The sequence below is a fragment of the Haemorhous mexicanus genome, chromosome 23, assembly GCF_027477595.1.
Source record: "Haemorhous mexicanus isolate bHaeMex1 chromosome 23, bHaeMex1.pri, whole genome shotgun sequence".
In the NCBI taxonomy this organism is placed as follows: Eukaryota; Metazoa; Chordata; class Aves; order Passeriformes; family Fringillidae; genus Haemorhous; species Haemorhous mexicanus.
In genome coordinates, this window is record NC_082363.1 from 3,590,051 (window position 1) to 3,660,870 (window position 70,820).

General features: G+C 43.9%; 3 protein-coding genes and 1 long non-coding RNA gene across 5 annotated transcripts in view; 2 read left to right on the forward strand and 2 right to left on the reverse strand.

The window, feature by feature from the left end:
- Positions 1-4,734: 4,734 nt before the first annotated feature.
- On the reverse strand, positions 4,735-9,582 carry LOC132337915 (uncharacterized). The gene is made up of 2 exons (XR_009489298.1): positions 9,542-9,582; positions 4,735-9,495 (listed from the first exon to the last, which is right to left on the reverse strand). It is a non-coding gene; the product is annotated as an uncharacterized LOC132337915 (long non-coding RNA).
- A 2,314-nt stretch (positions 9,583-11,896) lies between these two features.
- On the reverse strand, positions 11,897-45,358 carry DHRS3 (dehydrogenase/reductase 3). The gene is made up of 6 exons (XM_059866940.1): positions 44,387-45,358; positions 21,746-21,889; positions 19,839-19,958; positions 18,238-18,476; positions 17,132-17,257; positions 11,897-15,970 (listed from the first exon to the last, which is right to left on the reverse strand). The coding sequence occupies exons 1-6, from the start codon at positions 44,657-44,659 to the stop codon at positions 15,886-15,888; spliced, it is 987 nt and encodes a 328-aa protein (XP_059722923.1). The 5' UTR covers positions 44,660-45,358; the 3' UTR covers positions 11,897-15,885.
- An 856-nt stretch (positions 45,359-46,214) lies between these two features.
- Positions 46,215-60,180, forward strand: LOC132337804 (arylacetamide deacetylase-like 4). Of its 2 annotated transcripts, XM_059866709.1 has the most exons (5): positions 46,215-47,488; positions 53,448-53,525; positions 57,413-57,629; positions 58,349-58,412; positions 59,135-60,180. In XM_059866709.1, the coding sequence occupies exons 2-5, from the start codon at positions 53,514-53,516 to the stop codon at positions 59,904-59,906; spliced, it is 1,065 nt and encodes a 354-aa protein (XP_059722692.1). In that variant the 5' UTR covers positions 46,215-47,488; positions 53,448-53,513; the 3' UTR covers positions 59,907-60,180. The 2 variants fall into 2 exon arrangements, with proteins under 2 accessions (XP_059722692.1, XP_059722691.1); XM_059866708.1 differs by lacking the exon at positions 46,215-47,488 and having other exon boundaries at positions 51,899-53,525.
- Positions 60,181-64,919: 4,739 nt separating this feature from the next.
- The window catches only part of LOC132337738 (arylacetamide deacetylase-like 4), a 7,053-nt gene continuing 1,152 nt past the window's right edge, over positions 64,920-70,820 (forward strand). Inside the window, exons 1-4 of the mRNA XM_059866550.1 lie at positions 64,920-65,256; positions 68,448-68,664; positions 69,576-69,639; positions 70,712-70,820. The exon at positions 70,712-70,820 is cut by the window's right edge and continues 1,152 nt beyond it. Of these exons, the coding sequence (XP_059722533.1) occupies positions 65,101-65,256; positions 68,448-68,664; positions 69,576-69,639; positions 70,712-70,820 (546 nt within the window). The 5' untranslated portion in view covers positions 64,920-65,100. The remainder of the gene's footprint in view (positions 65,257-68,447; positions 68,665-69,575; positions 69,640-70,711) is intronic.

Consider the following 70,820-nt stretch of genomic DNA (forward strand, 5'->3'; position numbering starts at 1 on the left):
TGTGCCCACAAGGGGGTGACCAGAGCCCCTGGAGTGCAGGGCAGAGCTCTGTGCCCCCCCAGCCCCCCCTGGTCCCACACGTCAGAGCCCAGAGCTGGTGATGCAAACTGCTGGGGGAGCTGATGGAACACGAGGTCCTGGCAGGCTCCCCTTGTTTTCCTGCTGTGCTCAGGACTGTTCCCAACACTCCTCAGGGCAGCACAAAGTGCCTTTGACAGGCTTCTCAATGAGCTGGGCACAGCTTCAGAGCGAGCACAAACCCAGCCTGCTGGGCTGTCCCTGCTCCACTGAGCAGCTGCTGCTCCCTTTGGTGTTTAACCTCAGGCTCCCCAGGACCCACACCTCCATTCCCACCTGCTGGCACCTCCCTGCCCCTGCCAGAGGGGACTTAGGATGTGCCTAAGGTTCTGTGAATGGAGCAGAACAAATGCTTCCTGCAAACCTTAATTTGTCATTTTTGACCTGACAAAGAACCTGAGAGCTGTGCTGTGGCTTTGATACACCTGAGCTGCCTCAGGTCCACGAGAGACTCTCACAGACAACTTCTCCTTCTCCTTCTCCTTCTCCTTCTCCTTCTCCTTCTCCTTCTCCTTCTCCTTCTCCTTCTCCTTCTCCTTCTCCTTCTCCTTCTCCTTCTCCTTCTCCTTCTCCTTCTCCTTCTCCTTCTCCTTCTCCTTCTTCTCCTTTTCTCCTTCTCCTTTTCTCCTTCTCCTTCTCCTTCTCCTTCTCCTTCTCCTTCCTCTTCTTCTTCTTCTTCTTCTCCTCCTTCTCCTTCCTCTTCTTCTTCTTCTTCTCCTCCTTCTCCTTCCTCTTCTTCTTCTTTTTCTTCCTCTTCTTCATCTTCCTCTTCTTCCTCTTATTATTATTATTACTATTACTACTATTATTATTATTATTAATTATTAGAGTCTGTATCATCAGAGTGCCCAAATCTCCATCACAATGTGTCTGAGCACACAGAGCTCCTGCCCCACTGACAGGGAGGGCAGGAACAGTCTGGCAGCTTTGCAATAAGTGGAAATTCCTTGTGATATGAACAATACTAAATTGTTTCTCTAGGTCAGCAGATGGCCTTGCCTTGACACATGGCTGGTTCCTCTGCAAGCAGTGGAGGCTGGCCTGGTTCTGGTGTGGGCACTAATTCAGTGACACATCCATTCCAAACTTCACCACTCCCACAGCAAATCAGCAGAACACCAGTTTACAAAGAGTAAATTGAAATAAAGCCATGCCAGGCTGTTACAAAGCCTGTGATCCAGCAGCACCCTCCCCATCTACTGCTCCATGGTTTGAAGGCAGAGAAGAGCCAAGTAAGGATGTCAGGAAGACATGAAACTTCCAACTGCTCCATAAATCATCTGAGGAGACACAAAACCTCCTGAGCCCCCATGGCATCACTGCCCTGCTCCTGTGCTCCTCAGCAGCACAGCCACTCACCACTGCCTCCACAGAATTCATCTGTAAAATAACTAACAATGCATAACTTCCACACAGGAATCCTTTGTGCAAACTTTGTTATGGATTTTAACCCTCTTCAAAACTGCTGGAGTTAGTCAAGGGTGGGTGAAAAGGAGCAGGATTGCTCCAACAGGTGAGAGAGAAAGTCAATCACAGAGCTCAGTGCCACAGAGCCCTGTTTGCTCCCTCCAGCCACGGCACAGAAAAGCAACAACACTTCAAAAGATGCCATACCAGCATAATTAAAGACAAGCTGAATGCTATGAAGCTCAAATTGTTTGCAGGTACAGCTTAAGAATCACCTAATTTGAAAAAAAGACTGCACATAGTGGATGCAGCGACTTCAATAATTCAGCCCAAAACCCCAGAGTTTGTTCACAACAGAAAAGAGCTTGTGAAAACCTGGAGAGACACAACCTTCACTTTAAAAATACAGGAGGGCAATTAACAGGTCAAACTTCAAAGCTCTGTCCTCTTCTCCATGAATCCAACTTAGAGGCTTCTGTTTGTGAGGAAAAATCCCAAACAAAACCAAGAAAAAACCACAACAAACATGCAAACCCCAAAACCTCCATCCCCTGCTCCCAAAACCCATCCCAGATATAAAAATGAAGAGGGCAGTGCAGGGTGAATTGGAAATTGGCCCTTGCAGCCTCTCAGGCAGATTCCTCAGCTCTGCACCTCTCGGATTCCTGAGGCTCCTGAGGCAGAGTTTTGCCCCCCTGACTGCAGCCAGACCCCCCAGGCACTCAGGGCATCACTCCAGGGGCTGCTGCTGCCAGAGCAGGCTCAGACAGAGCCCCTGCACCCCAGGGACTGTGTGACACCAGGGGATCCAGGAAAGGAATTGAGTGGGATCAGCCCAGCACGGTGCTGGTAATGCCAGAGCTGTGGCTCCAGTCCCTGCACAGCCATTCAAGAGCTGGACTCACTGGAGGGCCCCTCTGGGGCTCCACTGCAATCCAGAACAGTCTGGGATTCTAAATCAAAGCCAAGGACAGGGAAACCCATGGCCCTGACAGCCTCTGATGAGCTGGTAAGGATCACCTGGGGTTCTGGGGGGTCTCCATGACCCTCCCCTTCCCACGGCTCTGGCAGCTCCCACTGGAGCCCCACCCCAGCCCTGGGATGCAGAATCCCAGGAAATAAATAAAGAAATAAATAAATGTCTGTGTGTCCAACACGGAGAGCAGGGGGGCTGTGGAGCCAGGCAGGGGCTGTGGAGCCAGGCAGGGGCTGCTGGGCATGGCAAAGATTGCTGGGCATGGCACACAGGGATTGCTGGGGATGGCACACAGGGATTGCTGGGCATGGCACAAAGGGATTGCTGTGAATGGCACAGAGGGATTGCTGGGGATGGCACACAGGGATTGCTGGGGATGGCACACAGGGATTGCTGGGGATGGCACACAGGGAATGCTGGGGATGGCACACAGGGATTGCTGGGGTTGGCACACAGGGATTGCTGGGGATGGCACACAGGGAATGCTGGGGATGGCACACAGGGATTGCTGGGGATGGCACACAGGGATTGCTGGGGATGGCACACAGGGATTGCTGGGGTTGGCAAAGATTGCTGGGGATGGCACACAGGGATTGCTGTGAATGGCACACAGGGATTGCTGGGGATGGCAAAGATTGCTGGGGATGGCACACAGGGATTGCACACAGGGATTGCTGGGGATGGCACACAGGGATTGCTGGGCATGGCAAAGATTGCTGGGGATGGCACACAGGGATTGCTGTGAATGGCACACAGGGATTGCTGGGGATGGCACACAGGGATTGCTGGGGATGGCACACAGGGATTGCTGGGCATGGCACACAGGGATTGCTGGGGATGGCACACAGGGAATGCTGGGGATGGCACACAGGGATTGCTGGGCATGGCACACAGGGATTGCTGGGGTTGGCACACAGGGATTAATGTGGATGGCACACAGGGATTGTTGTTGATAACACTCCCTGAGAAAGAACAGGATGTGCCCAGGGGGAGGTAGGGCAGCACTTTCCTGGGACAAACATCCTTGTTCAAGCTCCTGGAGATAAGCACAGCACAAACACAGGGATGAGGCTGGGACTGTGCGGGGGAGTCAAGATCACCAGAGACCCACAAAGCCTCTGCCCATTTCCAGAAGGGTCTGAAAGAACATCTGTGACACCTGATCTGCTTAGGAAGTGAGAAAACAACCCTGACAATGGGAAACCCTGCCCATAGAAGGGCACCCCCCCAAGCCTGGGTGGTGTCCCTGGGATCCTGGACATCCCATCAGCTGGACTGAAGCAGCTGGATCCATGCTGAAACCAAGGATGATATCCCAGTAGCTGGATCAATCCTGGATCCAGGACTGGTGATCCTTCCCCTTTCCCTTCCTTTCCTTCATTTCCTTTCTTTCCCTTTCCCTTTTCCCTTTTTCCTTTTCCCTTTTCCTCTTTTGCTTTTCCCTTTTCCCTTTCCCTTATTTCCCTTTCCCTTATTTCCCTTTCCCTTTCCACTTTTCCCTTTCCCTTTCCCTTTCATTTCCCTTTCCCTTTCCCTTTCCCTTATTTCCCTTTCCCTTTCCCTTTCCCCCTTTTTCCTTTCCCTTTCCCTTTCCCTTTCCCTTTCCCTTTCCCTTTCCCTTTCCCTTTCCCTTTCCCTTTCCCTTTCCCTTTCCCTTTCCCTTTCCCTTTCCCTTTCCCTTTCCCTTATTTCCCTTTCCCTTTCCCTTTCCCTTTCCCTTATTTCCCTTTCCCTGCTGTTCCCATTTATGACCCTGAGGTGTTTCCCTGCCCTGCAGAGATGTCCTGCAGGCCCTGAGCAGCCCCAGGGGCTCCTACAGACAGACAGACAGACAGACAGACAGACAGACAGACAGACAGACAGACCCCTCAGCACTGCAGGGAGGACAGCACCAGCCAGGAGAGTGTCCCTTGGCCATCAGGGGCCAGCCCCAGGCAGGCACAGGCAGGTCCAGCTCCTCCAGAGCACTGCTCACATGTGGGATCCATTAGGGCATTTCAGAGGAATTCACCTTCATTGTTCCCCTTGAAATATAAAGGTTATAAAACTTAATGGCCACATGACAAGGAAACTATATGAAACACTCAGAGATTTACAGAGTGACTGCTCAGCTCTCGGGGCATGTGGCTGGAAATTGCTGGGCAAAAGCCAATGAGCCCCTGGTCTGAGCTTTGGGCACTTTTCTTCTTTCTTCCTTTCTTTTTCCTGACCTTGCAGACTGGTATTTGGTTACCACAGCAGCTCCAAAGTCAAACAGAAACACAGCTTGCATCTTCTTTCAAGTATTTATTTCTTTTGTCCTGTTAACACCAAGTAATGAAAGGAATTGTAAGGATTTTTAAGGGGGGGGGGGGGGGGGGGGGGGGGAAGGAATGGGAAGGAATGAAAGCAGGAGAAAGGAAAAAAAAATATGGACATAGTGTCTTAATTTCTCACAGCATGTGCAGCACAAATGAACAGTAAACAAATCCCAGGGAAAAATGCAAACAAAGGCCACGTTTGCTCAAAGTTCCAAGAAAAAAGCCAAGAGTGAGTGCCACTGAGCAAACATTTCTGTGATGAAACCCTCAGAGCCCCTGTGCTCAGCACAGCAGGGACCTGCCCCCTCCTCCCAGCACAGCCCTGGGCAGCAGCAGCCACAGGGCCAGGTTTGCAAGCCTTGCTTTGGTTTAAGGCATGGAAATGTTTAATTATGGCATTAAAGGAAGCAGCAATCTAATCCAATGAGTCAAGGGCAAGTGTGAAAATCCAGTTAGAGATTTGCCACCAGGGTTTGTCTATAGAGAGAGAAATAATCAAGCAACAGATCATGAACAAATACTGCATTTTGTTGGGATTTCTGGCCCAGATTTTGGCAGTCCCAGCCAGGTGAGAAACTCATGAAACCCTGAAGGGTTGTACCAGCAGTACAATGATAAATTATCTCATTGTGTGACACCAGGTGAGGCTGCACCATTTCCTGTGTCTGTGACAAATGGAAGTGCTCTGGCACAGGTGAGAGTCCAGCAGTGTGCAGTGCTGCTCCTGCACTTCCTCACTTCCCAAACCTCAGCTGCAGCACAATTCGAGCTCACTTTATTTTCTTAAATGAACCAAGGGTGAATATGCAGCAACACAAATCCCAAAATACCATCATGCCACTCCCCTCATGTGGAAATATGCCATGCCCTGATGCTGGGAGGTCACTCTTATTTTAATGAACTCTTTGCAGGATTTCCAGGGTGGATATTTTTCCCTTGATGATCTGAGGCTGAGAGGCAAATCCAGTGAAAGGAACAAAACCAACCTGTGAACATTTTCTGCTGCAAGTAAAGGCAAATGCACTTTTGACAGCACCCCAAGTTGGGGGTTTTTCCCTTGAAAATGTCTATAGGCACGTTTTTGATCACAGGATTGGAAATATGTCATGAGAACACACTCAAATATGCATTTGCATTAACACTGCTGCCAGCAGCCATCTCACAGTCATCACCAGACATCCTGGAGCCCCTAGAAAGCTTTCTGTGGGATTGGAAGGCATCCAGCCAGGAGAAAGCAGAGCCACCATGTGATTGGGATGGCCAGTTCCACAGGAAAACTGCACATTAATGCATGGCAAGCACTCAAAGAGGGAGTTCTGGTGGAGAGCTTGCAAGGAAATCACTGGCTGAGAACCATCCTCTGCAGAAAATATCTGATTAATGAAAATCTGAAAGAAATCTATGTAAAAATGGTCCATTGAAGGAAAACAGGCTGATTTCACAGCAAGAATTGCCCATGTAAAGCAGTGCTGCTGGCTCTAGTAAAGATCACTGGAATACAAGTTGCTCCCCCAGCCTTGAAGGATGTGTACCTCAGACTGCAGAAGGACACTCTGGAGCATCATGAAAATAATTTATTTTGCTATTTGTGTATGAAATTGTCAGAAGAAATCAAACAGCAGTGCTGGGTATTGGGGCTTGCACTGTGTTTCTATTTTCCAACAGATGATTTTTACCTTATGATTCCCCCTCTAACCACAAAGTGAAGCTCTGGCCACCCACTCCCTCCCAGTCCTTCCCAGTTCAAATTCAGATCCTGTAGGTGTTAAACAGAATGTGCAGTTATGAACAGAGCTCACAGCTCTCTGGGGCTCAGCTGCACTTCATGCTTCAGAGGAACAAACCTGAAGATATTTAGGGCAGTTTGCAGGGTGTGCTGGTTTGAGAGGGAAGTGAGATTTTTGGGAGGCTCTGGTCAAACCAGTGGGGGCTCAGATGTGAATATTGGCCACTGAGGACATGGATACACCTCTGAGACACAGGGGGTTAAAAGCAGAGCCCTCCCAGGGGAACTTCCTCTTGGTTCTGGTCCCTGAAAGAGGTCAGACCTCCTTTCATGTGGGGGTGGAAACTGGGGGGAGGAGGAGGAGGAGGAGGAATGTTTTTGGAAGGTTTTCATTCTGAGTTCTGTGTGTTTCTTTTTTCATACTGTAAGTTCATAAGTTCTTTCCTTTATTCCTAAGCTGGAGCTGCTTTGCTCTGTTTCTGGTCACATCTCACAGCAGACATTAAGGAGAATGTATTTTCATGGGGGCACTGGCACTGCACCAGCCTCCAACCATGACAGAGTTAATGTCTGAGGTGAGCCCAGGGCACAGGTGAGGCACTGCCCGAGGGGAGGGAGCAGAGATGAATCTGCAGGCACAGCACTCTGGCTCAGGAGCTCTCCAAACACAGCCCTCTCCAACGGGAACAACTGGAAGAGACAGATGAAATGATGAAAAATGAAGGGATCAGCAGAAATCAGACCTAATATAAACCCAACTAAAATAAACTCAGCATGGCTCCTGTGGCTCATTCAAAAGCAGCTCTTCTCCAGTGAACTCAGGTCAGGGGAAGGATGGACCAGAACTTCCTCTGCTCTGTGCCTTTGGCAACTCTGACTGGCCATGGGAAGAGGTTTTTAAAGGGAAATACTGAAGATTGCAACTCTACCTCCTACCTTGCATCACAGGAAATGTGACACAGCCAGCCAAAAAGTGTAACTGCTCCTAAATCCTGAGCTTCAGAATTCGAAATAATTAACAAGATTCTCCTCACTGATGTGAGGTCAGAGCTGTGTGTACTTGAATTCAAAGCCAAGCAGAAGTTTTCACATAAGAAAAGTTACAAGTCTGTCATTTATTTTTAAAAGTGGAATGAAGATGCTTTGGCTCTGCATGTGTCAAACAGAATGAGATCTGGAGGCTCAGGGCTGGATCCCTGGGATGATGGAAGCAGAGCATTCTATTGCACAATTAAACAGAGTTGGTTGCAAATTATTGATGTGCTTTTTAACATATGTAGAAACTTTTGCTACAGGACTCCAACATTGGGGTTTTTATTTTTCTATGTCAGCATCAGATCACTTCAAGGCTGTATTTGATAATTTGATTAACATGCTTGTTAAACCTCAGCTAAAACAACAGAGAAATTGAATGTGGTTTAGGATTCAAAAATATTATAATAGTTGATCTGGGTGAAGAAGGTTTTTTGGCTATAGCAGACAGTTGAGAAACATGTCAGATTGCTTCTATTGAATAGTCAAAACCATCAGAGTATTGAAAGTTACAGACTGTTCAGCCACCAAAGCACATGTGAGTGTTTGCTCATGTCTCTCTCCACTGCCTTCTGCACAGTCCTTAGAACAGGAGTAAAATCCTGCCTGGCTCCACAAGAGCTCCCCAGGAATTTGCAGCTCTGATGGGAGTTCAGAAAAGAACATAAGGTATTTTACTGCTGGAAAGAAGAGAGCCAAGCTGATCTGGGACTCTGTTAAATCCCAGGGCTGAGCTGAGTCAAACAGATTCCTCCACATTTATTGCCATTAGCAAGGGGAGATGTGGCCCAGCACCTCAAGGAATCAGGTGGGAGCTGCTGTGGCTTCTTTTTCTCTGGTACTGAGAGACTCCTGCATTCCCTAAGGCTGACACTGACCCAAAGAATGGCTTTGTTCTCTGATGGATGGATTTTTATTTGGTTTCACCACCCATTTTGCTCCATTTAACAGTTGAGAGAGCAGAGATCATGAGCTTGTCACCTCTGCTGCTACTTGAGGTAGGCAGAGTGGAAGGAGGTGTAAGACTGGAGTGAACTGACTTGTGTGTGGCATGTCTGCAGGGAATCAGTGCTCCCAGCAGGTCTGGGGACAGGAACTGTGTGCTTGGATATCACTTGTTTTCCATTATTGCTATTTCTGTCTTCTGCTAGCATTCCTCTGACGTGAGCCCTTTTTCCTTGTCCCACATGACAGCAGTTTTCACATCACCAAAACACCCCAGAAAGCTGATCACCCTGCACTTAGCTCAGCCCTCTCTGCAAAAAGGCACTAAGAGTTGACTCTCTGGAAAAGACAGCAAGGAATTGCCTCCTTAGCTTCCAGCTGAAGTGAATGCTGCCATGTGCCAGCCCAGTGCCTGGGAGCACTGATCACAGAACCACAGAACCACAGAATCTGCTGAGCTGGGAGGGACCCACGAGCATCCCTGAGTCCAACTTCTGGCCCTGCACAGGACACCCCAAAAGCCACACCATGTGCCCAGGAGGATTGTCCAGATCTGTCAGGCTTGGGGCTGTGACCACTTCCCTGGGGAACCTCTTCCAGTGCCCAGCCACTCTCTGGGTGAAGAACCTTTTTCTTGAACCTCCCCTGACACAACTTCAGGCCCTTCCCTTGGGTTCTGTCCCTGGTCACCAGAGATCAGTGTCTGCTCCTCCCCTTCCCCTCACAAGGCAGCTGTAGCTGCAGCAGTGATGCCCAAGGGTGGCCACACCCCAAAGTGTCTGATGCCAAAAATCAAGGAGGGTCTCAGTTCATGAGCTCCTGATGCCCAGGGTTTGTACATGGTGGTCCAATGGTCCAGCCAGGGGTCAGATCTGGGGCAGGAGGTGGGAGCTGTGCCCTGAGCTCCCCGAGCTCTCTGGCACCTTTGGACCAGCACAGCCCTCCCCCAGAGCTCAGGTTTGTACTGGTTACCTGACAGGTAACCTGACAGGTTACCTAACTGGTTACCTGACCAGGTTTGCACTGGTTACCTGATAGGTAACCTAACAGGTTACCTAACTGGTTTGTACTGGTTACCTGACAGGTAATCTGACAGGTTACCTAACTGGTTACCTGACAGGTAACCTGACAGGTTACCTAACAGGTTTGTACTGGTTACCTGACAGGTTACCTAACAGGTTTGTACTGGTTACCTGACAGGTTACCTAACAGGTTACCTGACCAGGTTTGCACTGGTTACCTGACAGGTAATCTAACAGGTTACCTGACCAGGTTTGCACTGGTTACCTGGCATCACCTCCTTCTTTAACCTGGGTTTTTCAAGAGTGTCCTGTGGGACCAGAAGTTTAAATCATCTGTTCAGGCTTTGTATGTGCAGCCTCGACTCTGTTAGTGCACTGTGACAGTGACCTGCTCAGGAAACCAAATTCAGGGCCAAATGCCCCAGGGAGCTGCAGGAAGACAATTCTGGAAGGCAGGACCATGTTCAGACAGAAGCCAGCAGGCTTCTGAGATGGATTGATTTAAGGCATTGATCTTCCAACAGGGCTCCTCTCCTTAGTTCCACATGGCTCCCGTGGGGAAGGAAGACATCCAGTGGGAACTCCAAACTCCTGTATTTTCATTATCATTTGGTTAACACAGATAGGGAAGCTTCATGTCTCCCTGGGATGCCTGTCTGGGAAAAGCCTGTACAATAGAGAGGTAACCAACTCAGATAAAGAAAAATCCTATTTAAAAAATGAATTTGCTTAAGAAAAAAAGCTGGGAAATGGAACCATATCTACCTAGTAGCACCAGGTCAGGGTGATTAGTGACACAAGCCAGAGAGCCATGTCCTTGTAATACCTACACATGATGGATGGCCCTTGCAGCTGGAGAAAGTGAGCAGGGAGTCAAACTGACCCTTGTTTTCACATCTTTGGGCTGCTTTCCCCCCCTCAACAACACAAGAGTCAGCTATCACTTACCAGCATATTGGAGTTTCCAAGCCAGCAAGCTACAAAATTAATTGACTGCTTTTTGGGGCATGGTGACCCACTGGAATGAGCAGGAGGGACAACTTTTATAGACTTTGCATTTGGCTGGAAATCACACGCCTCTGTTATTATGTAACTCCAGGGATGGAAGGTGGCATCTTGCCTCTGTCTGTCTAGGGCCATCACACTCCCCCTAAAAATGCATCTTCTATTTTGTATTCTCATGTACTTTTCTGTCACTCTCCAATTACACTGCTTTCTTCCTTCATTTAAGGAGGAATTGTTCTGGTTTTATGCAGAAAAAAAATCACTCTATGATGCACAGAAAATCATCACACATCTGCCTTATTTTTTTTCCTGTGCCTCTGTTATTATATAACTCCAGGGATGGAAGGTGGCATCTTGCCTCTGTCTGTTCAGGGCCATCACACTCCCCCTAAGATTGCATCTTATCTTCTATTTTGTATTCTCATGTACTTTTCTGTCACTCTCCAATTACACTGCTTTCTTCCCTCATTTCAGGAGGAATTGTTCTGGTTTTATGCAGAATAAAATCCTTCCATGATGCATACAAAATCATCTCACTTGATTTTTTTTCTGTGCTAATATGTCACAATGCCCATAGAAAGGTGAGCATGAGGAACCAGTAAGTTTGGACTCTCTGGGAAGGTGTGAAGATGTGAATTGTCTCAGAGGTTTGTGCCTTTAGTCCAGCCCAGTGCAGGCAGGCTGGGTCAGTGTGAGTTTCTGCTCCCAGGATCTGCTAGAGGAACAAAAGAGGGGCTGATGTTGAAAGCAAAATGACAGGAATGGAGCAGGGACTCGCTGCCTTGGATGGCCCAGGGGACAACCAGGTGTGTCCTAATCAGGTGTGTCCTAATCAGGTGTGTCCTGTGTCTTCCACCTCTGCAGCTGGGGCAGCTCAGCCCCTGAGCAGCCTCTGTCTGCTCTCCCACTCCTGAGCTGCTGATCCAACCCCTTGGAACACACACAGGGGCTTGTGCTGAGCTTCATCTCCCTGAAGGAAGGTGCTGGGGTGACCCCAGGAGAGCAGAGGTGGCAGAGGGGGCAGGAAGTGTCTGAATTGCCATTTCCCACAGGAAACACGGGATAGAAGAGAAGGAGCTGCAGGGAGCAGGTGAAGTTCTGGTTTTCCTCCTGTCTTTCTCCAAGTCCCTGAATCTGTGTCTGCCACTACTCACAGCTCAACATCTCCTCCAGAAAAGCATGAGGTCAAAGAGGATTCAGTTCCTGGAGAATGCAACTGCTGCTGGTGACTGACAGGTTTGCTCAGACTCCAAACATTCCAGGATCTTAGTGCTGGGGAGGTGAGAGCTGCAAACAGGGCAGAATATTCTCATTCTCAGGGCTGGTGCTTGGTAAAAATGCAAAATACTGCATTTGACATAATCTTGCTCTACCCCAAACTAAGGAACCAGTACTGTCAAAAAAGTGGCTGCCACCTAGGTTAAATTTATTAAATCCAAGTGAAGAAATAAAAACAAAAGAGAAGATCCAGGGATCACCTTGGACTCTTTTCTCAACAGTTGCATTTCAGCTCCAGGAAGGCACTAGGCCACGTTAATGTCTGCACAAGCAGATGTGTTCTCTTGGAAATACATGCACCCACTTCTGCTCTGCCTGCATTAAGTCTGGTACTGGGTTTTCAGGAGCTTTGGCAAGTGCTATCTGTTAATATCTGAAGGTGGGAGTGTTCAGGGAGTTGTCGGAAAGGCTTGCAAGACTAGATCTGATCATACCCACCCACACTAATTAACACATTACATAAAAGTACAACAAGTTTCTCTTTGCAAACATCAGAATCACTTGCCCAGGCACTTTCTGTGCAGTTCTAGAAGAACTTGAGGGACAGACTCTATTGCTTTTTAACCTCAACAGCACAATGGGTGAGTGGGGAGGGTTCAGCTCCCACCTTCAGGGTCCACTCCTTTTTGCCATGCTGCTGAAACCACGCCATTGGCAGGGGCATGGCTGGAACAGCCCTTTCAAAGTTCACCAAGGGTGCACGAGGGTGCACTTTTTTCTCATCAAAAACCACAAAAGGAAACATTCAACATCAGGGATCAGATTCCAATACAAAGGACTCCTCCTCTCCCTGCCCTGCCTTGCTAATTCTGAAAATCACTCAGTATAAACAGCAGCCCTTGAAGCCACCTTGAGCTGAAAAATCCTCCCACTTAAATTTGGCCTTTTTTTTTTTTTTTGTGAAGGGAACATGTCCCAAACCAGCTCATATTTCTCTATCATTCAGATTTTAAACCAGCAGCAATGTCCTGTATAAAAGCCATAGTGAGGACTCTTGTACTTCTTCAGAGTTTGCAGCAAGTAAAAAGAATTTCCTCTGAAATTGCTGGGAACTGCTCCTGCAGCTTCACCTGGATTCCTCCAGCAGGATAACAAATCTCCATTTAGTATGACATCTGGCTTCAAGATGGTGGCACAGAAAAGTGCAGTGATGACATAGGAAAACAGAAGGAAAAAAATAATTGTGCAGTGGAGAGCAGGAGGCAGCAGAGAGAGCGGGGAAAATCAAAATTAAAGTAAATCAAAGGGCGGAAATTCCTCGGAGAAGGCCTTAGGCTTCAACAAAGCCTGTCCACATTTGCAGCACTTCGAGATTACCCAACCCTACCCTGATGTGGGAAGGTCCCAGCAGACCCCAGCAGGCATTCCAGAGGAGCCTTTCTGTTAAAAAACTCTTCAGAGTCTCCATCCACGCTTGCAGCTCGATGGAGCCCGTCCTGTCTGCAACACTCACCAGGGAAGGATCTCTCTTACCCAACTCCTCCCTGCTATCTGAAAAGCAAAGTTAATGTTTTCCTCATTATTTTCTGTTTGCTGCAAGCCTCTCCCCCACTGTGACTGCTATTTGACCTGCTGTCCCCTCTGGGACCCCGAGGGAAGGCAGAGGGAGCTCTGTGCGTGTATGAGAGCAGAGAGGATGAGCCTCAGCTACTCCTGACTTGTTTATATTCATCAGAAAGAAAGAAATCAACAGCACTCAGTGTGTAAGGCAACCCTGGAGACAGGCAACATCTTCTGTGTGCTGCAGGGAAAGAGCAGATCTCTTTAAGGGACAGGATTTGGGGATGGACGTGGATTCCAGGGTGGTTTTACCTCATTTTTTGCATTAGGAAGTCACCAATGAACAGAATCTCAGCACAAAGGTTTAATTTCAAGGGGACGCTGCTCTTTCAGCTCAGCTGATTGCACTTGCAGCTACAAGCCTGGCACACCCAGCTGGGATTAATGAGAAACTGGAATGGCTCAGGGAGCACAAGGGGAAGCTGGTATCACCCTATCTTCCTCTCCCAAACCTCTCCTGATAAACCTGGTACCCTCAGTATTCCAGGCAGATCCTGGAAGGAACCCTGAAGGCTTCTCCCCTCGTGGCACTTGACTTTTCAGTGAGATGGACTTCTCAAAAAAACTGACAAAGAATAAAGCTGGAAGCATCTGTTAGGGTGGGTCTCAAAATCCCAGAGATTGAAATTCTTTTCATCCTCTCCAGAGAGCCTCAGACATCAGGAATTCCAAGGAGAACTGCATTTTGAGAAACATGTTCAGAGGTGTCCCAGTGCTCAGGTCACAGCTCTGCACGGACCCAGGCAGGAGAGCCCCTCCAAACACTCACCCAGGCAGAGGGACTTCCACACTTCAGCAGCACCTTCCTCTTGGAGAGCTCCAGGAAGGAGAAATCCACTGGTCTGCAGCAAGGTCAGACCTGATTTCAACACTCACACCTCTGCACCTCAGCTGCAGGTCTCCACTCCACGTGGCAAAACCAGAGCAGTGTTTTAAGCACAGCTCACAGCTTTTCTGCTGTTCCTCAGAAGTCTTTTAGCAGATGATATATTGTGGCATATGGGTTTTTCCCTCACCTAAATTTTTGTGTAGAACCTCCTGGTCTATGAACAAATGCAGCCTTTCCTTTCTATAACATGCTGCATTTGAACTTGCTGAGCTTTTGACAGACATTTAGGTAGTCAGACTTGCAATTCTGAGGTAGGGAAACTCTAGAAATCTCTGCTTTGCAGGTCAGGGTGCTCCTTCAGATGATGCATTTTGCCCCAAGCCACACAGGACATCTACAGAAAAGCTTGAAATTCGAGTCAGGAGCCCTAAATTCACTCCTTTAATCACAGATCCACCCTTGAGGCACTTTATTCAGGTGTCTCCAGTTGGACTTGCTACTTCCTGTATTGCAATTACATGAATTTCTCTGTTAGTAGTGCTCCAAAGTGCTGCTCACTGCATTGTGCACAGGAATGCAGTGTTGCCCTTCCCAGGCTGTCAAAGAGAATATTTCACTACAAAAATAAATAATGTCTAGCTGCTTCTGGCACCTCAGTCCAAGCATATTTATCACTTTTGGCTGATCAGTGCCTGACTCAATGTTCCTAAAGCACAATGGGTTTATTCCCAGATGAATTCAAAATGCATTTAATCAGGTCTTTGCTAAATGTGCTCCCAAATTTCACATCTCATGAGCACAACAGCACTGTCTCTTAGAGCATTATTCCACTTCACTGTGCAGACTGATATAAAGGATTTTCCTCTGCATGGATTATGTCAGTGAATGTATGTTTGTACAAGCAGGCTCTAGTTTTAGTTTCTAGATTTAGTTCATCCCCAATGTGCTGCTGCCTACATGTGTGGCAATCTGGGATTAACACTAAAAATATATTTATATTTTATCAGAAATGACCAAAAAAAAAATCAAAATGACAATTTCACATATGAGTTCAGTGACAGAAAGGATTTTCCACTATTTAAACTCTCAGCTCTGCTGCCTGAGCCTTCCTGTCCAGCCTCCACAGGGGAAGTACAACAGCTTTGTTGGGCCCAGAAGGAGAAGTCCTGGGTGGCCTTTAGCAAAGCAAACATTGCTTCATGGTTTGCTCCTTCCCCAGTGTGTGCTGGGAACAGCTTCATCATGGGATGGGAAGTGAAGAAAGAGAAGGAAGCGTCCATGAAATGTCCATATCTTTTAGTTCTTCCAAGTAATTCTGAAGTTCCCCATTGAAAAAGCTGAACTGAAAGCAGTGGCAGTTCCCCTGGAGGGAGGGCACAGAGTGTGTTTGGGATGGGATGTGCTGCCTCTCCACTGAGACAGCCCACAGACACTTCAGCAACAAAAATCACATCTCAAAACTATGAGTAGATTTAACAATTGAACTCTAAAGAATTAAACATCATAGGAACATTTCACACTTTCTGTTTTTCTTTCCAAGGGTCCACAGTCCACTCACTCAATCCTGTGCAAAGGTCATGTTACTATGGATATGACCTGCAAGAAATGTGTTGCCTCAGAGCAGCACAAGTCACATGAACAGGCTGAAAGCCAAGAGCTGCTGATTCCCAGTCCTGGAGGATTTTCAGGCTTGTGCTGGCTCACTGCAGAGCAGTCCTGGTGCCAGCCTATGTTCGTCCTTTGAAAGTGTTCATGCAGGTGTAGCTCCCAGAAAACTTGTGGATTTCTTCAAGTGCTGCCTGGGGGAGAATGCTGGTGTAGAAGCAGAAAGAGAATGAGCAGATGAGACAAACCCCTCCATCTGTTCTGATGAGAGATGTGTAAACATGCATTTCTGGACATAAATACACAAATGCTCAAAAACCAGCTACAAAACTGGCATCAGTTTCCTGCTGTGAGGAGGCTTACAGGGAGACAGTTCCATCCAGTCACTCTTTCTCTACAGAAATATTGCTCCAAAAAAGTCTGTAAAAGCTGTAACTTGGAAGATACCAGTTTGTTTTATTCCTTCTAAATAGATTATATAATATATATATAATATATAATATACCTTGATATAGACAGATTTAAGCTGAATTCTCTGGTTAACCTGCCATCTGGTTGTGCAAGGCATGTGGCCTCCTTACCCTAAGGTATGGACAGAGACCCAATTTCCTGGCAGCTACTGTAATGGAAAATAACCTATTAATTCTTACAATAAAATGGAACAGCTCCTTTTCTTGTTGATAGAATTTCTGGGAACTTTTACTCCAAATTTTACATTCAGAGCAAAGCATTTACTGTGAGTTACTTTTTCTTGTTTGAAATGCAATACTGAAATTACTTTCCACAGAAGTCTTATTGCCTTGGTTCAGTTCCTGACTGCAGCAGCTTTTCCAAAGGCTTTAGTGCAAACTGCCATGGAAACACAATGGTCAATGTCCCTTCTCTGTGGCTGCTCCAGGATATGAAGTTATTATTTTTTTCCTTAGGGACCTTAAGATTTCAGTCCTGATCATACACAAGAATATTGATTTAACAGTTTCACTGCTGTAACACAGGCAATGCTCTCTAAATGCAGGTGGGATGTCCAGGCCTCATGGTTCAGAAATCCTGCACAATAAAAACCCTGGAGTCCAACAAGTGACTTAATACATCCCAATCAACTACCTGTGGAAGTCAATTATTATGAAATTCCCCAGACAAAAATCCAGTTTACACCTCAGGAATCCAAATTTTGGGAACAAAACTGGTTTCCTAAGGGGTTCTACAAAGAGAAAACATCTCCAAAGGGAATTTCAAAGTGTCTCCCTTTTGCCTCCATGACTGAGATGAGAGAGCAGTTCCAGCCAGCCTGAGCTTTGCCTCAGGGGACAAACACAGACCCAACCTTCCCTCGTGGCCAGGCTATTGCTGGGCAAAGGAAATACTCACCTTTTTAGGATAACAAGGACATGCATTGTCCATGGAAGGAGCAGGAAGGCTTGGTTCATCTGAACAGCTTCTACTGTCCTCCTGGCCACTGTCTCTGGCTTGAGAGGAGGAAAAAGACTAGGGAACCTGGACAGAGAAAATAAAATAATTACAGGTGAACCAAGCTCCTCCTTTAAGGGGTCACTGTCCAAGTCCTGCTACTCTAAGTTACTGCTGGTAACTGGCCTTCAAACATGCCCAGGACAGGCCATGTCTCTAAGAGACAGAAAATTCCAGTTCCAACCAAAAGGCCCAAAAGCAGAGAGCTCAGTTCCAACTAGTACTACTGGGTTAGCTAAACAGTTAAGAATGTACATGGTGGTGCCCTCAGGGAGAAGTGGCAGAGAGTAATCAGAGCCCTGATTCAGGGTTTTTCTGAATTTGAATGCAAACCAACACCAAATGGTGCCTTTTCAGTGATGGTGTTTTCCCTTTTACTCTCTGTTCCTCTTTGCTCGATTCAAATCCTTGACAGGTTAAAGACAAATATTTTCCTCCATTGCTTTTAACACCAATCATAAGGCTTCTCCCAGCTCCTGCAATAGCTTGACACTGCAGATTTTCTTGACTCAGAGAGCACAATCTGTATTAAAGGTTATTTTACCCATTGTAAAAGATTAATTTGGACAGCCATTACTTGTTCTCTTGGACAGGGGTAAAAAGGAGGTACTGATAGTCTCACTTCAGTAAGTGGCTGTCATTCCTTTCAGTGGGACAGGATTAAGTATTCCTGTGAATAAAGAAGGAACTGTTAATTCTCAGGTAATTTGTAGACTGGTCCTTTTGCAGGACCACTGCAGATGGCTTCCCCTCTCTCTCTGGTATGGCTTGAACACAGGCAGGGAAAACCAGCTTCCAGCTCTCTCAGCAGCACAGGGTGGTGCAGGAATATCCCAGCACACTGAGGGAACCAGTCTGATGGCTCCCAGGTAGCCTAAAGTGACCCTCTGTTCCCAGGCAGCCAAACAAGACATCAAATTCTCTTAACTAAATGAAGCATTAATTAGGAGTGTATTCTGATGATTCATTTAAAATGAGATGCTTTATTCTAGTTCCCCTGGACTGACCTGATTCTCATGCCCTGGAACATCTCTGTGCTGGTGTGGAAGGGCAGGACTGTGGTGGCATTCACTCCAGGACAGTCCAGCAGCCCCAGGGTCAGGCTCTCCATGAAAGCAAAGGATGAGGCTTTGGAGGTGCAATAGTCAATGGCACCAGGGATGGCTGACAAGGCCAGGACAGAGTTCAGGCAAACAATGTGCCCATTCTGGAGCTCCAGCATCCTTGGCAGGAATGCTTTGGTGGTCTGAAGAATAAGAGAGTTACAAGAAGAAAAGAAGAAAAAAAAATTGCTTAGCAGTGATACAACAAGAACAGCACTGACTGAAAAAATAAGGTGACACAGACACAACAAGCCCAAGTGTTCCTGTTCATTATGTAAGGAAAGGAGTGGCAGAGGACCTCGTTGTTTTGTCATTTTCTGAGATTCTAAGTGGGCAAAGTTTGTGTAGAAACGCCACAAAAGACTTTCCTAGCACATATATAAGCAGTACCCCCAGATAAAGGCCACGAAGAAAGTGCCTTCTATGCTTAAGAACTTCTACAGGATAAAGTCTTCAACTAAGTGATGAAATCACAGGAAACTCTTTTTCATTTCTATTGTCTGATTCAAAATGGACTGAGCTTCACAGCTCCCTTCCCTGCAGCCCCACACTCCTCTGATGTTCCCTTCACACCACCATACAGGAAACTCCTCTGTGAGCTCAGGCTTTGACAAAGACATCAAATGTTTCACTGGAAATCACAGAATGGGAATAAAGAGCATCAAATACTGAGTACTACTGAAAAAAAATTACGTTTATTTTTGACCTCTTTCCTCCGACCTTTCCCCCACACATTGTTTTTTCTCTCTTGTTTTCAAGACAGACTGGTTTTACCAAGCATCCCTGTAATCTGTCACTCTCCTTCCCAGCTGTTCCAGATTGCAAGGCAAGATGTATTCTATTCCCATCTGTGTGGCAGTTGTCTTTTGTCAAGTGGGCAGTTTTCCTTATCTCTTCCACAACCACCTCTCCCTCAGGAGGGGACACCTGCTGATAACAGGCCATTGAATGTCCCTGCATGGCTGATAAGAACTGCAGCATCCCACTGGGAGATGTGAGCCCAGAGGGAGGAGCCAGGCATTCCTACCTGGATAGAATCTGAGGTTCTGGAACACCAGCACAGCTTCTCCACTGGATTCCCAGAGGAGCAGCAGCTGCCTCTGCCCCTGGACCTTCAGAGGCAGACTGCACCCTTCTCCAGGATCCCTGCTCCAGCAGAACCAGCCCTGGCACTGCAGGAGGGCTGAGCCACAATTCCAATGGCACTGCTGCCAGCACCCTGACCCACAGGGTGTCAGGCTGTGCTCTGGCTCTGGCAGGGTTGGTTTGGTTTAATCCATTGTTTATTTTAGCCTTTTATTTTCTTCCCTAGTAAAGAACTGTTATTCCTGCTCCTGTATTTTTTGCCTGAGAGCCCCTTAATGTAAAATTTATAGCAATTCAGAGGGGTGGGGAGGGTTTGCATTCTCCATTTCAGGGGATGTTCCTGCCTTCCTCAGCAAACACCTGTCTTTCCCAACCGAGACACCAGCTCTGACTACATGGGCCACAGGGGCTGCTCTCACCCAGAACTGTCCCAGGGTGTTTATGTGCTGGGACTTGAGCAGTGCATCGTCGTCGCTGTCCATCAGGCTCTTCCCATGGACCACAGCAGCATTGTTCACCAGGATGGTGATGTCACCCACCTGCAAAAAACAAAAGCTTGTGACAAAAGGTATCTCTCCCCACAAATCAGCCATTTCCATTAGAGCTGAACAGCCATTATTGCCCAAATACATTTGTTATTTTCACAGTTTATGACATTATTGCCTATGGGCCTTGTAATCCTTTGTATCACCTCATACAGGGAGCTGGACTTTGTACAATCTTATCTGCATGGTCACCTTTCTTTTTCCTCAATATATTTTTTCCTCATCAAATACTGAATCACAGAATTGTTAAGACTGGAAAAGACCTTTGAGATGATCAAGTCCAACCATCAACCCAGCTCCACCACTGTGTTCAGCACTAAGCCATGTCCCCAGGTGCCACACCCAGATGGTTTTTGAACCCTTGCAGGGATGGTGCCTCCACTACTACCTTGGACAACCTGTTCTGATGCTTTACAACCTTTTCCATGAAAATGTTTTCACTAATATCCAATCTAAAACATCCCTTGGTGCAACTTGAGGCCATTTCCTCTCATCCTTCTGTCCCTTGTTCCCGGGGAGCAGAGCAGGACCACCCTCCTGTCAGGGAGTTGTGCAGAGCCACAAGTGCAAGGCACTATTTCAAGTGAAAGCACTTTGATTTGGAAGAGGCAAGGATGAAGGTGGAGGCTAATCATGGATGTTTATAAATGTAGCTGACACCTTAGCACCCTGTGTCTTTCATCATGTCCCTCACTTACTCCCCTCTTTTAATGCTCTGTTGTTTTTCCCCTGTGAGCAAAGTGCTGCTGAGAGTAACTGGGGTAGCTGAGTTTGATCCATTTACATCCCTGTGGAGACAGAGGGGGCTGTTATTGAATTATTTAACTCTGAAATGTGTGAAATGATCTGTGAAACCTCCAGGGTGAACGATGCTAAGGGGCAGAATTTATAATCTGTGGATTAATACTCTACAATACATACATACATACATACATAAAATTATACACACACATATATAAAATATATAATTATATATATAAATATAATAAGTGTCCTCCTCCTGAGTCTCCTTTTCTATAGAGGGGGCTGTTATTGAATTATTTAACTCTGAAATGTGTGAAATGATCTGTGAAACCTCCAGGGTGAACGATGCTAAGGGGCAAAATTTATAATCTGTGGATTAATACTCTACAATACATACATACATACATATATAAAATTATACACACATACATATAAAATATATAATTATATATATAAATCTGAGTCTTCTCCTCCTGAGTCTCCTTTTCTACAGAGGGGGCTGTTATTTAACACTAAAATGTGTGAAATGATTCATGAAACCTTCAGGGTGAGCTATGCTAAGGGGCAGAATTTATAATCTGTGGATTATATTCAACAATACATAATATATAATACATAATACATATATATAATATATAATATACAATATATAATATATATAATCCTCCTCCTGAGTCTCCTTTTCTTCAGTGAGGCCCCCAGCTCCTTCAGCCCCCTCCTGTCACTCTAAGACATGAAATAACACAATGTGGACATGCTGCTCTATTAAGGTAAAAAGAGAGCTTTTAATTTCTGACTCCAACATTTATAGATTTCCAAAAGTGACAGTGGATTGGAGGGTGACAGTGCCACCTCTCCAATGACACTGGACAAACCAACAGTCCATCAAATTTCTCCTGTTCTATAAAAGAATGCAAAACAATAAGTTATTTACATAAAGTGTGTGAGAGAGTTCGTTACAAGAATGTAAACATCAGAAAACTTAGAAAATCTCACAAAATCAAGGTGCCACCCTCCCAAGCAGAGCTCTCCCAGACCTTTTCCCTGACGGCCTTGGCTTGCTGATAGACCTCCTCACGATTGCCCACATCACAGATGAAGTAGTGGCACTCTGTCCCCATCATCCTGATCTCCTCCGTGGTCTCCTTCAGGCACTTCTCAGTCCGACCCCACAGGATGATCTGTAGCAAGAATTTTTTGTTAGAGTGGAACTGCTTCTGTTTCATATCTAAAATAATTAAAACATGCTTCTGACTTCAGTGGTTTGATGGAAATCTTTGATGTTTTCACTGCCAGGGCTGTTGTTTTACTTCATTTAAGAAAAGCAATGACTTTCTGTTACATGGGGAGTATCAAGTGGGACCTGTGCTCCACTGCTGACCCTCTGTTTACAGATTCTTTACAAGCAACACAAGCTAAAACAAAAACTCAAATCTCAAGCCTAATGTGACTGGTATATGGAACATTTGGAAATTTTTCTGCATCGTGTCATTTCCAATCTCTCCCTGTTTTGCTGTACACATGTACAGAATGACAAATCTATGCTAAAACCACAGACCCTCCTGAATATCTGGTGTGTTTTCTACTTCTTGTTTCATGTATGGAGATAAAATTTGCTCTGTAGTAAAATGTGTTTTTTCAGCCTAGTAATTACTTGCAATGCTGGTTGCAGGCTGGTGTCTCAGGTGCATTTCAAACAAGTGTTCATCCTACAACAGACTTCTAAAGTGAGAAATTTCAAGCATTAATTTATTTTGCAGCTCCTATATGCAGGATTTCACTTGCCACTGCCTTTTAACACAATAAAAACTGTACACTGCTTCTTGCACAAAGAAAATTCGGAATATTTACAGAACAAACATTCAAAGAATGGAGCATGGATCTGATTTACAATGAGACATAACCAGCCAACCCTATCTGCATTTCTACACCATCAGTGAGGTCAGAAATAGAAATAACTTGAAAAGTCACCAGGTTCATCATGGGGCTTTGTCCAGTACAATCTTTCTAGTGAGGCAAAACCATCAAGTTTGAGCTTGGGCCTCCACCACTGCCTTCAAACATTAATCTGCAGCTAAGCAGATGGAACCACAATATTTTTTCTGAGTACACAACCTTATTTGCTATTTCTTTTAAGGCTACTGGAAGGAATATAATTTCATCTCTGTTACTTAAGACATCTATGAATGAACTGATCTATGGTTTTTGCTCTTCAACTAAGTCTTCTCAGCACTTATCATGTTATAAATGGTGAGTCACTGTTGTTCTGCAAAAAATAAATTACTGAATGGAGCATGTTACTGCAATCAGCTGACTGTTCTGTGACTCTAAGAGCAAGATCCAAAAGAGAGAGAAGAAATGGCTGCTACATTAAAAATGCAAAATTATGGTGCTATTTCCAAGCACATGTGATCCACAATCACAGCTCCTTCTCACACTACTGTGTACTGAGTCTGTATGAATCTGAACAGTATATTGATTTTTTTAATGGTTAAAAACAAACACACACTTCAAAGATTAAAGAATCTTTGAGTTTTCCCAAAGTTGAAAGAACAGAAGGAGAAAGGTCTGAATTGCATCATGCCTATAGCCCAATCCCTGCAATTCACTTAATAACAGCAAGATAAACATAAAACAATTATGTGTGCAGTATTCTTACCCCACAACAAATCTCTGGCAGGGAGCTTTAACATGCTTATTTTTAAGGACTAGCTAAGCTTATCTCATAACTGGTACTAAAACTAATCTCTGCAGGGTCAAAGAGCTCTTTAGTGTACCCCAGCAAGGCTAAAATGCAGAAGTACCCAAATCCTCAACCACTTCCTAAACAAGTTACATTTACAATTAATCCCATTTCCATGTCATTGGCACATCTGTGAACACAAACACACCCAGACTGATAAGATTTATATCCTCAAATTCTCCAGAGCACTAACAAATCTGGTTAACCAGAAACTTCAGAGTGTGTATAAATATGCCAGAGCCATTTCATGGGAAATCTTATCTCAGGGGAAGTAATTTTCAAGGAAAAAGCTGTGATCACACTTAAAAACTATAAGAAAGCATATGGCTGAAATTGCAGCTTGTGCACTGGCCTGGCTTCTAAAGTCTCAGTGTATCACCCTTGGCCATCAGGGCTTGGCACCTCCTCAAAGCTTGTAAAACTGATGGCTATTTACTCACTTCTGATCCCAGGGCTAGACCGAGGAATATTTTTCATGTGTACACTGCAGACTTGAAGGGAAATCAAGAACATGTGAGAAATTTCACAAGCTCTCAGGAAGTATTTACAAAATACTGCTCAGCTGCAAGCACATGCACAACTCGCTCTCCCTTTCACAACCCACATGGAAAGGGGGAGGAAAAACCTCTGTGGAAAGGGGAGGAAAAAAAAGCCACCACAAAATGTCAACTGCAAACATCGAGTTTGATGCCCACAGAGTTTTGCATCCTGGTGAACTTCACCCTCTTTGCAGGGTTGGATTAGTCAATGTACACACTAAAAAATGAAGTGACTTGCTGGAGAGTGATGGAAGGTAGGACAGGAAGAGGAGAGAAACAGAAATAAGGTGTCAGACAAGGAGAGTGTAAGGCAGGAAACTGTGCTCACATATCTAATACTCCAGTGCTTCACACTGCTATTGCTAAATAAAAAGTAGATCCCTCACTCTTCACTTCAATCTGTTTCAAACATCCATGCAGCCTCCTATTCCCAGGAGCTACCACTGGTGCATTGAATGTCAGGAAATACACATGGAAGAACAGTTAAGCAAAGGATGACCTGTCAAAGGAACATCTGTCTGTGATGCAACTCTTGGATATACTATTTTTTTATGCCCCAACAGTTTCATTGAGACCTTTAATATCCTATAGGCAAGTCTTGCAAGGTGACCCCCTTAAAATCTGGGCCATCTGGGGAAGACAGAATTTGCTGCTTATCCTGCTGACAACATCAATTTCAACACTGACTTCTTTCCATGAGAGGTTTTCGTGTCTTTGATACTGTCCACACTCAGGTGAAGGCTGCAGCCTCTGCAAGAGAAAGGCAGTAAATAAAAGTCCATTCTTTTGTGAGAGGTCCCTGATGGCCCAGTGGGAAGTGAGGGCTCCTGCCGTCATTTCTGCTACTTTTTACAGATGGATAAAACTCAGAACTCAATACAATGTGCTTTTGGTCCAAATTCAAGCTTGACTGCTCCTATGAGATCATATGAGACTTTAAATTTCTCTCTTCCATCTGGCCAGACTGAATTGGCACAGGCTTCCCCCCAGCCTCCCAGGACATCAGATCTTACAGCGAGACAAGTCTGGAGTTGCTGCATTTGTCTCACAGTTGGGGCTTCTGTTGCTGCTGAACATCTTTAGGAAGGGCTTGGTTTGCAGTCTTGCTGCATGAGCAGTACAGCAGTTTCCTGCTGTTTCTGATGTTTTCTGGGACCTACTGCCTCCTGAGATTTGCTACACACTCCCTCAGTTCTCTGCCCTCCTGCATTCACCCTCTTCTGCAAAATGTGCCATTAGTGATGATCTCCCAGTGCTCCTGAACAAACCCTTCTGCTCCCTGCTGAGCCACTGTGGGCCTGGGGCTGTTTGCTGCTGCCCTGTGAGCTCCAGTTACCCAAACACTGGCTCTTCACTTCCCTTGGGATGCAACCCTTGGGATAAAGGAATATTACTCAGTAAACATCAACAAAGTAAACATCAGCAAACATCAAGAAAGGCACCACTTCACCCTGCCCCAGCTGGGATTTGAGGGCTCTGCACTCATGAGGAGCCCAGAGCTGTGGTTTCAGAAATGGTCCATTTTCTTAGGAAGCACAATTTTTCAAATGTAGACATGGGGCTCAGAGTCTGGTCTGTCTCCTCTTTCCTTTCTAAGTGCAAGTCTAAATTGGCAATAAGTGCGTCCCAAATGGAAGCTGAGAATGACTCCAACAGACACAGAAGTTCCTGTCTGGACAGAGGAAAATGAGAAGGAATAAGGAGAGGCACTGTGTTCATTTCCAGCCTGTCAGGATGCTGCACAGCCATCCATTCACTGTAACTCAGTGGTGGACAGAGGGTATTTAATTTGCATGTTGGATAAATTCTTGGACAGACAGTTTTCCATCCTGGAAAGAACCCAGCCCTTATTTCTTCCCCCTCTCCATCTCTCACTATCCTCCCCTGCCTGCCTGTTCCTGCTGCACCAGACACACTCTCCTCTCACAGAGTTACTGACCAGAAAATTGGTGAGGGCAGGTGCCCGGGGAGGTGGATAATCCTGCTCCAAGGCTTCCTGCCTGTGCTTACCTCGGTGTGACCCTGGGCTGGCAGCAGCCAGAGAGGCAGGTGGGATGGGAGAACCACCCCTGACACTGCAGGTGGGGTGGGAAAGGCATCCCTGACACTGCAGGTGGGGTGGGAAAGCCATCCCTGACACTCCAGGTGGGGTGGGAAAGCCATCCCTGACACTGCAGGTGGGATGGGAAAGGCACCCCTGACACTGCAGGTGGGATGGGAGAACCACCCCTGACACTGCAGGTGGGATGGGAAAGCCATCCCTGACACTGCAGGTGGGATGGGAGAACCACCCCTGACACTGCAGGTGGGATGGGAAAGGCACCCCTGACACTGCAGGTGGGATCCTGCCACTGGACACAGGGAAGAAGAGATTTATGATGATGGAGGAACTCCACGTGCCCTCCTCCTCTTGATGAACTTCAAATTAGGCAGGGGCTGTGACATCACACTTGGTGCAGATTGTCCCAGGGCTTATTAATGGGTTTTTGCAAAACAAACCTTATCTGTTGATCTGGAGTCACAGAACTCCTTATCTGACCTTAGGAAAATCCTTTCAGCTGGAGGGGCAGGCACTGCATCCTCTGCTCCCAGAGGATTAACTCTGGATCCTTTAACTCTGGATTTAATCTGCTAATGAGGCCTGTCCTGGGTCAGAGGGGAGTCAGAGGGAAGGGTTTTGCTGCTCTTGGACCAAGGCAAGGCTGGCTTAGTGCCAGAAGCCCCAGTCCTGACTGCAGGGCCAAAGCCTGACTTTCACCATAGCACAACAAGAGTTATGCTTCTGACCGCCGCAAAATCAGATAAAGCCACTAATTTATATAAACTGGTCTAGACTGAAGCTGCTGTCAACCACAATATAAACAAGTGATCAATGCCTCCAGAGACTGAAGGATATTACTAGTGCAGGACACAAGGTTAGAGCTAACTTTACATCATTCACAAGGCTAGTTAACTTGCTCAGTCTGACTTTACTGCTAGCACAGCTCAAGAATGGCAGCAAAGGAATGTTGCCCTTTTGCATCATCAATTATTTTGGCTCTGTACCTTCAGCAAACACGCTGTGCTAGAATTTCTGCCTCCAGTGAGCTGGAGCAGTACTGGAAAGGTGTCCTACCACGACTGCCACTATTGGGCTGTATTTGAGTAAAGAACTGTTCACTCCTGGTCTATTACAGCACAAGGTGGGCTGTGATTAGCAGCTATAACTTCCATTCTGAAAGTTTCTCCATTTTACGATTCATAAAGCAATTCTCTGATACAATCTGAAGACACTGAAAGATTAACACAAATGCCCTTCCTGCCTGATCTCATTATTGCTGCCTCCACAAATCAAGCACAGCTCCCAGCCCCAGATCCGCAGAGATAGGAAGTAGTTGGTAGGTCAACACATTTCATTCCCCCTTTCAACCTCCTTCCCAGCCCAGGGGAACAAAAGTTGCTCTGTGTGAGCTGGTATCTGCAATTGCACAGACCTTTGTTCAAACATAGAAAGCCTTTCTGCGCCCAGCACTCAGGAGTCCCTGCATACTTTTAGGAAGTACAAAGTGTAGATAATCCACTGAAGTATGCCAGCCTTATCCCCCTATATTCACAACTGCCTGGTACTACGAACTCACAGCCTGCCCTCGGAAAAAATGCATTCCAGTGTGTCCCATAATCCTGGCAGAGTTTTGCATATCGTGAGAAAGGGAAGCTAAATCCCACAGCCTCAAAAGCTCCAGGTCTTTTGCCTGTCAATGGCAGAAGAGTTTTCTCCTCCACCCCTTCCCCTCTCCTGGCCCCAGGCAAAGGCAGACAAGTTCTTTCAGGAGTCCTCCATGGGAGAGGCAGCTAAAGGCTGATTACTGGAAGAGGGAAAGGTGTGGCCCTGCAGTGTGAAAAGCCAATCTTTGCTTTAGAAAGGAAAAAAAAGAACCTTGTGATGCCTGAAGTAGGTCAAAATACTTAACCCAGCGCCTTAGTGACACTTCTGTAAAGGTAAGCAAACAAAACAGGCCAGTGGAGAATTCCTCTCGGTTCCCACAGTGAATATCAAAGCTGCAAAGGACAGGTATGAGAAAAGTTGCATGTAAACGTGGAGAATCAAGAGAGCAAGCCTCTCTATCTGTTTGACATGCAAGCTTTTCAAGATTACTATTTAGCAGTTGTAAAGCCTGTAAGAATTGAATTAAAATTTAATCCTGCCACCCTGGTAAACACAAACCACAGACTTTATAATAAACTGGTTTAGGTCCAGGAGTAACATATAGTAATGAGATTAACAGTTAGGGCTAAAGAGACCTCAAAAGGTGACTAAAGGAGTGAATTCCAATCATTTTAGTCTGGAGTCAGAACTTTTATTAGTTTATATGTTGACTTAGCACTCAATGGGATTAACATTATTCACCTAAACAACAGTCAATTCCAGATGTACCCCTTTTTCCCTCTTAAAGAAACCAAACAGCACCTAAAAAAGAAAAATCACAGAGGAGTATGTCAACACCTGCCTGCTGTTCAACAGGGGCCTTCCTTGGAAAGAAAATGTGTGATTTTCCGTGTGCACACAGGCATTTAAGAGCAGCTCCCTGTGAAGAAGGGAACAAATGCCCACTGTTCTCACAGTCAGGACTATGTAAGGACAGGTGGCCCCATGCTGACTTTTTTCTTTTTTTTCCAGGTTTTTTTTTTTTTTTTTTTTTTTCCCAATTGCTTTAGTCTGCAGCACTCCAGACTGCCTTGGGAGCAACTCTTCGGAGCAGAGGAGGAAGGGCAAGGGTGAGGGTTGTTTGCAAGAGAGGTCAGGCAGGAGTCAGCCTTTACAATTCCATTAACGCTGGGACAGGGTCAAACCGAGTGCACGCTCCAACAAAAAGCACCAAGTGGCCACAAGCTGTCACCCTGGAAGGTCCCTGCGAGCATCTGTGGGGCAAAAAAGGACAGGCTCCGAGTGGTTTGCCACCCCATGTGTGAGAACAGGCTGCTGCTGCAGGGATCCGAAGCACACAAATGTTAAAAATAGGCTAGAAACTGTTGTAAAATGGTTGATAGCTCGTTAAGCATGTGCTGTTAGTTTGTTGTTATATTGTAAAAGGGGTTAAAAGGGCAGTTATCAGAAATAGGGTACTCAAGGTACCACAGAGGACACAGTCTCCAGCTACATCAGGGAAGGGATAGGCTGGACATTAGAAAGAAATTTTACACCCAAAGAATAATAAAGTACTGGAATGCTCTTCCCAGGGAGGTGGTAGAATCACCATCTCTGGATGTGTTTATAAAAAGCCTGGCCATGGCACTTGGTGCTACAGTCTGGGTGAGGAGTTAGGGCACAGGGTGGACTCGATGGTCTTGGAGGTCTCTTCCAACCTCATCACTCTGGGATTCTGTGATAACACAGCTCGGTGAAGTGCACCACGAGCCAGCCTGGACAGAGCTGTCATGGCCAATCAACGCTGAAATCCCTTCAGTACCCCTTGCTTTGGGCCTTTCTCTTATGGTAATAAATGCTGAAATCCCTTCAGTACCCCTTGCTCTGGGCCTTTCTCTTATTGTAATAAATGCTGAAATCACTTCAGTACTGGGAGCCTGCTCCTGTTTTTATCACCAAGAAATATCCTGCAGGAATATTCCTGCTCTGGCTGCAGAGCAGGAAGAAGTGGAGAATCTGGGGGTGGGGAGAGGGGTTAGGAAAGTTCTGTGTTTGAGGTAAGGCTCTGGAGACACCCACCTATAGAAATATAATACTCCACCCTGCAAAAATAACCAGGGTGCTGCTGCCGCCTCCGTCTGCTTGGCATGGCATCCCTGTAATCCAAATTCCTATAAAAATGTCAGGAAATTGTGGGGAGGGGAAATATGCAGGTGCAGAAAGCCCTTTTGTCCTGCAAGCACAGCAGACAAGATGAAGGGATAGAAAGTCAGTAAATAACATTTCAAAGGGGAAAAAGAAATTACTGTGATGGTCTGACAGGACATTTCAGCATCACTGAAGTTCAGCTGTGTGCACATTTTCCTTCCAAAATGCTGCATTATTATTTTTACTTACTGCATCTAACTATCTGGGTAGAGAACCTGTGGCAGGTTAAATGTTCATGTTAGAGAGTTAGAAATTTACTGCAATGCAAAGCTATGTCTTCACTGAACAGTAAGTGTTCTTGGAAAGCTAAAAAAATCCAAAAGTTAGATTACAAGGTAATGTTAAGAGAAAAGGACAAGTGGAATTAAAAAGTGGCTCCAATACAGTGTTATTTCACCTGACTGGGCAAAACTGCCCAAAAATTGTCTCTTCAACCAATGATTTACTGAAAAGTCTGCTCATTCTTAACTAACAAATGGAAAAACCTGACAATATAAATGTATGGGAAAGAAGAATTTAAAGAGCTACAAACTGGGTGCCAGTCAAAGTGGATTCTTCTGTGGAGTTTGCCTTTCTTTTTCTGAGATGAATTCTGGAGCAGAGCAGCCTAACCCTGACATGCTGGGGGGTTTTAACTTCCAGCCCCCAGGGACAGCACTGACTCCTAGGCTAGACCCTGCATGGCTTACAAATCATTAGTTATGCTGCATTACCAGTTTGCAGAATTGCCAGCTTTAATTCAGAACACCTTCAGTTTTGCTCCAAGCTAAATCATGATGAGCAATTCACCAGCACTTCACTTATTTTGGGGAATATATAAAAAATCCTCTACAAGCTCTATAAAAATAAAAAAAATATAGATTTATCAATTCAATGCTATACTCAAAACATCACTGAAAAGAAAAACCAGGGAAGGGTTGAAATTAGTTAAGCTGGGAGAAGGTTTGCAACAAAAATAGCCACAGAAACCTAAGGGTGAATAATGTTCCCAGTGCTGTCATTACAAACTGCCCTCCAGAAAGGGCTAAAATATGCTCCAGATCATCCATGTGCATAATAGGATGCAGCTCGTGACTGAAAAAATAACTTCTCCCGTGAGGTTACTGGAGAAGTATTGGAGTTAAAATAGCCTGCCTTAAATTTGTGTATAAACACCAGCAACTGCTCCAGACAAGCTCCCCTACAAGCCTTTCTCTGCCTCTAGAAAAACAGAACTGCTACCATTTTCAAACCATATAAAAGCTGTCAAAAGGTGCCTTTCTTATAAGAATTTTAGTTGAAGAAATAAAGGACGCTGCTCAGAAGAAAGCTTCAATATTGAAATGCTTAAGTGGTTGCCTATCTTTTCATGTGCTTTTCAAAATGTTATTTTTTTAATGGTGGCTGTTGCTATGCAACAGAGCAGAATCTCTAAAATCTATTCATGAGTTGTACAAATGGCAGTTTTCAGGACATATTTAACTCTCTCAGTCTATTAAGTCAAAGAAGGAGGATGGGAAGCAGAGGACTGTAAGCTCCCAGAGCACAGCCCCCACCCAGGGGTACAGCATGGCTTAAAAAGGATCTTTCACTGATGATACATTTTTTTTTTCAATACACTGTTAAGATACAGCAGCTACCTTGCCTTCAAAAAATGTGAAAAACAGCACAGCTCTGTTAAATAAAATGATATCTAAATGCAAAACCAAAAGTTAAATACACGTTCATTACTTTTTCCCAGAAATGACCAAAGCAATTCAAATTCAGATTCTGCCACAATGGTTATTTAACTAACCAATTTGCCAAATGTTATTTAAACAGGAGGTGCTGGTCAGGCACAAATCCAGCTTTAGCACACTCCTAACTTACAGCTGCCTGGGAGTTGCCATCTTTTGGATGTGACTGCATGCTTCTCAGGCCACTGCAATGCAAAATGAAATGAATTCACCTCAATGTGAACATAAAATCAATTAAGTTATCACAGAAGGAGACAAACCTGACTTTCCAATAAAATAAACTATAGAAAGTAACCTGGTCAGCAACTGAGACTTAACTGAGGGGCAGAAATAGAATATTGAGGCACAATAATTCTCAGTGTGTTCAAAGGCAGTCACAAGCTCTTTGCCTGAAGGGTTCCCTCCCTGCCAGCAGCTTCAGAGCATTGGGGATCTGGAAACTGCTCCAAGAAAGTGTGTGAAATTTAGCCCTAAAAAAACAGGCCTATTTTTGGTTGACTCACATTCACTTTTTGCTTCCACTGAAATAGAAGTGACAAACCCAACCAAAGCAATGGCCTGAAGGACAGCAATCCCCACGTGCAGCAGTGATGGATTGTCAGTGCTGGAATTGCACTTAGAAACCTGGATCCTGAAATAAATAACATTACTTGGCCTAAATCTGAGACTGAACTGCAAACCAAAAGTGTTTTAACTGTTTTTACTGGTTCCAGTGGCTAAAGAAACCATTCTAACTTCGTCCTAAATGTATCAACTCCCTCTGAGATGGATCTTTTTTCAGTCTATAACCAGCATTCTGATTATTTAGTGCATTTACCATTTCAACAACCTGAAAAAGTGTAGTTTATAATATTATACAGTTTCTTTTATAAACATTATTTACTTTCAGTGGTTAAGAATTTTCTATCTCTCATTGTCCCTTTCAAGCCGGTGAGGAAGAGAAACTAAAATCCCTTTATAAATGTAAGATGCTATACTCAAAACACCCTCAGTTTCTCTTCCTCATTGACTTGAAAGGGACAATAAAACCCCTTTATAAATGTAAGATGCTCCTGTAAATTTCTGGTTTTGCACAAAGGCTGGGCTGAGATGGGGCAGTGTCAGTGGTCAAAGGCATCAGGAGAGCTCAGTGAGAGCTGTAAACAAGATCTTTTTTCAGTCTATAACCAGCATTCTCATTATTTAGTGCATTTACAATTTCAACAACAGCCACAAAACGTGTAGTTTATAATTTTACATAATTTATTTTACCTAATTTGCTTTCTGTGCTTAAGAATTTTCTATCTCTTATTGTCCCTTTCAAGTCAGTGAAGAAGAGAAACTAAATGCCTTTATAAATATAAGTTGTTCCTGTAAATTTCTGGTTTTGCACAAAGGCTGGGCTGAGATGGGGCAGTGTCAGCGGTCAAAGGCATCAGGAGAGCTCAGAGAGAGCTGTAAACAAGTGCAGTGATGTCAGGAGGAGCTGGCTGACCCACTGCTGAACTCTGGCTCTGAAGGACACACAGAGTGCCAGATCCCTTTCCCACACATGTGCACACAAACACCCCCCTCCCCTTTCATCAGAAAAGGTGTCACAGAACAATCTGCCACAGTTGCACATCATCATCCAGGGAAATAAACCCTGAACCCCCTTTGATGGCTGAGACTTTGCTTTTGAAGAGACAATGCTACCTCCATAAGCACATCAAATATAAACCCAGTGGTCTCTGAGGGGCCTGGGTCACAATCCAGGAGCAAGCAGCAGAAAGCCACAGCATTGCACAACCAGCACATCCCAAAGCCCAAATCAAACAGCTCAGTTCAGCCAGGCAGGGCTCCTGCATTTCCCAGGGGCCTTGGAAATATTCTGACATAATTCCTGACAGCTCCCTGTGGCCAGAGCCAGCCCTGAGCTGTTACCATTTGGGAAAGAAGCACTTGTACCAGCTGGGTGCCTTTAATATCCCACTTGGAGCATGACCTCGGCTCCTTAAGGCTGACTTTGTCCTCACTGGGAAGGTTTTCTTAGGAGCTGGGTACAGGGAATTTGAGGTAGTATTCACCATCAAACCAAGCTGCTGAAAGGGGATGTCAGGATTTTCCACTGCCTCTCCACCAAGCTTTGCCCAGGGAAGTGCTGATCAGAGACAAGCTGTCTGTGTTTACTGCCAGCAAGGAGACTGAAATGACAGATGGAAGACAAACACTAATTTAATGTTCATGCAGAAAATATCTGACTGCCCACTGTTATTGCTGATCCATTCTGTTGAAGAGCATGGAAAGACAAACTGCTCAGTGTTTGTCTTCCCACAATTTAGGTTTGGTATAGTTGAGATTTTTCTTGAGGTCCAGTAAAAAGATCACCTGAGAATTTCTGCTTTCAGGTAAAATGGTGCAAGCTTGCCAGCTCTTCAGACACAAATAAAATCTTGGGTGTACCTGGTGATTCAAAGGGCAAATAAAACAAACCCCAATTCTAAGAAGAAAAGATCATGGTTTTTTAAGTGGAGACTTCTGTCTTCTAAATGTAGGCCTGGCCATAAAGGAGACATTTGCTCCTTAGTGCAGCTTCTAAGAAACGCTGAAGTAAGATCTTCAGTGCCTGAAGTCTGACTTTCTGCCACAGGCCAGCACTCACAGGAGTTCAGACAGCAGGACTCTAGTCCAGGACTTACTGGGAAAGAGGATCTACCAAAATGACAAAGAGCACCCATGGACACACCTGTACTGCTCAAGAGAAGGGAAGATGACTGAGTGAAAACTCCATCTGCACTGATTTTAAATGGTTCTTTCACTCAGGGAAGGCAAGAAATATATTATTAGCCAAGTCACACCAACTGCTACCCCACCTTTATACAGACTCTTTCTAATCAGTAAATCTAGTAACTGAATCTAGATCTGTAAATCTAGACTCTTTCTAATCTGTAAATCTAGTATACCACAGCTAAAACTGTGGCATACTACAGGATAATCACAGACATAGCTTTTCCAGGCATCATTTATATAAATATATATATTAAAAATCATATATATAACCTCCAAGTATGTATAATTTTATGTTGGTTAAGTGTACTCAGAGGTACAGCTGTCACTGGTTACACACTGAGAGCCAGGTTTACCTCACAGGCACACACCTAAAGCACAACGGATTCAGCAGAGCTGCATTGGTGCTTTCCAACATGATTTTATTGCCATAAATGGAGCCCTGACACACTTGCTCAGGCAGTGTAAGACAACAGAAACCCCTATGTTAACCAAAACAAATAAGCTCTGCAGCACTGCAGTCAGTAAATTGTAATTAAGAAGGTGGCAACATAAGGGCAGCTGTCCACAAAATCCCATTGTAATTATGCATAGTTTATGGCTAAACTAATGGGATGAACAATTTAAATTAGTTACAAGCTCTGCCAAGGTAGCCATCTATTCCCAAGTCTATTAATTAGAATCAATTTAATCCCCACTGGGATAAAGGTCAAACAACATGTATGTGACCCTTTTCTCCTGGCGTCAGTGTTATCAGCCAATGGATCTGGCAGTGCCTGGGTCTGACTTGTTCAGCTCTTCAGGATGTTGACAGGATGCTTTGAAGAACAGAGTCTGGGCCCAGCTAAAAGAATCTCTAATAATTTCTGCTTTATATTCCTGATAAGCATGGGTTTAAAAAGGCCAGAGCTTATTCTCAGCTCTGAGGCTGTTGTTCTCTGTCTTGAGGAGTTTTTCTTTTCAGTCTCCCTTTCCTGCAGAAAACCTTGAAGCAGCCAATTGTGTGAGATTTGTGTCTTCAGTTTGGGACAGGAATCAAAGGGACAGTGAACACTTATCACTTACTGGCATTTGTTATTGGATTTTAAACCAAATACTCAGACTTATCCTCAATACTTAAATACTCAATCATTAGCTGACATTTTCAAACTGCTCAGAGGGAAAGATACCAAATTTCTAGACCCTTATCCAATTTTATGAGCAGGCAATCAAGTGAACTGTTATTTTTTTCTTCTCCCCATCACTCATGCAGAATGAATTAACTGGCTTCTTCTGTGAACTTCATCATTATCATCCATTTGTCCTAATTCTTCAGGTTTTTGGGGTTTTTTTTGGTTTTTTCACTTGCCTTTATACTTTCATTCCTCTCAGGTTGCTGTCGGGCCAAATTCCTGGCATTTGCTCTGGCAGTTTGATGTAAAACCAGATAGTTCTTGATATGCCAACTTTGAATGTTGCTGATCTCTTTGAGAAATGGAATTCAGAGCGTATTTAGAGTTTTCTAAGTTCCTCCTTGGTAATTTTACTATCCACTGCATAGTATCACTCTAATAAAGCAGGTTTCCACAGCAGCCTTAAGAATAATATCTTGGATTCCTTTAAAATGTTTTAGTCAAATGCTTAGGACTGTATGCATGGATTATGGTCACTCTTAAAGCAAATTGCTGTGCCTGGCTAATTAAAGCAGACATTAGCTCAACAGCATGTTTGATTCTTTTATAATGCAGTAAAAACTACCTACAGTGCTTCAGATGGAAACAGTTCCACAAGTCTGAGACTTTCTCTAGCCTGTGCCAGAGCCATGACATAAATGCAACATAAATACTCAGCAACACTTTTACAAGTCACTGTAGGTGATGAAACTACACAAATAAAATAGGGATGAATCACTTCAGATAAGTGGTCTGAAACATCATGGCCCAAAACCTTCCTGTCAGCCCTGAAGTTCAGAAAATCTGCCTTTTTCCTTCCTGTGGTACAAGTGAGACTGAGAATGATGGAATCAGACTGTGGCTGAGGCTCTGGACCTCTGGATGTCCTCTGGTCCAACCCCCCACTCAAGATCAAGCACCTCATCTACTGCTCTGACCAGGTCAGCTCATTTTGAATTTCACTGCCTCCTCCTCCAGCTGAGCCTCTCTTTTCATTTCAAGGCATTCACTTTCACTTTACCCATACTCCCTTCACCTTTATCTAGCATTAGGTCTACTGCAGCCTTTACCTCCCAGCATTAATTTTTAAAACAACCTGTCTGTTTTCTACCACACTTCCTGCACCTCTCTAAACATTCTTCAAAACTCTTTACTGCTGCTTTTCAAACCCCACCTGAAAACTTCCATTGCTGTGATGCCTCTTCCAAAACCTTAAACTGGCTCAACAAGTGGTGCTGCAGTCTCTGGCTTTCATCAGCAGAGAGTTCTGTGTTGGTACTCATTGTCACCTCTTGGTTTTTATCTCCACTGTCACATTTATTTATTTTATCCCTGCCAACCCTGAGGTCAGCATCATCTTTTGCTGTTGTTCTTATAGAGCACATTTAGCATCTCTAATGCTAAACAGTCTTTGGTGTGAAGTCAGTTTTTGAGGCACTGCAATGACATTAATATAAAACCTCATCTTTAAAACTTTAAGATTGTTTACAGCATTGGCACAGTCCTTGCATTTAGTGGGAAGCCTCATTTAGCTGCCTTGGTGCCAGACCTTCAGCATGTTAAAAAGTGCTGGATCTTGGTGTGCCAGCTCAGCATGGTCTCAATTGGGACAGTATTTTCTCATTACATCACTGTGTCTTGATGAGAGATGACAAGACTGCAACTCTGCAAGTACCACTTCTTGTTAACATTATTTATTCTCCTTACAACATACCCAGCAACAAAAGACAGGTATGTTCCAAATTATAACTTAAAACAGCTCCAGCCCAAGCTGCTCCACAGACACCAAAGATCTGAGAGCTGATAAATCCTGGTGGTGCCTGCCAGGCAGAGACACTTATCCAGCATGTTATTCCAAGTGCTGGCCTTGGCACCAGCCCCCAGCACAGGCTCCATGCCATGGCAGCCTGGCACTCCAAACAAGGGCTCTTCTGCCCATCCTTAAATCCAATCAACAGAGCAGGGAGCTGCCAACAGGAAGCCATTAAATAAAGCTGCCATCAGGATGTCATCTTTGGAGAAATAAAGCCTTGCTGGAGACCATAAAGGCACCCAATCAGATCTGTGCTCTCATACTCTACCAAAAGTTTCAAATTAATGTATTATTTCACATGACATGGACAAACATGCCCTCCCCAGCTCTTCTCATGTACTTCTGGTTGCTGATAAGTTGTGACATGCTCTCCTAGTTCACTGTAAGATTAAGTGCTTAAATTTAAGGAAGATTAAAGTAACCATCATTTAACATATCCCTGAAGCTGCTGCATTCCTATGGTGGTTTCTTTCCAACCACACACATAACAGGAGAGATTAATCACTTACAACCTCATATTTGCACTACAGGTAAATATTCTCATTACACTAAAATATCTACAGCATAGAAAATTTTCTTTTAGATTACATTAGTGCATTTTCCTTTTAGATTACATTTTCCTTCCTACACAATGTCAGATTGCCTTTTCCAAATGGTCACTTACTTTTTTGCATTTCAAAATCCATTAGACTCATGGGCTGTATGTCATTGTGGTACCACCACGGGGCAGGAAAAGCATTCAGAATGGGGACAGATGCTCACCTGGCAACAGTTTCTTAGCACTGAAATCTAAATATATAAATTTTACACTGAGTCTTTTAAAACCAGGCCACCTTAAATGTAGTGCACCACACTGGCATATTGCACTGGGCAGTGTACATCAGAACTGTGTCCATTTCTTTTATAAACCTAATTTTGAAGGCTTTCTCATTTCATTATGTTAAGTCATGATGCCTATTAAAAACAAGTGCATGGTGATTAATCAGATTCTGAGGAAAATCAGGTCCTCTCAGCTCTGAAAGTGTGTAATTTTAAAGCAGCTCTCTTCCTTCTATCAGGACTAATATTCTCTGGGGTGGCCAGGTCAGGTCTAGTCATGTTCTGAGCTGAGAAGGAATGAATGTGTCAGAAATCAGTTATTACTTGCAGAACAAAAGTGTCTCCTTGACAACTGGCCCAGCACATGGGGTTTGAAAGCTGACAGAAGCAGAAGGGCTCCCTAGGGTTCCTGCAGGGATCTCGTGCCTTCCCACCCCTACATGGTCAGGAATTATCCTTTGTACATTACAAAAGGAAGGGTTCCAGCTTTGGAACAGGGTTCCTGCAGGGATCTCCTGCCTTCCCACTCCTACATGGTCAGGAATTATCCTTTGTTCATTACAAAAGGAAGGGTTCCAGCTTTGGAACAGGGTTCCTGCAGGGATCTCACACCTTCACACCACTTCCCCACTCCCCAGCACAGTCAGGAATTATCCTTTGTTCATTACAAAAGAAAGGGTTCCAGCTTTGGAACAGAGTTTCCTGCAAGGATTTCATGTCTTCCCATTTCTTCCCCACTCCCCAGCAGAGTCAGGAATTAACTGTACACCTTTGTACATTACTAAAGGAAGGGCTCCAGGTTTGGATGAAGTCTGGGGCACATTCCCATCCCAGTGCACCAGGAATTTGATGCCAGCAAGAGATACTCTCCAATGCAGTTTAGCAAGACTCTTCCAGAGGCTCTGAGAGTGCAACCAGAGATGAGTGTTTGAGAGTGACAGATATTTTAAGACAGTCTAGAACAAGAACTCTTACTGAATCCATGGGAGACACTCCTAGCTTTTGTCCTGAGCCTCAAAAAAGAAGTCACAGCTCTGAAACAGCAGCAGTGGCTTTTGCCCTCACTTCAGGAGATTGGTATTAATTTAATATCCAGCTCTAGTTACAGTAGGTCATACAACACTGGTATGTGTTATAAAGAAGCTTTTAGAAGGTATATACTAATTCCTACAAATCAGGACAATAACATATGAGCCATTCACTTAAGGGTTGGACTAGAAAATACTTGTGGGGTCCCTTAAAATTGAGAGCATTCTGTGAAATCTGTGAACTATTATGTCAGTGTGATTCATAAAGACCAAAATGAAATATTCATAGACCTACAGATGCAATTTGTGTGGGAGGAGCATGCCATTGATAAATTCATCTCAAAACTTGCCAAATTTTCCATTACTGGGAATACAAGGCTAAATTCTAAGACCTGATACCATTTTTTTTTTACATAACTTCTCACCAATACTCTCAGCCTAAACACAAAATAGCCTCAAATCTTACTCAGCTAAACCCCTCCAATGACACAAGGCTTTCAAGCACTTGTAATTCCTCTGAGGTTTTCAGTTCTGTTGGAGAAACTGAAACACTGAGGGAAACCCCAGGTTCAAGCAGCAGTGTGGCTTGCACAGCTCTCATCCAGCCCTTTCTTGGTGCTACTTCCTCCCTCAACTTCTTCCCATCCCAGCTGACACTGAACTGAAAGAGGACAGCACAATTAACAAGAAGAAATCTTCCAAAAAGCAGACACTCAGGTCTGACTTTGAAAAATGCTGTGAAAATACCAGTTGAGACTTCAGGGCTGTGGGGTTTTTCTGGAAAGGCCCAAGAAACTCTTCCAAAGTCAGTTTCAGATAAACAAGAATACTAAATTACATATTAGAGCTGGGGAGTCTGTTTCAGTCCTATTATTAACATCTTTTTCAGTTACTTTTATTAGGTTTTGTTGGCATTTAACAATGCAGAATGCCTAAGAACTGAGCATCCCTTTCCCATTCAATCACACCTCAAATTAGATAATCTGTGAAAAAAGTAAATTAAAATGACAAGGAAAATTTTTAGAGATCAAAGTTTTCTAAAAGAAAACCTAACAAAGATCAAGACGTACTAAAGACATAGGAATCAAAACTTCTCCACTAGAGACTATCAAAACCAGGGCTGACAAATTCCTGGCAAAGGCACTATAATGAAACTTCTGTAGGAAAAGCAAATGGCTCTGAGGAAACCAGGCACAGTTTCCCACTCTGCTGAGCAGTGAATGAACCCATTCAGCCCCTACACCCCCTGACTGCTCACATCTGCACAGGGCTGTTCTCCAACACAAGAAATACTGTTCAAAGGGGCCAGTCTTTCCAATATTAACTGGATTATACAGTACAGTCTTTGCAAAACACCATTAGGCTTTGGAAGTGGATTTTTATTTCATAGGCATTAAATCATAAACTCATAAAAGTCTCTCCTTCTCCCATTTCATTAACACAGACATTCTCTGCCATTTTGGCTCACCAGAGTATCAACAGCTATGAGCCTTGACAGAGCTACCAGTGTGTGAGGCTGAGGCAGAGCTGATACTTCACTGACCAAACACCTCTAAGGTACAGTCAAATTCTCAAGAGTTAAAGCAAGCAACAGTGAGGATTCTGAATTTTGCAAGCAGGCAAGAAGGGACTGAAAGCAGAAAGTTGATTTCTCTAGTAATTCAGCCAGAGCAAAGCAGCTTCTCAGGCAGCACTTATGAATCTGGACACATCTCTGGGAAGTTGGATTACAACACTTGAGCACTTCCGGAGAAAAGTCAGTGCTGTTCATCCCTCATAATAACACTAACATGTCCTGGATCATCTGTAAGCACTTCATCCCTGCACACAGCTCATTCACATGCTCTTGGCTTTTTCCAGAAGTGCTCCAGGAAGCATTTCAATAGACAGCGCCTCCCAGGACCAAGTAGTTCTTGACAACTACTTGAAATTACAAACTGAGTATGGATCCTTTGACCTCTCAGGGTACACTTGAACAGGAATTATCATTGCCTAAAAATTGGTGGCAGTCTTAACTGCAAAAAATCCAGAACATACAGTTCTGGAGCTGCAAATAGAACTGGCACTGCTTTGTTCCCTTATTGGCTATTTCTTTGGAGAGGCCAACAAACAACTTCGAGAAAAGAAACATCACTTGAGAAGGAAATGTCTCCTAGACATTTATCTAAGTCACATTTGAGGCACAATGGCAGAGCAATGGGGGTAAAGAACAGGAATCAGGATGGATTTACAAGCTCATGCCCAAGAGACTTCCATTCCATTAGACTGAGAATTTTAGTCTCCATGCTCATCAATGAAGCACAAGACATTGTATTTCCATTTGCATAAACCCTTCTGGGATTTATTTCTTGTCCTCTTCACAGCTTTAAGTGCAAGATCAAATTTTACAGTAGAGGAGCAGCAGATGTGACAATTCATAACCTCTTGAAACACAACATTTGCCACCTTGCTTGAAAACGGCTCCGGTCCATCTCTGTTGTGAGCAACAAAACCAGCCTCTGAGACTGAGTGTAAGATGAAATCCCATCCAGTCTAATTACCAGAGAAGTTTCATAGCCTCACAGTCCCAACTAAGTTATCTTTCTGAAGATTCTAATCTCAAAAATATGGTTATATATCGCCGCCTACCTCCAAAAGCCCGCCACTATGTCTGTGTGCGCAGGCGCTGGGAGCGCTTGGTCAGGACACACTGCACACCCTGCACCAGAACCTGAACCCTGGCACTGCTGCCAGCCTCCTCCATGGCACGCTGGGCTTGGCCCCACAACTCCATGCCTCTGCTGGAAGTCTTGTTCTGAACTCGGAATATGGTGATTACACCATCTGATAATCACAATCTGTTCTAAGTTATTAATTATGATCAATAATTCAAGCTTTGCATATTAGTGTAAGCCAGATAACAGTGTAAAAAGAGAAAACCAGTCAGTTTGCACAAGCCCTATCAAAAGATGACTTGCTAGACACTCCAAGGCTTTTTCATTTCTTTTTGTCAAATGCAAAGCTTAAAATTGCAGAGGAGTGCCAAGCAGAAGGTTGTGCATGGTACATGTTGACTGCACAAAATCCACAAATTTAGGGTTGAGCACAGAAGCTGGAAAGAAATGAAATCTCATAGCAAAGGGAATGGAAACTATCACATGTAGGTAAAATTAGCAGTAAAACTACTAAGGAGGTTGAGCCAAATTTGGTGTTCTCACCACAGGCTGGCAGGCAGTGCCACTGCCAGGGGGATCAGAACTTGCTGAGTGCCACACATGACTGACTGGACACCATGCTATAACTGAAAAGAAAATCTAATTCAAACTGAGTCAATGCAAAGGTTTAAACACCTTGATGATGTAAATGAAAACATCCCCAAAGGCAAAACACCCCAAAGCTCTAACCAGTAAGTAGCAACACAGAGCATTTCAGAACATGGTATGAGACAAGTACAAAGGTTCCCAATAATTATTCTCATGTATTCTGTATTCTTTCCTTGTACAATATGTAGAGATTTTGTTGATAGGACGTACAGCTAGAAGACAGTCTGTGTCTGTTTACAGTAATTCCATCCTCAGCTCTCTCTCAAACAGCCCTGGCTCCTTTTGGCCCCTGTCCCCTGGCTCCTCGGGGCCATTGTTCAGTTCCCAGCTCAACTGCAGCAAAACAGCTCTTAAATGTGCTGTAGAAATGGTAGCACTTTAATGCCAGCGCTCAGCATAGCAACCAGCCACTCTAAATAAATAAATAATGAAGCCTGGTATTCCAACAGATAATATAAATACACCTTCAGCAAATTTCTTGGGTCCAAAGGTCAATCAGCTTGTTTGCTCTGACTCCCAGAATGTGTAAATCTCAACATGGTGTTTAAACACAAACACAGACAAACATCAAAGTTCAATGCTGACATATTTTACACCTCAGAGTTACATGCCAGAATAGCTCTGTACCACACAGAGAAAACTGTAATGCATGTGTAAGGAAGTGATAAAACCCTATCCTGAACTAAATCCAAGTTTTTTTCTTTAAATAGCCTCTCATTCTGTATTTTTCCTCTTCTTTCTTCTCGATTTATTCTCATTCACTCTCTCACACAGAGAAGTATTTATGCAGCTGTCTAATTTCACCAGTCCTCCCCTTAATTACCAATAAAAGGGGAGATGAAATTTTTCATCCTAAGGCTCATTCCAGGGATAGGTGTTTCTGTATCTCTGACTGATTCACACATAGGAACATACCTGTATTTACAAAACCACAACATTTCAAGGTAAACCACCAGTTCCTGAGCAAGAGAAGGGACCCACCAGCTACACTGGCACTTCTGGGCTACTGTGCAGACCAGCCACTCAGCCTCTCTCCTAAAGGAAATGTGCAAATAATCCCACAGCTTCCACTCAAGCTGTGCTCTTCTTGCTGGGCTCTCATTCATTTTCCCCTTGAACAGCTCTGGACTGTCCAAAAATTAAGTACAAGGGATTTCAGGAAGCACAAGGAATTAATTTCAGGAATGGAAACCCAGCAGGGTGAAAGGGAACACTTCTCCCCAGCGTCCCAGAGCGACCTGCCCCTCTCCTCTGGGGTGATGTGATCCTGAGAGAAGGGCTCTCGCAGTGCATGATCCCCATGCCCCTCTCTGCAGTGATGTGATCCTGACAGAGAGGGGCTCACAGTGCATGATCCCCATGCCCCTCTCTGCAGTGATGTGATCCTGATAGAGGGCTCACTGTCCATGATCCCCATGCCCCTCTCCTTTGGGGTGATGGGATCCTGACAGAAGAGGGCTCACAGTGCATGATCCCCATGCCCCTCTCTGCAGTGATGTGATCCTGACAGAGAGGGGCTCACAGTGCATGATCCCCATGCCCCTCTCTGCAGTGATGTGATCCTGACAGAGAGGGGATCACTGTGCATGATCCCCATGCCCCTCTCTGCAGTGATGTGATCCTGATAGAAGAGGGCTCACTGTGCATGATCCCCATGCCCAGCAGTGCCAGGAAGCAGCAATGGAAGTGAGCACTGGCTCCATGCATAGATTTGCTCAGTTCCCCTTCCCCTGCCACAGGAAACCTGGGTTGAGGCAAACCCCTCTCCTTTGTCAGCACAGGGAGATTTACGAGGAGGATCTTTCCCACAGCCGCGTTTTCACGGATGGGATGGGGAAAGGCAGGACGCAGTGAAGGAGGAGCGGGCAACTTCTGAAATGAAATCGATGTAATAACTCCGAGAGCTTCTCTCACCTTTGCCAAGCGATCCCACCCGGAGGTGGGGCTGGCAGAGCAGCAGGTGGGCGCTCCCCCTCCCCTCCCCGCTCACCTTCCTGGCTCCTCTCCTGGCGAACTCCCGGGCCAGGTGCCGGCCGATGCCGCGGCCCCCGCCGGTGACCAGCACGTTCTCCCGGGACAGGTCTCGCAGCTTGGGCGGCAGCAGCAGGCACACGGCGGCTTTCACCACCAGATACACCATCTGCACCGGGAACAGCAGCAGGGCGCCCAGCCACTTCCACATCATCCTCTTCTGCCAGGCAAAGTTCTCTTCCAAACCGCCACAGAACCAAGGTGACAGAGAAAGAAAAGCAATAGCCTTCATGCACCCCCAGATGGGTGGCAATTCTTCAACCCCCCTTCCAAAACTTGGGGGCAAGAGGTTCTTGGACTGGAAAAATCCTTCCCTCCCCCTTAAAAAAAAATGGGGGTAGGAGTAAAGTAGCGCAGAAGACCAAGTCACTCCCTTGTTTCTTGATCGGTGTCCTCTGGGATTGTCACACGCAGGTAAAACAGCTTCCTTGCTTTTTAACTGGAAAGCTCTTTTTTTTTAATTAAAAGAGAGGGAAAAAAAAAAAAGTAGAATTGAAAGTAACCATACATCCCTCCGCTGCAAAGACCCACATAAAAATCCAGTATCCAAACGAAAGGTTTTTATATTTAGAAAAATAAAATAAAGCAGCCTGTGTCTCCAAATTTCAGCCTGCAGTGCCTTCCAGGCAGCTCATTTCTATTCTTAGACTCAGGAAATTGCTTAAATAAGACAGAATTGCCAGGACCTTCTTTTTAAGAAAGGCTGTATTCAGGGTGAGGTTTTTGTTTTAGTATCTATAAATATCTGTAGACGTTCTGTCCCGAGCCGGTTGCAAAGGCTGAGCCGGTCACTGCCTCTCTGTGCCCCCTCTCCCGGTTTTTTCACTTGGACTGTCTGATCACAGAGCAGGAATTACGCCGTGCACTACTTCAGCTCTGGCTCTTACTCATTGCAGCCTATTGCCGTCTCTGCCGCTCAGGGCCGCGGCGCTGGGGAGGTTTTATACCCCATTAATCCTGATTGACAGTTCAAGTGTCGGGCCGATTTCACTACTGTTCCTGGGAGTGGCTGCTGCTCTGCCCTCCCCCGCCGGCCGCCGCCGCGCCACCGACTCGCTGCGGCTGGGCCGGCGCTGCCAGCGCGGCCGGCAGCGCCAGCTGGGGGGACCCTGGGCCACCTGCGGGCCAGCAGGGCCACCTGCGGGCACCATGGGCCACCTGGGGTGCCCTGGGCCACCTGTGGGTACCATGGGCCAGCTCCGGGCCAGTAAGGCCACCTGTGGGTACCCCGGGCTACCTGCGGGCACCATGGGCCACCTGCGGGCTCCATGGGCCAGCTCCGGGCCAGTAAGGCCACCTGTGGGTACCCCGGGCCAGCTGGGGTACCCTGGGCCAGCTGCGGGCCAGCAGGGCCACCTGGGGTGCCCTGGGCCACCTGTGGGTACCATGGGCCAGCTCCGGGCCAGTAAGGCCACCTGTGGGTACCCCGGGTCAGCTGTGGGCCAGCAGGGCCACCTGCAGGTACCCTGGGCTTGCTGCGGGCCAGCAGGGTCACCTGAGGGCACCCTGAGCTTTCTGTGGGCATCCTGGGCAATCTGTGGGCACCCTGGGCCAGCTGCGGGCCAGCAGGGTCACCTGAGGGCACCTTGAGCTTTCTGTGGGCATCCTGGGCAATCTGTGGGCACCCTGGGCCAGCTGCGGGCCAGCAGGGTCACCTGAGGGCACCTTGAGCTTTCTGTGGGCATCCTGGGCAATCTGTGGGCACCCTGGGCCATCTGCGGGCACTGTGGGCCAGCTGGGCGAACCTTGGGCCACCTGTGGGCACCCTGAGCTTCTGTGGGCGCCCTCAGCCAGCTGGGCGAACCCTGGGCCAGCTGCAAGCACCCTGGGCCAGCTGCGGGCACCCTGGGCCAGCTGGGGTCACCCTGAGTTGCCTGCTGGGACCCTGGGCACGCCGTGAGCACACTGGTGTGCTGCAGGCACGCTGGGCATCCTGCGGGTGCCAAAGTCAAATGGCTTTAAATACTACACCCTGGGCCACCTGCAGGCATGGGGGGCAAACTGCTGGGTGCTCTGGGCTTGCTGTGGGCATGCTGGGTTTATGCCATGCTGGGCTTGCTCCACGTTGCCCTGGGCTCTCATGCATGCCATGCTGGGCTCATGCCAGGCTGGGCATCCTGCAGGAGCCAAAGTGCTCTGTCACCAAGGAGGCAGCCCCTGCCTCCTCCCTCACCTTCATGCACCACAAAGGAGCTCTGCCCTGGCCTGAGCCCAGGGAAAAGCGGGTCCAGGAAGAATCAGGGCTAAGGCTGAGTTCAAGGGAGCCATCTCTGCCACGGAGCTGCTTGCCCACGATCTGGAGGGCAAAGCTGCTTGTAGCCCTAGACTACCAGCTGAACCCAGCCTAGGCTGATAATCATCAATATCTAGCACCACTGACCAGTGTTTTTCTGGATAACGTGATACCTCATGGATTTTCCGTGCTGGAAGATGCTTGCATTGCTGAAAACTGGAGATTTAGCAGTGAGCAGTGCAAAAGGCAGGCTCTGAATTACAGAGGGAGACTCACCCTGCAAAAAAGGGTGGTTTCTTCCAAGACTTTTTTGTCTGGTGATAAGGGCATACCCAGAAGGTCTCCACAGCCCTTCAAACCCTGCTGTAAGAGGGGAAAGGGCAGAGTGTATTACAGCAGGTCCCCAGGTCCCTGGCTCTTTGCACTGTCAAGCATTAGACAGGGAAATTATGATTTTGGTTGTAGAGATGAAGCTTTTCTGAGGAGGCTGTAACTGCACATTCATTTCAGAATTAACCTGAAATGCAAAGCTTTAAGGATATCTAGAGATCTCAAGGATATCAAACCTCACAGTGTTGTCTTCGCAGCTGGGCTGGAAAGAAATTTGGGTTTATATCTGCAGGTATCACTAGGATTCATCAAAATGAATCCAGTGCACAAGTTCACTCGGGTCTGGAGCCAGATGAACTATCCTGGGAAGCCATCTAGAGGTAACCACTGGAATTAAGGGAAAACTGCACTTAAAAACATTCTCAAACTTCTTCATCTCTAGTTCATAGAACACCACCTCAGTGGACATTTGAATCTAAGCATCTGTGAGAGACAGAGGTGAGCTTGGACGCCGAATCACATTAAAAATGAACTCAATTTTCTTCTTTGGAATCATACAGGTATTTTTGAAAGCAGGCATTCAAAGTGGCCATGTGGGAACAGAATGTTCAGGGGTTTTTTTTGTTGTCAAAAAGAAGGGCAGCCAAATTTCTGGTGTCCCCTCACATTCAACAGCTCTATCACACATAGATTTTTTGATAAAAAATATGAAAAATACTTAAATCCTTGAATTTCAGCTCTATTAAAAGTTCCACAAAGGTTTTAAGGGAAGGAAAAAAAGGAAATAAAATTGAGAAGAGAAACTTGCACAATTTTTACCTTTAACTGGCAGGTTACCTCATATGAAATAAGCCATATGACTGTCACTGCATAATCAGAGTGTCAGGAGAGGGTTTTGAGGAGAAGATGAAGCATCCCAACTGGAAACTGTCTGTACATGCTGTCAGAATCAGTGAGTGTTCCTAACTCAGCTGCATCTGAAAGAAGCAGAGAATTTCCATGGCCTGTTGGCAGCATGTAGCACCTTGGTGTGTTTTTACAGTAATACCTCTAGAAACGCAGCTCGGGGAGGCACCTGGTGTTACAATTTTCCTCTCAGTCCAACAGCTCTGGAAGGGGAAGAGAAATTACCCAGAGAAGCCAGTGTCTGGCTTAGACAGGAATGAGTCAGTGTCTGGACAGGGAACAAATATAACAACTTTCTGCTACGGAAATAAGGAGCGGTGTTGAAATGAAAGGATATGAACTCCATCGGAGTATATTTGGGGTTTTCTGATTCCTGAGTTCAGTCTCTTTGTGCTTAAAGCACCACAGACACATTTAAAATAGAAAACTCATCAATATTGCAGAGTTAACTTGTTTAGATTTAAAAGAAAATTAATTATTAATGTAAAACATTTGCAAGTCCTTTGAAGCCAGGGGGAATGGAATAATCTTGTGGGCATTTATTTCATGTCTATTTCATGTCTATTTCCAGCTGGAATAATAATCTAAATATGTGTTTGAAGAGATTTTTGTCTTCATCATGATTTTGAACTATGTACAAAGTTGCTACCAAATTTGCATTGGGAGTTAGAAAATGGTTCTAGATGTATAACATTTTCCTAATCTGCTCTTCAAATTTCATTGAAGGATGAACTATTTTCCTTCTTCACTGCTTTAGTTTTATCTTGAAGCAGTGAAAACTAGTAGGTGCTACATTGTACAAACCTACAAAAAAAAAGCAAAAGCAGATTTATAGTAAAATTGAAGTTAGTCCATCTTGCATGTAGTAAATAAAAACTATATGCAAGTTATTTTAAAATTCACATAATTCAACCAAAAAATTCAAATAACTTTAAATACTACACATACTTTATGTGAGAGAATTAGAACTTTAGAGGTGTTGTCCCTTTTAATTGCAGTTCTACTCTCAAAAGGAAAAAAAGAAAGGAATATTCCAGAATTTCACCTGATTTTTGTACAGCAACCACTGCACTCTTTCTTGGCAAGAGGTCTTTTTCCAAGCTGTCACCTTTACAAAACCAACATGAGCTTTTATTCACCAAGTCCATCTGTTTTAGTGAGACTCCCTAAAGCACACTTTCATACAGGGCTGATTATCCAAGGTTGTTGGTACAAACAGACACTCAGCACACACCTTGGTGAGGGTAACGAGGATCTGTCCCGCCACAGCTGTTCTCTCTAATTATCAGTCCCAAGTTGTCCCAGAGTGAATCCCATCCATGTTTCCACTCAGGAGTCCTAAGCCAGTGCCCTGAAACATTTCACAAGCAGGCCTGGTTAGTTCTGTGCAATTGCATCATCTTCAGAATTAATTTTGCATTTTCAGCAGTTGTTTCCTACACAGACACTGACAACAAAGTATAGACTGAAAAAACAACCAACACAACAACCTTTTAAAGCCATTTTCAGGGCACTTTTAACGATGTTTATTCCAGTTTATGAGGGCAAGAAGGTAGTCAGGCTCACAGTGGGATTCTTTGGGTGGTCCTGTGCAGGGCCAGGAGTTGAACTTTGATGATCCTTATGGATGTGTTCCAACCTGGGATATTCTGTGATTCTCTGATGTATTCAGTGGTAACTCAAGCCAGTTTTGGCTTCCATTTGTTGGTTTAGATTTCTGGGTTTGTACTCGTGCAGCTTTTGGACTGTACTTAGTGTAAATTTACTCATATTCTCAGTAAGAACCATAGAAACCATTTTTTTTCTGGCTTGTGGTGGCTTGAAGGAGAAAACAGCAATGAAAAGCACATTTACCTCCAAAACAAGTTGATACACTCTCTAGACACATCACTTATATGACAAAGCTCCATTTTTGCAGAAGGATGTTACCTGGATCTGTGAAGAGGCTCAGGCAGGGTCTGAATGCTCCCAGTTCATGCTTCCCCTGTATTTATGGGCAGAACTGTGTTCCTAGAGCCTCTGCAGCCCTGGAAGGCTGCTTGTACAAATGAGGTTGCTAAACAGCAAGAACTTTAGAAAGGAAAATGAGCTGGAAATTATGTTTGAGGCACGTCTGAAAGCCAACTGGGGTAACAATTCTGTGTTTTCAGCTTAGAAAGCCCCACTCAGATGTAGACAGTACAAACCTGGGAACACAGAGCAGCAGTTCCACAATAGAAAGGCTGTGTGACTACAGTGTCAAGTAATTCCATTTTTTTTTACATCAGTGCAGGGTTTTTGATCATAGACAATCTATCATGATCACAGAATAAAACTTAAACCTCTTTTAAAAAAGAAAAACCTTTTGCCAAGCTGATCTGGTTTTTGTTAGATGAAGTACTGCTGTCAGATTTGGATGAACCAAGAGCTAAATTTTTGTGCTTCTTGATTTCATTCTTCCCTTGTGTTCACATTTTCCATTTGAAATGTGTCCCAGTGGTTCTGTGATTTCACACTGTCCTTCTATATGCTATTTAGAGTCTGATACTGTTGCCTTCTAAGTTCTGCCATGGACGAAGCTCAAAGGAACTGGGTTTCTGGTTAACATCCAGCCTGACAGCAAAGACTGCATCAGGCCTTTTGCAAAAAGCTGCATTTTGATGTCTTAGGGCTTTCCCAGGGCCTTCCAACAAAGCAGTGTCATGAGTAAAGATATAAAAATGTCTCACTGAGTAATTCTAAATTCTAGGTAGCATCCCTTTCTAGATTCATGTGTAAAAATAATTGTCTTTGTAAGCAGAACTTTACAGAGTGCTCATAGGGGCTCTCTAGAATTCAAAGGGATGCAGTCTCACCTATGTGGTGCTTGTTCCACCTGCTGGGTTGTTTTCATACATGTTAGAATTTGTCACTTGTTGTAACTGCTCTTGGTTTTCCTCACCTATCTGTGATTAGAAGCCAGATCTCTCAACATCTTGGGCTGCTTCAGGAGAGAACAATGCAAAAAATTCCCCATGTGAACAGGAGTGGAGTTTGTTTGGAAAGGAAAGATCATGTTTATTAACCTGATTGACTCATCTTACCTTTTCTTTGTTGCTTTACTGACTTTTAGGCCAGGGAATATTTACCCATTCCTTCTGACTAACTCCTCAGTCCTGACAAAACTTCTGAGACATACAGGGAACTGGGGAAACAGAAGAATTATGTCTTAAAGGCTCTTAGAGAAAAGTCCTGAAATCCTACTAAACTGACATGACATCAATTTTGACACAAACTGAACAGCAAGCTAATGCCTGTAACAAGTTTGCACTGGAAACTTGTGAACTAGCTTAGAAAGGAAATCTCAGGATAAAATATTCCCTGAATTCCTTCTAACAATGTCTTTTTAAAAGAATTCCTTACATGCAGCTGTAATTTCTTTTCAGAGGGAGAGGTTCACTAACGCATACTGAGGTGAAATAATTCAGGGCCTCTGACTGTCTGAAGTTTCTTCAAACTTGACAGTTTTACAAAGGATATCAAAAAGAAGAGGAATGTTAGGAAGAGAATGGTGGTGTCAAAGGCAAACAATTTTGACTGGGAGGCTGGGATAGGTCAGGGGTATGAACTGATGTGGGGAAGTAAGATCACACTAAAATCAATAAACCCCAACCTAGATATTACCTCATAGAATATAAAAGTAGTGTTAATTTTTGCTTTAGTTTATGTTGTTTTTTAAAAATCACTCAAGTTAGTGGACCCCCACAGGTCTGGATGGAGTAGGGTTGGGAGGGCTCAGCAATGGAAGAGATCATTTATTCCCCAGCTCAGTCAGTTCATTTGCATCAGAATTGGAAAGATGAGTGTGTGTATCTATCATCTATCTATCATCTATCTATCATCTATCTATCTATCTATCTATCTATCTATCTATCTATCTATCTATCTAATCATCTATGTATCTATCATCTATCTATCACCTATCTATGTATCTATCATCTGTCTATCTATCTATCATATATCTATATATCTATCTAATCTATCATTATCTATCTATCTATCTATCATCTTTCTAAATATTAAACCCCATAATTCAATCATCTGTACTTGCTGACTTCCACTGAAGTTAAGGATTAGATCTTTTATCTTAAGAATCCAGTCTGGTCACTCATCATCCTGTATTTTATCTCTTGTGACTCACTTGTTTACTCATTCCACACAGCTAAATATTTTTTTACCCCACTGACTAGTTCACACTGAAGTTTCTTGCTCTTTGCTGTAACGCATATTTTGTATAAATGGGATTTTTCTAAGCAGATATATTTTGTCTGCTTTTTTAAAGTGTGCAGGAAAACACAGAAAGGACTCACCTTTTTCAGTGAAGATGTCTCTGAGGGAATACACTACAGGTTGGTTAGCCAAATGCAGAATCCTGTGGCTCAGAAAAAGGAGTACTTCTCTCTATGGCCATGATTACAAGCTTTTATAAATGTTTTAAAATGAGGTATTGGGGAGATTAGTGGGGATAAAGAAATGTTTCAGTGTTCAGAGAATAAGCACAGGTTGTATTGCTTATGTCAAGCTGAGCTAATGCTTGTTTGCTTTTTAATGTTACTCAAACAAGTTTTGTCCAGACACATGATGGACAGAAATACACAAAGTTACACTTGGTGACTCATTCCTGCACTGTCATCACCTCCCTTGGTGCAAACTTTTGGATACCATATGCTCTGATCACACCTGAATTACAACCATGGATAACATGTCATATTGGAAAACACAGCAAAATATGGAGTTGTAAAGAGATCAAAAGCTTTTCTTTAGAAAGAATCAGCACAGAGGGTTAGGGCCAAAATTCTCCAAGTCAAGGAGAAGTCTCCCTGTGCTAGCATGGCACCACTGGTGAGCCCAGAGCCCCTTGCTGCACACTCAGGCTGGCAAATAACTGAGAGGTCTGTGTGGATCTCCAAAAGCAAAATTCCTTGAGATTGAGTTCGGAATGCCTGTTCTAACTGCTCTGGCCAGCTGTCTGCCTCAGCTAGTGAGCAGGGCAAAAGATCAGCACTAAGCAAAAAGCCTTGGAATCATCCTTCAGACGTATTCCAAGAGCAGAACCTCTACAATTCCTGACCATGGAGACTGGAGCACTCTTCCATAGGCTCTGAGACACTCACTGGTACAGTTGCAAAACATCCCAGAGAGCTTTTCAGGCCCATAAAGCAGATAAAAAATAAATCCATTTGCGATTCTGTGATGTCCAAAAGAAAGGTGTTTCCTGGAAGTGACTGTGCTATGTGTGAGCTTGAATCATGCCAAGTGCAGTTGTCACAGCCGGATGTTTGCAGGCTTTCAGCCCCTGCCAGCCCTGCTAAAGGAGAAGGGCAGGGGGAATTCGGTATGCAAATGATATGCAAATAACTTCCCTTTGGCATCAGTCTGGAGGATATAAATACTGACAGAATCATATCAACCACTGTCTAATTATTCCCACCAAAGAACAATGGAATCCTATTATACTCTGGTTTTAATAGCAGGAATTTTAGTTGCTTTTGTATTGCTGGTTTTAATTGCAACTGACCATAATTTCTTCAAGGGAGAGATTCCTTCTGATGTTGACCAGCCAGCAAAGCTCCGCCTTTATCACTGTTTGTACACTCTGATGGATATTCTGGTGAGTTTGTCATGCTCTGGGATACTGGGATTTTCAGAAAAGGAAAGACCTGAGTATGAAGATATGCATCTAAATACTGCAACTACACGTCATGGGAAGCCCACAGTAACACAGATTTAAAGGCCAGAGGTTGATTTGGTTTCTGTTACCATATATAAAGCAGCCAGGATGAGGTGAGTTCTTTCAATACTGAGATTCCATTCTTATGCTGCAGTTGTATATTTCTATAATAACATGACTGGTCCTGTGGATGACAGGAGGGCTGTTCATAATTTACATGAATAATAATAACCCAAACTGCTATGTCTTAATGCACTCTGATATGTGTGAGGCAATTTCCTACATTCTGAGCTGTTTGCAGTAATTTCCTTACCCTTGTTTCTGTTCTTATTCTGCAGTGACTGAATTACAGAATACTAGTTAAATACCATAGAATCAGGTAGGTTGGAAGACACCTCCAGAAGTCATCTAATTTAACCCCCCAAAGCAGGTTTAGGCCTGTTATCTCTCATTATCTGAGAACCTGTAAGCCAGACTCACTGTGCTGTGGGCTTTGCCATCCCAGAAAGAAACAGCTTTCACCAAAAAGTTTTCAAAGTAGGCAACAGGAGTATGTAGGAGCAGCCTAAGCCCTGTCATGTCTGGCACGTAACATGTCAAAAGAAAGCCTGCAGGAAAATCAGAGTGGTTTCTTTGATGTTTGGATGAAGCTCACCTCAATTCTCTAATCCCCAGTTATACAGAAAGAACACAGGAACTTGGCCCCACATCCTCAGAGGTGATTTGGGCCATTACAATCTATTAAAGACTTGAGTGGGTTGCTTGAACTTACACAGCAACATTCACCAAATCCAATGGTTGTCCCTGATTCTCCAGTGGTACTTTTCTTCCTTGTCTGCCATGAAAGAAGAGGCTGCTGTCCTTGCATATCTCATACTGCTTTTTGTGTTATGTTATAGATAAACTTAATATAATAATATGGCAGTAGTATTATAATAGGACAATGTTATTAAATTCTCTAATTTTGCTACTTGGTGGGCAAACAGATTCTTTCAGGTGATACCTTTAACCCATTTATACAGCTTTTACGTGTCTATTAAGGAATAAGTGCACATGCTGTCTTCATTGATAATACATTCCCTAAACTTCAGCATCCTTTTTCTGAATAGGTTTTAAGATGCATTTCACCACCTGCTATGCACTGAATCAATCCACTCACCTATTTTTCTTTCAAAAGCCTCTAGGCATCTACTGGTACTTTGGGTGCTTTCCTGGTTTATGTTTTTGCTCAGAGCAGCCCTCACAGTAAGGACCTCACAGGTTTCTTTTTAAGTGCATAATGCTTTGTGTATGACATGTGCAATTAGCTTATCCTGCTCATGAATGCTGCTCTTCCTGTGCCTAGAGCTGTGTCACTGCTGTGCCAGGGCTGTGCCTGTGCTGTATGCTCCTGTAAAAACCTCTTTTTCCACAATACAGGAGTCTTTTCTTCTCTTCTTCCACGCTGCTTGCATGTCTTAGAAAAGCTGCAGCACCAGGTAAGAGTGTACCTTCAACCACAGGGTACATAAATGATGCTCCTGCTGCATCTGTCCCAGCCCCTGCCATGAAGAGATCAGTGACCATGTAAAATGGAAGAGATGAGAAGAAGCCTCCTGGCTTTTGTTTTAAACTACTCAGACAGATCTATGTTCAGACTAACTGTGCATATTGCACTGTGATTTGAAGCTTTGATGATAATTACTGTGGTTGGCAAAGCACACTTCAGAGTGACTGACAGAAGGACTGTCTGATGTAGTCCTAAAGTCCATGAAGCTCAGATTGAGTGGGTTTTGCTGCTTTTGGTGTGGGATTTTGTAATTATTGTAAAGTAAAAATCTGGTCCCCCTATGATCTTCCTCATAAAAAAACAGTTTGTGTCAGAATTTAGGTGTTCCAGCAAAGAGTTTTTCAAAGATGGTGTTTCACATGAAAAGCTGATGTGCTCTTTTTTCATACACATATTAACATTTTAGGACCTGGTTTATGTAACACATTTCACCTACTAACACTGATCACATCTGTCTAGAAGTAGTCAAACCTTTTAGGTTTTGAATGTATTGCTATAGGTTATGAAGTATTTCCTAATTATTGATTAAGAAGTTTCTTGATGGAGTACATTCCAAATTCCCTCTTCTCCTTCAAGACAGTGTTTCCCCTGAATTTGGAGATGCCTCTGTGATGTCAGGAACTCCTAAGACAAGGCAGGGAAAGAGGATATTTAGGTAGGATGCTCTGATAACAAGTTTATAATATGTATTACTGTCATCTGAAAGCTCTGAAAAACCTCAAAGATGTTAGAAAATTCAAGTGAGATTAAATGGCAATTCTGCCAACTTCAAACATTCCAAAACCATAACTCTGACAGAAGGGCTGACCTAAGAGAGATGAGAGTTCTGAAAATTGCTGTTTGGAGAAGATTAGATGGTTTCTACCACCATTGCACTGGGTCTTACAGTAGTTTTCCCCTTTGCCATGACACTTTGAAATGTGCTTTTTCAAATGCAAGGCAAGAACTGTGGCCAGCCATTTGTCTCTTAAACTACCCTAAGCATGCCTGGCATTGGTGGTAGAGTGTTGTGAAAAAACTCCAGATAATCTCTGGATTCCCATCTTTGTTTCTAACTGATTTTCTCCCTCTTCCATGCCTCATGGTGATTTCTTTTATTACACCTCACCCAACTTGATGTAGATTGGTTTAGATTATTAGGAGGAAGGAATCTGTGATACACAGGTTGTAAAATACAATTTACACAAGCAGAGCTGGTCTTCAGTTTGTGAGGAATTGATACAGAGACTTCTGTGGCTTAGAAAAGGACAACAATACAATTTGCAAATGGGTTGTGATGACTATCATCATTACAGAAAAATGAATTGCAGTATTCCAGAAGGGCATTTAAATCACTATATAATAGGAAGGGAAATGTTGTTCTAGCAGGAAATACATCCATTACAACATGTGTTCAAAGGAGGATTGCAGTGTGATCTTTAGACTTTCTTAATTATCAGCAGTTGACTAGCCTTGGATAAGGCCATTTAACAAATCTTCCTTGTCTTCAGAATATTTGGTTTTTTGCTGATTAGATATAAAAACTGACTGCAGGGTCATTTATGAATAGCTGTGAGATCATGTAAAGGCAGTGGTTTCACTAATGGAGGAGGAGATAAGGTTCAGAGCCATTTTCATCAGTTCCTCCCTTGGGCCAGCAGCCCCTCAGTAATGATCACAGACACAATGGTTTTCTTACAGCTTGTTCTCACTGACCCCGTGGAGGGAGGTGGCCCAACACTGTTAAGTCAGCCTGTCTTGCCCACAGACTGGCCTGTGGTTTTCCCCCAGTAGGATAATCCTGTCATGAGAGGGACATTTTCATCTCACCTAACCTTAAATATTTTAACTGAGGCATCTGAAGTACAGTTTACCATGGAGATGAACAGACACCTCCAGAGCATGATTTAACACACCCAGAATTGGAACCATCCCCAAGAAATGCCTCCTTCTATTCCCTCATTAGGAAAGGAGCCTGAGGCCTCCCAGCTTCCACACCTGAGCAAATGCCTGTTCTTACTTGTGGTAAATCCAGATCACAGGAACTAGAAGGTATTTATATGATACATTTAATGGAACAAGTATTACAACATTCTTCCCACAATAACAAAGATGTAAATTTTCATCTTCTTAACCAAAATCCCAAAGACAGTTATTTGTGGGAATCCTAAAAACTAGAAAATAACCAAAACAATTAGGCTAAAGACAGTGTAGGAAAAAGTAGCTTGTGGCCTTTACAAAGTGGGAAGGCTTCTATTCCCTACAGTAATTTCTCATTTTTCCTCTTTTATCTATCTAGGCAAAGAATTTAAACCACTTGAGTATCATCAAGGAGCACACAATTATCAGGCTGCTCACGGATGGACTCCCAGCATGGCAGGATTCCCAGCTCTTCATTAAAGATCTGCATTTTGATGGGGTGCCCGTGAGGATTTACCTCCCAAGAGAACCCTCTGCCAGCAAACGGAGAGGAGTCGTCTTCATCCATGGAGGATGTGGCATTTTTGGAAGCATCAGTAAGGAACTGAAAGAGAAATGTGACTATTTAGCTTTTTTAACTGCCTGTTTTTAAAAACTCCTGACCCTAAGAAGTGACTGAAGCTTAGTTTGAGAGAATGGAGATAGAAAGCACTTAGTGCTTATTTTTAATTTTTAAAACTCTCTAATCTGCTCTTATTTAGTATTTAAATTATTTTTTCTGGGATGTACACTCTTTATCATAAAACCATTGGGATCAGAAAGTAGCTTGGGTGGAAGTGACCTTAACTACAATCTTTTTCCACCTCCTGCCATGGGCAGGGACATCTTTCCCTATCCCAGGTTGCTCCAAACCCTGTCAGTCCTGGCCTTGGACACTTTCAGGGGTGGGACAGCCACAGCTTCTCAGGCAACCTGTGCCAGGGCCTCACCACCCTCATAATAAAAATGTGTTCCTTACATGGAAACAAATTCTATCCTCTCTCAGTTTAAAGCCACTGCCCATTTTCTAGGAGTAAAAATCATAATAATTCCTTATTTTCCACACAGATCAATGATCTGTCTAAATATATGAATTTTACAGCAAGTCCTGATGACCAAAAGTCTAGATTATTTTAATCCTAAAGAAAATCTGGGTACTCACTAAACAGGCAAGGGGCCAACAGGACATTGTGGTCATGTGTCATAAAAATATAAGGGACAATATTGACTGAAGTTTTCTAAGATATTAATTACATCAACAACATTTGTGCTTCAGGAGGTTATGAAAGAATATGCCGGTACATAGCCAGAAAATCTGATTCAGTGGTTGTGTCTGTTGGGTAAGTGAAATTCAACCAGTGCTAATCCCAGAACTAGAGAACTCTGCTGCTTTCCCCTGCCTCCCACACACCCCTGAACTTACATTTCTTTGAATATAAGATAAGAAACTGAGCTCTAGTGCTGTCTTCCCCACACTGCTGTTATGTGGGAGCAAACATGTGCCATGGAATGGCAATGGAAATATCTGAGCCAGGGTTAGAGTTACAGGTCTGGTCACTGTACATCACCATCTCCACAGAAATCATTACCTTTGTTTGATAACAAGTAATTATAAGCCAAATATAAAATTTTAATATTTAATGTATATTTAATACATTAAAATATATTAACAATTTTAATATTTTTATTTAAAATCAACTGGGATTATTTTAAAGAGTAAATAATGAGTTTAAAATTGAGTATTTTTTAAAACTAGCATGGACCACTGTTTCCTACAAAGATGTTTTGATCATAGAAAATACATGATGGTATAAAGAAACCTTAATTTCCAGCAAATTTTTCCATGAAAATCTTTACTATTATGGGATTTTATTAAATTGGGAGGAATTGGTTTTGAGAAGGAAAGGGAGGAAAATTTCTGGTTTGCTTCAGCATGTAAAAACTTTAAACTAGATATAATTAATGGTGTAATTAATATTGGTTTGGGGGAGTTTTTGCATGGGATGCATTTCAGATGAGACACTCAGAATGTGTTACACCAGCTGCTTTTTCTACCTCTCAGGTATCACTTAGCCCCTGAGCACAAGTATCCAGCCCAGACTCTGGAATGTCTCAGTGCCACCGTGCACTTCCTGAAGACTGCAGACTCCTATGGGGTGGACCCTGCTCGGATTATTGTTTGTGGGGACAGTGTAGGGGGCTCGTTCACTGCCACTGTTTGCCAAGAACTTGGGCACAGGACAGACATCCCCAAGATTCGTGCCCAGGTGCTGATCTATCCATTTCTCCAAGCACTGAACTTCAATCTGCCCTCTCACCAGAAAAATGCTGCCGTTGCCTTCCTGCCCCGGGAGCACACAGTCCATTTTATTCTCAAATACCTGAATAAGGATTACTCCCTGAAGGAACCAATTCTGGCTGGTTCTCATGTTCCTGAGAGTATAAATTTGAAGTATAGGAAATGGATAAATCCAGATCTTATTCCAGACAAGTTTAAACTGGGCTATAAACCACCGCTCCCCACTTTGTTTTTACCTCAAGTCCATGAAGAAGTGCAGGAGCTGTTTGAGCCCTGGGTGTCCCCGTTGCTGGCAGAGGATGCTGTTGTTTGTGGTCTCCCTGACACCTGTATTGTCACCTGTGAGCATGATGTGCTCAGGGATGAAGGGCTGTTGTACAAGAAACGTTTAGAGGACAACAACGTACGCGTGACCTGGCACCACGTGGAAAACGGCTTCCACGCCGCACTGGGATTTTTTGGATATGGTATTTTCTCTTTCCCATCATCAAGTACTATAATGAACCACGCTGTAGACTTTATAAAAGGCTATTAAATCATTTTCTTGCATACACTGCAGTGGTATTTAGAAAGATTGTGATTCAATTAAATTATTCAATTAAGTATTTAATAGCTATTTGCCTGTTAGAATCAAGGCAAGAACGGATGACATTAGCATGGTCTGCTGAATTCTGATCCTTACTTGCTATTACCTAGGAACGTGATGTTTAGAGGTTTTTTGTAAGCTTGCTTTGATGCTCTCTTCTTGAATTGCAAGAATTTTTGTTCACTTCATATGTCAAAGAATAAAAACTCATCGTAACAAAAAACGTTCTAAATGTGTAAATTAAAAACCCATGCAGTGTGTGAGTAATTAGCTATGTGCACATGCATGCACACCTAGTGCCCCCGGAATCAGCATGGCAACACCTCTGGAGAGTGGACATTCCTTCCCTGCTTCAGGGATGAGAAGTAATCACCATCAGAGTGTCTGTACAGACAAACAATAGCTTTGCTTTATGTTTAAAATCTGAAGGAAGGAATTGGGTGCACTTACAAACCTGATTTTAAAGGGAAATGGGGGACAGGCAGATTGGTACAGTCTGCATGGTGCATGAGGTGGGTACCAGGAGGCACCTGAGACTGCAACAGAGATGAAGTGAGGGACCACTGCTCAAAAATAACTGAATATCCTCTAAATTATATTCTATAAATTTCCTTTCAGAGCAGCATTTGATTGTATTCAGCTTACCTGGCTTTTGGGGAGAAAGGATGTAAATAGCATGGAACCTGCCAAATAATTTCTGTGGATATCAAAAGCCAAAGAAAAATCTGAGGTCAATTGTTATCTTGCTGTAATTGTTATATTGCTTATTAGGAGAGATCCACCCTTGCTAAACACAGATGCCAAAAATAATTGCCATTGCATAGCAAAATAGCTGGGTATACAATGCTTAGGAATTGTAAAATGTTGAGTTGTTGTGCAACCACCTTGCCTTTATAAAATCCATGCACACGTGACTGTGGAAGGAGGTTAGTACATGTCTGCTCCCTGCCAGGCAAACTGTGAGTAGGAAGAAGACTGTGGGCTTAATGTTCCATGTTGTCAGTGTGTTAATGAATGCTGGTGACAGGTGAACTGCTTCACATCTCTGCAGCAACAAGTCACTACTCGAAGGTTCTCATTCTCCAGTCCCTCTCAGCAAAATGAATTTATATTTCTTCATGCTCTGTTGACACAATACAGAGTTCGTTTGTTTCATTTTTCCTGTTGCAGGCAATTTGCTCTTCAAGCAAAGAAATGCTTCCAGGGGTAAATAATGTGATAGTTCCAAATGTTCCATTCTTTGAGGACTTCAGGTTACAAAGACAAAGGTTGGGTTACCAGCTCACACATTAATAGCTGAAGCTGGGCTAACAGTCTGTATCTGCTGTAAAAGTGTTGCAAGAAGTTCAATGATCTTGGAGAAGTTGGAGAAGGTTGGCAAGTGCCAGAACTAAGGAGGTCTGTACAGTTCCACCTTGTATTTTGTAAGTTATGAGATGGTCAAAGACAATCTCATGCTATTTTACACACAGTTCAGTGCAGCATTATACTCCTTGTCCGTTCAGCTACTCAATACTTTTCTCTCCTTTATCAGTCTCTGGAATTACACTTCATTTATGGGTCAGTGTCCAAACTTGACACTGATCTTTTCCTGAAATTTTTCCATGGTCCTTTATCTTAGGACCATGGAAAGTCCTAAGATTAGTCTTTAATTTACTACAAATAATAACAAATTTAGCTTTATAATATGTCAGCAGCATTATTAGTTCTCTGGATCACACAGTTCTCTTTAATTATGGGCTACAACCATTGAGTGCAGATGGGTAAGCAGAGAACAGCAGATGCTGAAATAATGTATTCTTTGTTTAATCATGACTCCCAGATTTTCTAAACCTTAAGAAATCACACGATCTAACTGTCTCTATGGAACTTCCTGTACTTTATTTAATTAATTTAATTAATTACAGATCAGCTATGTGTCCTGCATTGCTAAGATAGAATGTTTGAAGACATTCTCATAGTCCCCCTGTCTTGGTTTGGAAAGCCAGGTGTGTGCTAAGGAAGGCAGGAGTCTCCCCTGAAATGGAAAATGTAAACCCCCTCCCTCTGAATTGCTATAAATTTTAAATTAAGGGGCTCTCAGGCAAAAAATAAAAAGATAAAATAAACAATGCAGTAAACCAAACCAACAGTGCCAGAGCCAGAGCACAGCCTGACACCCTGTGGGTCAGGGTGCTGGCAGCAGTGCCATTGGAATTGTGGCTCAGCCCTCCTGCAGTGCCAGGGCTGGTTCTGCTGGAGCAGGGATCCTGGAGAAGGGTGCAGTCTGCCTCTGGAGGTCCAGGGGAAGAGGCAGCTGCTGCTCCTCTGGGGAATCCAGTGGAGAAGCTGTGCTGGTGTTCCAGAACCTCAGATTCTATCCAGGTAGGAATGCCTGGCTCCTCCCTCTGGGCTCACATCTCCCAGTGGGATGCTGCAGTTCTTATCAGCCATGCAGGGACATTCAATGGCCTGTTATCAGCAGGTGTCCCCTCCCCAGGGAGAGGTGATTGTGGAAGAGATAAGGAAAAACTGCCCACTGAACAGAAGACAACTGCCATGGCAAATAGAATACAATTTGCTTGGCAATCCAGGACATCCCCAAAGCATGATATTTTCATGTACAAATTAAAAAAAAAACCCCAAAAACCAACAAGTACAAGACCACCTACAGAATTTTGGACACCAGAGTAATTCCTCAAGGAATTATGCAGCCAGAGAGTGAGGAGTGGCAAGCCCAGCTCCTGTTCAGGCTTCCAGCTCCAGAGGGTTCTCATGGTCTGCAGAACCCAGAAGGAGCTTTTTGGGTCACACAGCACTTTCTCTGGAATGTTTCCCAGTCTCCCAGTGCAGGCTTCCATTTACAGTGAGTTCTGTTGCCAGCTAATCAAGCACCATGATCCAGAGGCAGGGAATATTTTGGAATATTTTACATCTGCTACACCTGGCTCAGTATTTCCCCTTGCATGTGCACCCATATCACAGCAAAAGAACAGGGAATGACAAGACTTCAGGCCCAGACATTAAGCTTTTCACTGGAAATTAATAAGAAAGGAAGTCCCTGGTAGGAGAAAATAGGGCTTTGGCCTGGTCTGTCCCCTGCTTTATCTCACAAAGTCAAAATATTATCAGAAGCTAGAGAGAGCATTTATTTGAAAGGTTATATAGGGAATGGTTTTCTCCATCCTGGGCCTCCAGCTTGCTGAGACTAAGCTTACACAGCATTAAGCACTACTCTGTACCAGGAATGCCCAAGGGGAAAAAGCACATGATTATTTCAGAAACCAGCTAGTTTGTTTCTTTGACAGCTTCCAGCTCATCAAGTCTTTGTGGGGAGCCCCTGGGGGTGCTGTGAAGTCCAGACCTTGTCAATGTACCCAAATGAGTCCAAGACCTACCAGCTGTGGGTGAATTGGCACCAAAATGATTGAGATCACAGAAGAACCATAGGTGGTAAGAACTGCAGTACAAAAGATCTGTCACAGGTGTCAAGAGCATTCTTGGATCCCCAGAAGGGCCAAATCTGGTAAGTGTACTTAGACCATACCTCACCCACGGGGACAGCAGAGTTTAGCATTGGCTAATTAATTACTTGCACGATTAAATGCTGAAGAAGGGAGCTGCAGTTGTGTTTTGTGCAACAATATTTCCCAATGCTCTTGCCTGAGTTGCAAGAAAGCTGAACCCTTCGTGTACTGCCATTTCTCAAGATGTCCCAATTGCCAGGCAATGTGCCTTTCACCTAAATCCCTTATCGAGATGGACATCAAATGCCATTATCCAGAAGGATAAACAAAAAGAAATCTGATTTTACACTTAAGATATGAACAACCTTCTGGCAAGGGAGGGAGAGGCACAAGGACATTGGGAAATGAAAATCCACCAAGAGTTGTTGGATAAAATGAAGAAAGAGTTTGGAAGAAACAGAGAGAGCAGAACATGGAATCAGCTGCTTCTCAGAAAGTGTAACACCAGACTCAAAAATGAAGCTGCTTGTTCTAAACAGTTTCTGAAGTCTGGTGTCAAGTCTGAGCCATTTCCTTTGCAGGTCATGGACTATGTATGCTAAAGCCCTGGGGCTCTCCATCTTTAGTTTCAATTTATTATAAGGTCAGCTCATCCCTTATATTATTTTATTAGTATTTAAGAAAAAAAATGACACACTTATTTTACCCACACTGTGATTTTTCAGAATGAGAATGTGCTGCTTTCACAGGCTAAGCAAACTGCTAAAAACACTCTTCCCAAAGGTGACATCACATGAGCTGTCCTTTATAGATATTTTTTGCTTCAGGTTAAATCTTTTCACTAATTATTGTGTATAGAAAAATATGTTAGCTCCAGAGGAAGATCCTAGACCTCAGCACAGAAAAGAATGGGCTGCTGATGTCTACTCAGTGCTACTAGCCCTGACACCATGAAGTTCAAGTCTAGTTTTCATCAGTTGGAATCATATTTCTACCTGGAATGACATCTGTACATAGTATCTCCTAGAAGACAGAGACTGCAGCACTGCCAAGAGGCAGATAAAAAAACAAACAAAAATCTGCTGCTGCAGGAGAAGAGCCATTGAGGAGGATGAGGCAAGAACAGCTCTCAGACCAGGCTGCAGCTGCATGGCTCCACTGGACTCAAAGGTGCAATGGCAGCAGCATCCAAAATCTGCCTTCACAGGTGATGAAACATGTCTGTGACACTGAGCCTTGATTTCAATGAAAGTCTGAAAAAGTAAGGCATGGAGGCACAACAAAGCACGAATCTGAGCAACTTGGAGGATGATTACCAAGAAATGCTGTGCAGGAACTCACAAATAATAAAAACTTGCCTGTAACCAAAAACCAGAGAGACAAAACAAGTTTTTGTCTTCCCAGAAAGTGCCACTACGGTGATCCATCAAGTCACAGTTCTGCTGTGATGGGCACAGCCTTGTTCCTGCAAATGTGAAACCCCTTATGCAAGCCTCTCCTGCAACTAATTGTTACTGTCTAATTGCATGGTTGGTTACCACATGTTTTCATCTTCCTATTGGCATTTTTAAAAGCTGGATTATAAACCGTGACGAAAACAGCTAATCCTGTGCCTTTACCTGCAGAAATCCAAAAGTCTGAAAAAGGGGGAGGAGGCCACAGCTGGTTCGTTCTCAGGATCCTACCAGCACAGCAAGATGGAACTTCTCCTGGCCATTTTTCTGGCTGTTTTGACTGGGATTGTGGCAATGGCTTTCTATTACGAACACCCCAAAGCAGAAATTCCTCATGGAATCAGTGAGCGCCAAAAGCTTTATGTTCTTCATTACCTCATGAACTTTGGGCTTGGTCTGGTAAGTAAAACTTCATTAAAGCTTGAGTTTTTAATTCTGTTTCTGCTGGAGGGATAATGGTTTGGTGATGTTTTTTAAAATCAATGTTTAAATAAGTTGCAAATATGCAACTGGACTGATTAGGTCCAGATTCCTTCAGCTGTGCTGGGCATAACAGACTCCCCTCTTTGCTATACAGCACCAAAGGCAGTATTTGTGAAAAATAAAATTGGGCAGCCTGTGCAATTCCCAGTTTTTTTCTGAAGGTCTGTGTTTTAGCTTTTCATGCCTGCTGCCTCAAGGCACTGCTGGAGGGCTTAGGAGGTAACTTGCCCTGTGTATGTGGAATTTCTGCTCTATATGATACCGTGCTTGCTTACAGAGTGAGCAGCTAAATGATGTCTGTGATCTCAGCTCTCTCCTGCAACCCTGTCATTCTCCTCCTGAGGCATCTGAAGTGAGCTGCCACATTCATCATCATTTGCCTTTCAATATGCCTGAACAACTTTCTTCTTTGAGACAGTACACATAATACCTAAAGTGATTTTCTGTGTCATTGTTTTTGGCACATTTTTGATCCTTCATCGCTTTTCATCCTTGTTCCTTTTCAAAACTAAAACATGACATGCACTTGTCTTTCTGCTTCATCAATCATCCTGAATTAACTGTTGCCCCAGTCATTTAAAAAACCCTTCTGTGATACCCAGACTAAGCTTCTTTTAGTTGTTTAAATTGTGAAAAAAACCCCGTTCAGTCTCTTTGGCTTGTGCATTACATTTCACTTCAATTCCATGTTCTAATGTTGTTAATTCTTCCTTTCTTTACCTGCCCCATTGCTTAGTAAATTTTATTTGAAGTCAGTGAGCTCCCAAGAAGGTGACTCACCATGTCTCTGGTGCCACACCCAGGCCTCAACACTGCTTTTTAACTGTAATTTTAAACTTCTGATCTTACAGTTTTGCATCCTTTCTGCTGGCCGGTGAGAGGCCAAGCACAAGCACTGTCACACACTGCCTGAAAGGAGCAGAGAGATAAGGACATTAATGGAAGGTTAAAGCAAAGTTTAAATGCAAGTAGAGTTAAAGTCATGTAGCAACTCCTGCTATGGCTGTTGGGCAAATTACTTCTGCCAAATTCTTTCAAGGACTGACAAGCCATGAAGTCAAAACTGCATGGAAAATTAAAGTGTACAAGTATCTCCAGTGTTCAGCTAGGACAAAAGGAAATACCAAAACTCTGTGGTCGGAAGGGTCTCCCAGGACTCCTTTTTTCAATATTTTCAAAACAAAGATGATCTCCATGTTCCATAAAGATATAGCTAATTGCAGGTTTAACCTTTACTGTTACAAAATTATTAGTGTGAGGAAAGAAAGTACCAGAGAGAAGCTGAAGAATAAATAAGTAAAGTTATTTTCCCATGGATATGGACCAGGAGTTCTATAGAAGGAATTGATATGAGACTATAACTTTGCCACAAGACAGTCCTTCATGTGTATGGGATCAACTCTGCAAATGACCCAAAATAGGACACCTACACCAAATTTAACAGGATCACGTTACTGAGCCACATGAGGAGGTCTGTGAAATTTGAGGTGAAAACCACAAGGGCAGGTTTTTTAGATCTATGCAGGGCAGACCTTTATATGTATAATTCTCATTGAAATGCATATGCATGAATAATGGCAGCACAACAAACTGAATTACCCATTAGAGATGGCTGCTGTGGAAGTAGTGCAACACTGAATCCAATACAGTGGAAATACAGAGAAAGTGCCTCATATTTTTCATCTTGAGCAGGCTACAAGTGAAACAGCTTAAAGCCATGCAGATGCAATGGAGTAGATGAGCCCACAGTGACATAAGAACCTGAGCCTGAGTATTTAAGTAAGAATCAGTAAGCTGTGAGATGATCAAGCCTGGATTCAAAGCTCTTCTTGGTCAGGAGGACAAAGATGTACTAGATGCTATGGATTTTTTTTCCTGCAAGTTTAAACACAGTGTGAATTTGGGAAGCAAAAGTACTGGCTATGTTTCTTCATCCAAAGCTAAAGTTTAAAATACTGTAGCTACTCCCTCTGTATTTTGTTCAGGCACATGGCTACTGAAACACCTGACACGGTGAAATATTTTACACCTTTTATCTACCATTGATAATTTGATTGTTTTCCTACTGAATTGACCATGGAGTTTAAAAATTTTCATTATCAATCTCCATGTTAGGTAGAAACTTAATGTGACTGAAGAAAACCCATTCTATGATCAAGAGAGGGTCCCTCCGGTCCTGCCCCCTTTTTGGTGTATCCTTTGCCTTAGGTGTTTGTTCTTCCTCCCACTGGAAAATGATTCTGTGGAGGTATGGCAACTTACCTAAGATGATAAATTTGAATGGCAGGTCAGGCTGACATCGGTGGGCCTGTCTTGTGGACATTGCAATCTGAACCTTTTCCAGAGCTTTCCGTGCCTCTGGGGTAACAGACCTAGGAGCACCCATGTCCTCTCCCCCTTTCAATAAATTGAAAAGAGGGGCAAGGTCTTCGTTAGTCAGACCTAGCCATGGCCTTACGCAGTTTAAAGACCCAGACAACTTGTGGACATCCGCAAGGGTCTTGATATTTGGCTGAGTGGAATGTGCCTGGGCTCGTCCAGCCCTAGTGCTCAAAGGCAGCAGCTGTGGATGTTTCACCTCAGAGACACCTTTGGCTGGCTGGCAGTTGCAGTTGGGCACTCAGAATGAGTCCCTGCATGGTAGAAACTCAGTTTACCTCCAGTGGAAAAGGTTCAGGCAATGGTGAAGAGAAAGAGCGGATTCCGCCGGAGGGTTAAATCCAGAGTTTATTCCAGGGTGACAGAGCTCTGAATCTTGGTAACAGCTCCAACAGAATCCAGACCACATGGTTTCAGAGTCTTTTAAGCCCACAGGGAGGGGGGAGGGAGAGGATAGGTGAGCCACCAACCAGGTGGGAGGGGGAGGGTCTCAGGGGACAATGACACCTGGACAGGCCAATGACCCCAGGTCTGAGAAGCATCTGTTGAACTTCTGCCAGTCACACGACGCCCTTGCTGGAATGTGGAACTGGACAGACAGCAGTTAGGAAGAAGGCAAGGGGGCAGGGGGAGGGGAAGGAAGAAGTTGGCACACCTGAGGGACAGGATATTGCTTACACCACAACACTTAAACTAATTTGGTCTCTTGTGGTTTCTTTTATCACCAGGCAACATTTTTGGACAAAGTAGGTGTAATCTCAGAGGCCCATCTCCTCAGGGTTTTAATGGAGACAATACCACCATTAAAGGATACACGTCTTCTTATCAAGGACTTAAGGTTTGAAAGGGTTAAAGTGAGAATTTACCAGCTAAAAACATCAAACAACAACCTAAGAAGGGGAATTCTTTATTTTCACGGAGGAGTTGGCCGGTTTGGAAGTATCCGTAAGTAACATGAACAACATGAGCTATAACTGCGTGCAGCATCCAGAGTGGGTCAGGGAAGGCACCACAGGCATCATCTGGTCCCACCTCTCCCCTCCAGCAGGGCCATCCCACAGCACAGGGCACAGGATTGTGTCCAGACAGCTCTGGAATATCCCTAGTGAGGGACACTCCACAACCACACACCACAGAGTTTCTGATCTGATTTGGTGTATCTTAAATTGCAACAGTTAGTAGGTTTACCGTTATAAATAAAAAAAAAAAAAAATTCAGGACAGCAGAATCAATTTACTGACATGCAAAAGGCATCATGTTAAATTGCCTTTATATACATTGCATATCTAGAATAGTCTCTGATCATTTTTAATACTTATTTTCTTCCTTCCTCTTTATGCTTATGAGAAAAGTTGAAAATCTTATTAGAATTTTATTTTTTATTTAAAGCACCCATTTTTTGTTCACAAGTGTGTGCAAGCTTATATGAGTGTATTGTGCTGTGTCTCTTTATAGTGGAAAAACAAGGAAAAAACACATTTTGGAATTTGAATGGGAAAGAGATGAGATGCTGCCTCATGCACAAAAAATATTTTTGTACTGGATTTGGCAGATTTTTTTTTGTTTTTTTTTAAAGCAATTTCTCCCCTTCAAAATCACTTTAAAAGTGGCAGCAGTGGTGCTATCTGTAACTTTTCAAAGAGGGAACTAAAACAATGCATTGGTTTAAATTCTAAGTTTCCTGCCAGCCAGAAGGTTCTCACAGCTGTAAGGAAATGGTGAGCAATGCCCAGATCAGACCATGCCACACATGTTGTGTAGCATTAGCTACACAAGAGAGAGAAGATTTTGAGAATATTGTCATTCCATTTATTTTTAAAGCAAGTGCAATTCCAGTGAACTTTTCTGTTTTGTAGGGGCCTACGAAAGAAAGTGTCGCTATCTCTGCAGGAAGAGCAATTCCGTGGTGGTGTCTGTTGGGTAAGGGGACCCAGCCCAGACTCTGACCCTAGGTTTGCAAGCCTTTACTGCAGTCAAGCTCCTTGGGAAGTACATTCAGTGCCTATCCTTAAGGATCCCATGCCTTTCACCAGCACTAATTCCTCTCAGGAGGAATTAGTCAACTAATCCCCAACTGTTCATTTCCAAATGAAATCCATTACAGTAATTTTATAATTTGTAATGAGCACTAAGACATGAGGATGTTTTTGTTTTCTAGAGCCATATTCAAACCACCTCAGGCTGTTTCTCTTGAAAGCACAGCTGCCCAGAACACCAAATACTCATTTTAGAAGTTCTGAAAAATACAAGAACCTCATGAGTTTAAAACAAGAGGTTACAAACCAAGCTCAACATAACCACCCTCAAAAGAAATCTATACACTTGACTCTACTGTCTTAAATTCTTCAGTAAGTTATTCTTGCAGGCATGATGTATTTACATGAAGAAATGGCAGCAGGAAATCCAAATTTAACTTGTAGTCAATCTGAGATGACCATTACAAATATTTCTCTGATGATCTGTAATACTTTTTTAAAAGAAACGATGTCTAAAAGTTCAAGCAAAGAGTTGATTACAATTGCACTAATTGCTGTTTATATCCTAAAATACCTGAAGAACCAATAACTCATTGATTCTGTTTAAAGAATTCAGCTTCCAGAACACTGAAAACCTGTCAGATTTTCATTATCAATTTTCTATGCTCATATTCTCTAACAATTTGTTGTTAAATGTTCATTTTCTAACTGGAATTAATGATAACTGATTGACACACCTGCCTTGCCAGCTAATTCTAAAACAACTCTCATGTGCCTTCAGTCACTTACAGGATATGTATAGAAGTATTTTGCAAAGGTAGAAAAGTGTACTGGCTCTCCCAGTCATGAACAGTAGCAATTAATACATCAAAAGCAGTAATTTGGAGGAATTCTATTGCTGCAATTATAATGACTGAGTATTTTCCTGTCTTTTGAGAGAAATAAATGAATGACAGGATTCCATTGGGCCCATTCACTAGAAATGGCTGTGCTAAAACACTTTCACTCCTGTTTAGGTATCGTTTAGCTCCTGAGCACCCATTTCCAGCCCAGTTTGAGGACTGTCTCACTGCTACCATCCATTTGCTGAGGACTGCACAAGACCATGGAGTTGACCCTTCCCGC

Bases quoted from the DNA above. Each gene is read 5' to 3' on its own strand.
- DHRS3 (XM_059866940.1), bottom strand. From the start codon at position 44,659: ATGAAGGCTATTGCTTTTCTTTCTCTGTCACCTTGGTTCTGTGGCGGT. The intron at 21,890-44,386 runs GTGAGCGGGGAG...TTCTTGCTACAG, and splicing joins CCAGGAGAGGAGCCAGGAAG to ATCATCCTGTGGGGTCGGAC. The intron at 15,971-17,131 runs GTGAGTATTTCC...CTTCTACACCAG, and splicing joins GTCCTTGTTATCCTAAAAAG to CATTCTCCCCCAGGCAGCAC.
- LOC132337804 (XM_059866708.1), top strand. From the start codon at position 53,355: ATGGAATCCTATTATACTCTGGTTTTAATAGCAGGAATTTTAGTTGCT. The intron at 53,526-57,412 runs GTGAGTTTGTCA...TTATCTATCTAG, and splicing joins ACACTCTGATGGATATTCTG to GCAAAGAATTTAAACCACTT. The intron at 58,413-59,134 runs GTAAGTGAAATT...TCTACCTCTCAG, and splicing joins TCAGTGGTTGTGTCTGTTGG to GTATCACTTAGCCCCTGAGC.